Below are 60,838 nucleotides of genomic sequence, written 5' to 3' on the forward strand. Positions count from 1 at the left end.
TCAACCAAATCACCTTTCTTCCTCATTTATTCTCCATCTGTTTGAATTTCAACAAGTCATCATGACCATGTCTGCATGCCTAAGTGCACTGAGTTGCTGCAATGTGATTGGCTAATAAGATGTTTGCATTAACAAGTGGTTGAACAGGCGTACCTAACAAAGTGGCCGATGAATATATGTGCATTTGTGAGAAATGAACAAAACAGCTTCATTACTGATTTTTAGTGACTCTGCTACATTTAAACAGATCATTCAAGCTGGAGACACCAGCAAACAGCAGTTCTCACAGGCCACTTTTCTTTGGAGAAAATGGAAAAGTCAAAGTGAAAATATTTGTATATCAGTATTTACCATACTCATATGAACCTATAGATATTTTTATAAGAAACTTTTAACTGGGCCTGGATATATATATGGTCTCTCCTATCAGTTTCCAGGCAAAAATGCCCTGTTAGGTGTATTCTATACATACACAAAGTAATGTATAACAATGTAAACACCTCTGGTGTCTACATACATCTCTTTTCAGAACTATTTAGCTTCTATATTTATAGTTCCCTCTTGTTCTTAAAGCTGGCAAAATGTTTGCCATTCCAGTCACTCATCACACACAGTGCGAGCTGGAAAGCCAACCAAACACAGTTCCCACAGAGAGTGAGAGGACTGTAAAAGCCTCGGTATGAGTCAGAGGAAGTACCTGCCTGGTCAGCACTGGATATGGGGAGCTACAGTCAACAACTTTCTGAAACCAACAGTCTAGTAGTCATTACTACTATGTGTGTGGAAGTGAGAAAGAGTGCCAGTTTGAAACTTTATCAGTTTTCACATAACAGCTTCTACAACACTGTGAGTGCCTTCACAGAAAGCTTGTCCACAGATCTTGGATATTATAAACTGTTGTATGAGACTCCATGTTGTACAGACTGCATTTGTAGCATACTGAGGCCTTGGGGGAGTTTCGGTTTGTACAAACTAATGGTATCTGGGAAATTTTTAGTTACCTACTTATATTCCCTGATTGTGATCAAAAGTTTTGGAAAAACCAAAGATCTGTCTGTTTCAAGTTTGTCACCTTGAAACTATTTTGCTTACACTATGCTTTTGTTAACTAGTATGACGAGAGCAACAATATCATTTATTGCACTTTCCATGAGTAAATACTCAACATCTTTTCTGAGTACATGACTCAAAGGTCTGCTGGTGTTACAGGAAGATATATGGACATACACACTTTTTTAAGTAATAAAAGTGAAATATTACTCACTAGTTCAAAGAATCAAAACAATCATCAGTTCCAAATTAGCTTTTCTTTGTCAGAAGTGACATATGGCTGTAAGTGTACTTAATTTCCTGAGAGACAAACTACTTCTCAGAGGCCACTGACTTTTTCCATTTTCTCAAAAGCAAAGTGAAAATATTTATAAATCAGTATGTTTTCCGTCTTATTCTATGTGGCATACTCATATAAAACCATAGATATCTTTATCACCTCACAGCATCTTTTCTGAGTACATGACTCAAATGTTTGCTGGTATTACAGGAAGATATGTGGACACGCACACTTTAAGTAATAAAAGTCAGATATTACTCACTACTTCAAAGAACCTAAATAATTATCAGCCCCAAATTAGCTTTTCTTTGGCAGAAGTGAAGTATGGTTGAAAGTAAGTGTATTTAATTTCCTGAGAGACAAACTAATTGTATGACTCATAGATACCTCACTTCTTTCTAAAGACTTTTTGAGGTCGCAAAGTTACAGTTTGATTTTCTGAATAAACTACAAAAGTTTCAGACCACAGCAAGAGCCATCTGTAGACAGCAGCATAAACTAAAATTAAAAATGAATGTGAAGAAAGCTATCACAGAAAATGAGAGCATTAAAGGTCCCATTTTGTACCATTTTAGCACATGTTCATATTGGTCTTACATGTCCCCCAGACAGTATATTTTGGGTTTCAGCCCCATATACCACACAGTTCATTTTTTTGTTTCATGTCGGTATTCTCCTGGTTTGCAGCTCAGTATCGAATGAGCTATTTCATTTTCTGTAGCTTTAAATTGAAAAGGAAGAACAGTTGCCCATACTTTACACTTTGAGGGTTACAAAACATGATTAAAAAGGACACAATATATTTTAACATTGCTCATTAATGTGAATATCTCATCAGTCAGTGAAGTGGCAGCATTTCAATACATTTAGGCATGTAGACATGGTCAAAACAACCTGCTGAAGTTCAAACTGAGCATCCAATGGGAAATTATTTTGCTTTTAACTTGGGATGGTTGTTGGTTCGAGAAAGACTGGTCTGAGTATTTCAAAACCTCTGAATGCAGAACACACAACCTTGAAGCAGATGGGCTACAGCCGCGGAAGACCACACCAGGTGCCATTGCTTTAAGATAAGAACAGCAAACTGAGGCTACAAATGACACAGGCTCACAAAAACTAGACAACGGGAGATTGGAAAATGTTGCATGTTCTTATGAATCTTGATGAAAACAACAGGAACCTCATCATCTGGCACCAATAAACATAGATCTACTAGATGTACACACAGCTATGACTATACATTATACGCCAATTCAACAAAAGGCTTACCTGCTTCAAACATAAAACCATAACCAATCAATGGTCTCAACCTGATCTCAATGTCCTGTAGATTTCGGTGCCACTGGTTTACTTTGAGCAACTCCCAGCATCATATACTAACAAGAGAAACCTAAGTTTACCTACCTTGTCTTTGGTGACATACTAGGCTCGAGGCAACTTTAAACGCAAACTCGAGAGCGGGCAGCAGACAAGAGATGTGGGGCAGCACAAACACCCTGCTGAAACATACTAAAGAGAGTTAGCTCAATCACAGTAAACACCTTAACCATGACTCACCCACTAAAAAAAAACTCTGATGTTTAGTCTCCACAAAAATATCCAAAATAGAGTCCAAAATATCCCGGACGAGCCCCCATTTATTTTATGACCCGGCTCAAAAGCCAAACAGTTGGTACCACAAAGATCATAAAAACAAAACTGGTGTGCCTCCACAGCCTGCCTCAAGCATGCCTTTATCCACATGCCATGTGTGGTCAATTGGCAATTGAAGACTCAATTGACAACTCTTTGCACTGCCACTGCAAAGAGAATAGAGGTTGCAGAGGGGCGTAACAATGGCAGGAGTGATAATAATAATAATAAGTGAAATAATCTAATACATCTATGAAATGACAAATCTTACTCTTTTGGCTGCTCCTTTTAAGGGGACACCTCAGCAGATCATCTATCTCTCACTGTCATCATCTTGCCCTGTCTCTAGCATCCTGGTCTGTCACACCAACACTCTGCAACACTCTGTCTCAAAACTGCCCAACCTGAGCTGTCCCTCTGATTTACTCATTTCTAATTCTGTCCATTTTGGTCCGTCCCAGTGAAGATCTTAGCATCTTTACTTATGTGAACTCCAGCTCCTCCTCCTGTCTTTTTGTCTTTTACTCTTGCTGCTGTCATTCTGTCACAAGCCACCTGGGCACTCATTTCCATCCACTGCACTCTCTTCTTCACCTCTTTTGCATGCTGCCTATTGCTTTGGATGGTCGACCCCACTAAATCTACTCATTGCATGTATAAAATAACAAACATTCACACTTAAGAATCAAGTGACGCACTAATGCAAAAAAAAAAGACACATCATTTCAGTCCTGCCTTTGGCGATGTATGCATTTAATGGATTACATAGAAAAAAACAGCATTCTTTGAAAAATATCTGGACATGAATACCAAAGATATCCATATACGATGTTTATATTTCTATAAGATATTTGTATTTACATGTTTGAAATAACACAACAACTAAATCAATCAATGAAAAAATAATGCTGCATTTTATTTATCCTCAAAAAAACACATTTGCACAGAAATGTGCACATTAATTTGTGTTACACATAAAAAGAAATAATACCCTTTTCCTAATTAAATATAGCAGGCTCAAAACATTTCTACAAAAAATCTTCATAAGGTAATGTTAAACTAGTTAAACTATGTTAAACTAGTCCTGGGACATACTTATTTTGATATGACAGAAAAATGATAAGAGACCTCTTATACAACAACATAATTAAATTAATGTGATAGAATACTTTTCAGCGAGTTTTGTCAATGATAAATCTTTCAAATGACTTAGGTTTAATTAATCCTGATGTTATATAGAGAGATCCATAAAGAGGTCCCCATTTATATAACTTGTTGCAGAAATAATGAAATATGAAAAAATATGTACAAAATCAAAACTCTGAGATGAAGACAAATCAAATACACAATACTCAGTGAAGAAAATTGGAAGGAAATGTTCCTTCAACACTTCAGAGGTAAAATTTTGAGGTATGAGTGTTCATATAGCCACTGATATTGTTTGCACTGTGATATGTAAACAACCACGTCTAACACAATCATACATGCTGTATAAGGGTTCAGTACTACAACAAGTAAGAGGTCAAAATACGAAAAAAAATGTAATACTAAATAAAATATGTACAACAGAAGTTTGCGAGATGATGTTGACACAATAAATTGGCATAAATTGGCACTTTTTTTTTTTTTACAATGTGTCTTTGGTGACATATGAAGCTGCCTGGAAGTAAGTAGCAAACACTTGCCTATGTTGGTTAAGTTTCATAAACCATTACATATTTCCAGCTATTTTAGGATTTCACTACCGGCCTTTTAATCGATCTCACATTCCCAAAAATATCCTTTTGATCTGAGAAAGTCATGAAAAACACATTTCACTCTTTAAATTATCCAGTACAGTTTTTACAGAAATGTTTAACGCATGGTAGAATTTACAGTGTCCATGTAATCCTGTAAAAAACTGAATATATGTTGCAATGATCGTTACACTGATAACTTTCCCCCCCCCCAAGAGGCCAAATAAACTTAAGAAGCATTAGTATTTAGAGGTATTTCCAAACACTAAAATTCTCTAGACTGCTGTTAAAAACTGCATTAAAACAACATTAACATAAAATAGAACATTTGCATTGGTGGAGATCTATATGAGCCTTCTCTTAGATTTAGATTAAGAAACTGCAGCCATCTCAATACAATACATACAGGATATTATACAAAACATATGATTCACAAAGTTCAAAATCGAGAATTAACAGATTACAATAAAAAGCAAAACATGCAGTATATAAATTTCCTATTTATAGTTCCAGGTGGGGCTACAACGATTTGATGACATAATCGATAACATCGAATATGTGAATAAAAATTCGTCGACGCGTCATGTTCTAGAACCACGTAAATGTGTTTTTGCAACTGCAATACACTATAGGAAGCTATGGGGGCAGTGTCGCCTATAAGGTCTGCCAATACGGCATTCAGTACTAACGAAGAAGAACGTAGCGCGAAAAGTAAAACAGCTGGGGTGGGGAAGAGGGTAGAAAATAATGTGAAAAAAATGTGAAAGTTAAATGCAGACTGTGCAAAACCTTTCACGACAGCACTACTGCAGAGCAAGAGCATATCCGTCAGCACCCTGGTGCGGTGACGTCAACTCTGAACGGGTCAGTTTTAGAGAGTTACGTTAGTGCGTCGCGTTGATACCTCGTTTATGTTTATGTTAATGTTTGTGTTAGCTTGCCTGTCGGAAATTTCTCATGGAAGATGCTTGCTAAGCAAACACCATTTCAGTTGTGTTAGCTAATGAGTGAAATACGATAGTAAAAACATTAAACTGGAGTAGCAACACTCTCCTTTTTTTCTTTAACATTAATATTAGCGTTTATTTTGAATAGTAAACCTCTTCTAGATGTTATTTTGGACAGGAAAATAAAATCTTTTTTATTTAATTTGAAGCTTTATTTGAACTTACGGAGAGACGTTTTTAGTTTTCACATTGGTTTTTGTTTAAATACTACTAGCACTTTAATTTGTATTGCTTTATTTTTATTTACTTCATTTTTATTCTGACTGTCCTACTGAGTAATGTTAAAAACAAATTAGATTATTTTCATATTCATATGTTTACTGTGTCATTATTTTAATTTTCTTTGGGTAGAGACAACAGGGTGATATTCACAGGTGGGCAGACTTGAAGTGAAGTTGAGAGTTATTGAAATAATTGCTGACTAATCAAAAAAATAAAATTTGCAGATTGGTCAACTACCAAAATGTAGGTCTGCAACAATTTTGGTGTAGCTCATGTTTCAAGGTCTCTAATCACATCTGATAGTGAGAACATATAGCTGATACTCAACTGAAGTTCTGTTTTGACAGAAGTGTATCACAACATCATTTGATTCATAAACTTGTATGTGGTGATTATGCAGAGGTATATTTTTGTGCATATACACTTTTTTCCAATACATAGCTTTTCCTCTTTAATGTAATTGGTATTACTAATCAGACGATACACTACTTTATCTATTGATTATCAGTTAACGGTAATGATTTCTCCTGGTTGACAGTGTAATTGTTTTGCTGTTGATGGCTGGTTCCTAAAACACATTTCCAAATATAATCCCTAAAAGCTGAAATACTAATAATTAATACTAATTTGGGTCACAATCATATACTATACTGATTACATGCTATCAAGTCCTCTTTTGAAGAATCTGGTGCTAATTTTCAAATTGTTCTTGTAATTTCAAAAATTATTTTCAGTGTGGAAAGATTCATCTTGGTGAAGATGCCTCTTTGTCTGTCTTGCCCTCATAGCTACCCTACATGATGCTGTGTCCTTGCACCACAGGGTAGCAAGTGAAGAACTATTTTTAAATCATCTTTCAAGATCTACAAAGTAATGTGTGTTGGAAAATAGAATCATAGTGTGCCCAGTGTACCTTTTAACAAAATGCCTCTAAACAGCTTTTACACTAATCATGCTAGAGTAAAAATAAGACTGCAACCTCATTGCAACTAGAAAGCAATGGTAATTACCTGGTGATCACACAGATTATTTTATTTTTTTTACTGTTGAAAACCAATTGCAAGTAGTTGTGGTAACTAAGTGGCTACTCAGAGGTTCAGCACTCAACCTCTCGGTGCTTGCACAGTTTGCCTGGTGGGAGGAAATCTGTCACCAAACAACCATTGTCGGACTCTGACTAAATACTGTTACTCTCACAGATTGCAGAAGGTTTGCAAATAATTGTCATCTAATTTATAAATGCAGACAGACTGACAACGTATCATAATCAGTTTGAGTCAGTCTGCACTGATGAGACACAACTTGCCTGCAATCAGTTTCTTTGCAAAAGAGGACTAAACCCAACTGGTTCTATTCTCGTTATGTTCCTTATATAACAGCAAGATTGACAAGCACCTTTGTCATTTTGCAATTAAATTGCAGCAGCTACATCACAATTTCTGTTTCAAATCTACGAGCTTCTGGCTCGACTCTGAATGTAAGTAGTTTGTGTAAAAATCTGTTTAATGTAGACAGCAACAGATTTATCACAGTTAATTACCATATTCTCGCAGACAAATTGCATGTAATTGCCAGCTTGACCTCATCCAACCTGATAGCAAACTGACTCCATCTTATTGCCATTTACGGCTATTGGCTGCAAGTGGTTGCAGACCTGGTGCCTGTCTCTGAAGCAACAAATTCAAACTTGAACATATTCATGCGTTCGTTGTACACAGTTGCAGTAACCTTGGTCATTCTGCATTCTCCAGTCATTGTTTTCCCGTGTGTGATTGTAGCACAAAGACAAATTCATGTTACGCTGGTTCCTTCTTATGTATTATAACATACATACTTTTGAACATACATACAGTTTTTGATAGGTAGCTGAGACCAACGCTAGTTCACTTATACAGGCTTGTCTCTGTTTTATATTCACTGCAGTGATGGTTGCATCCTCTTCTGATCTGTGGATAATGATGGTGAAAGCTTCTTTGGATTCCACTCTCTGAATGAAGGTGAGCAGTAGAGTGATGTGGAGAAAAACCTGCGGGGGTGAATGAAATGGAAAATGTTCAGGGATGACAAACACTCTGAGGGTGTTTATGTTTGTTATCTGTAATAATCTGTAATATGTATAAGAAATTAAGGGCAGACTAATGATCAGTCTCACCTCTCTGCGATGCTACCCTGACACCCAGTTGTGTGTGGTCGTCTTCACCCTCTGGGAAAACCCATGAGGCGCAGCTGCTGGATCAAAATTAAAGTCCAGCCCCCCACCATCCATGAGTGTGTCATGGAGGACAGACTCCAAGTCACATTCAAACCTTTCAGTAGGCACACTGTCCAGATCACTGGGTAGGTGCTCTTGATGATGATGACTGTGTGGGTGTACAGAGTTGAGTTCTCTGTAGCTGTTGCTGCTGCCGTAGGTCGCTGAGGCATCATTAGTGTGTGGAGGGAGTCCGAGGGGGAGCTGCATGCACGTCCTTGGACCAGCCATTCGAAGAGAGGGCCCTGAATGGCTAGTCAAGCTAGTCAGGGGTATCATGTTACAGCTATTCAAGTCTTGTGAGGCAGCTGGACCCTGGCTATGCAGAGTATGTGGATTTACACGAGGAAGTGGGTGACTCTGAGAGGGATTCATCATTTTTACTCCATTATGACCACCCACATGGCTTTGGCTGCTATAAGTAGGTATTGGACAACTTGCCCTCCCAACTTCAGAGTGCATCATGTCCCTTCTGGTGTCTGGTTCTCCTGTCAGCAGCCCAGAAGGGAAGATATACTGGTTCTCGTAAGCCCCAAAGCTGGGCTTAGTCTCTGGAAGTGTCTGCATAGGAGCAGGGGACAGGGAGTGCATTCTCACCTGACTATACAAGCACTTCTGGTAGTCCTGCTGCTGGTGTGGGGTCAGTCCAGTGGAGTTATAGGGGCTACTCTGAAGCATGCCGGCGTTTGAGGAGCGCGGGGAGTGTGAGGAGTCAGAGCTGAGCTGGGAGGGTTTAGGAGACAGCAAGTTAAGGTTATCCAGCAGATCCATGACCTTTTCTGAGCGATGCTGGCCCATGGATCCAGACACCTCAGACAGGCTGGGCAGGGTAGAGGTTATCTTAGCAACAGCAACTCCAGGATACATTATGTGGCCATCGGACTCGCCCACATCATCCTGTTCAGAAGGGAAAGGTGAACGGCGACCACTCAGAGTACTGGCATCAGAGCTGGTACGTGTCCTAAAGGTTTTCCAGGTGTCAAAATCTTCGTTGCTGTGGGAGTTTGGGCTTCCAAGCCAGGTAGAGTACTGGGAACTGGGGCTGCCTGCTCCTCCTTCAAGCCCTTCCTGTAGAGCCATCTAGAGATAGTAGAACACAAGAACACTGAGTACATGTAATCTAGATTCAACAGAATTGAAAAAACAAACATTTGGCTGAAATATCTATGAAGGTTCAGTTCAGGAGCAGAGACCTTTTTCTTTGCGGCTCTTCCTCTACTCTTGACAAACTTATTGCTGTTGTCCATGGAGGTAGCTCTGCGTCGAGGTGACTTTCCATTCTTTCCTCCCTCTGGGTTCAGCATCCACCAGGAGCTTTTTCCTGTTCCCTCGTTCTGTATGCGCACAAAGCGACTGTGCAGGGACAGGTTGTGTCTGATGGAGTTCTGAATGGGAGAAAAGTGATTCATTTGTAAGTTTTCCCTCACACAAATATCATGGTCAGTTTAATAAATCAGTGCCTGTCACTGAATATGATACTGAACAAAATAAAGTATCGTCAGCAACATAACTTTAGAGACTCTTTTCTCCAGAAATACAGGACCTATTCAATGAAAGAGGGAAGCGGTGATCAATGTTGGACACAAGTGTGACAAAGATAGATGACAATTCATATTACACTATAGTATAATAGTGCAAAATTTGACCAAAGAAAAATTTCTCGTTAGTTTCTTCACTCGGTCTGCTTTTTTTTTTTCTTTTTTTTTTTCCTGTTTCTGAATACATTCTGACTTTTACGTTATATTCATCAGTTTTTCTCATGCTTTAACTGCTTGTATTGTTTTGAAGGCCCACGAGAGAGCTTACTAGGGTGTCCATCTCTCCTCACTGCGGACTATAATCATGTTTCCTGTGATTTCCACTGACTTTAATCAGTTCAGCCCAGCAGCAGCAACAACAACACTGTTCGCTTTGGATCCAAAGTGAAAAACAACAGTGAAAAAACAAGGAAAAAAACAACAACAAAAAACAGGGTAATTTGGAAGACACGTTACAGGAAAAAAAACATCACTGCTTAATCTTGCCTGTGCCCATCATCGAAAATTACACCTCTGAAAGAGCTCATTGAGATCACTGAGCTGCTCTCTTTTTTTGTATGTGGTCAAATTTGTCCTCGTCCAAATATGCACACACCTAAAGCCTTATTCAGTAGATTTTTAATGCCATGTTATGTATCCCAAAAAGGATGCAGTAGGCGCCTCCTGTGGTAATGCTCTCAGGAAGAAAACCAGTGTCGGTCGGGAGGTCATGAAGACAGTTAGACATGGCACAGACACACTGTACAGACTGGTCTTTCTGTGACCCTAATATGCAACTTGCTGAGCTTGATGGGGGGGACAATGAAAGACTAAAGTGTAACACAATACGTGCAAGTATGGAATTTCCCCCTAAACACCCATGTGAATGAGAAAGCAGCTCCCTGCAGTTAGTAAACCCAGATGTTCCCAACCGCAGGATTCAGCAGGGATATACAAAGCACTGAGATAAAGATGTTCTCATCCAAAACAATAGATGGATTGTCTCAGTGTGTCTCTGAAATTATGGGGTTAAAGTTAAGCTTCTGGCAACAATATGACTTCTAATCTATAAAACTACTCTCAGTGAAAGTATTATTTCAAAGTGGAAATTATCAAAGTAGATTCAAGGAATAAACCCAGAAAAAACTGCAAAATTGGAACAACTTTGACGCATTTCAAGTATTATTTTTTGTGCCGTCGTCATAAGAAGGTGCTGAAAAATGAGTTCAACCTCAAACTGTAAACTGACAGAGTGAAAACAGAGAGCGGTACACAAGTTTGATTTTTTTTGTTGTTGTTAAACAGAAACTAAGAGGAGGTCACAGAGTTCGAAGCTAAGTTGGGGAGGGCGACACTGTAGGATGTTATTGCCGGCAGAGCTGGGGTCAATGAGTTCACTGTGTGCTAAACACGAGCTGCTCATGCGAGCTGACGGGGACATGCAAACAGGTTGGATGGCAAAGGAAGAGCGAGGAGGAGAATCATCAGATGTGACACGCTGGGGAAGACCCGCTTCGTGAGACTCACCAAAACAGCTTCTTTGGACTCCACCCCACCACCAAAACCAGACTCCTCCCTTCTCTTCCAGTGACTTTTAAATGAGGCTTCCTGTGTCAGAGGACATCCTGCACATGTAGACTGAAGAGACCTGAGGTTGTATGGTTTCAAAATGCAATTCAATCATTGCATTTTATGCTCATTTGATTTAGGACCCTTTTCTCCCCATTTTCCTTTTTTTAAATGATCTCAGCCTGTAACTGAAGACAGGACCGGACATCTTAGCAGTGTACTGCACAGACTCAAGCCTGCAAACCAACATTTATTTCACTAACCAAATGTGAAGTCTCGCTCACGCATGGCAGAGATCACTGCTGATATGCAAATCTCTACAGCCTTTGATTAGCACCTACTACAGATCGTGCACTGCAAGGCAGTGCTATGGAAAGGGAAATTTTCTTCTCTGCCTTATCTTTGACAAACCTCAACTCAACTCAAAGACAACAAAAATTCCCCTTCCTTTTTAGTTCAGGAGGTGCCCCATCTAAATCATTATTTCTTTGAAAGAGCCGCCTAAGGTCCAGTCTTTTTTTTTTTTTCTGTTGCGTTACGGCATATTTTGTAGTAGTAAAATGTGTGCTTTTGTGGTTGCAAAACATTTCATGAGAAATCTATTTTTTCCTCCGCTGACCTGCTTTGGCAACCAGGGAAGTGACGAGGTCCAGATTACAGAGGAACTTAAGTGACATAAATGTTTAAGAGCAAAGATCCTCTTAGAGAAGTGATGCCACACAAGTCTGCAGAAGAGTATTACAAAGAAATCTGCAACATTTTCTGCTCTATACTTGAGGACATTTAGTAGTGCTGCCCCTGAAACAAACCGGTGCAGCATGGAAGAGAGTGTGATTTTAATGTCATATTAGACAGCTTATGCAAGAAATCCTGAAATCAGGAAGGACTGAGTTGGGACAAAATCTACTTTCAGTTCGTCCTCAGAAATGGGTCATTAGGCTTCCCACATGAAAGGAGAAAACAGCACCTGCCACAACTCAGGTGAGATACCCGGTAGAACACCTGAGCTGGAGTAAGGAGAGTCATCCATCACCATCATCCATAATGCAGCATGAAATGACTCCTCCTACTGGACCTCAAAACAATCTAATTGACGCAGCTGCTGTTTCTTGTGTAGTGAAGCATGAGGCTTGCAGTAACGGTCGCAGGGTAAGTAAACAAACAGGGCTCGGTTGCAAGAGCAGGTGCGGCCTCAGTGAAAGTGGCCTCAGTTGCAATCGATCTACGCATTTTACATACAGCGCCAGCTACAACCACAGACAGGACAGAGGATCTCCCAGGAGGCTGACTGCTGGAGACCAGCTGCTTCTCAAATCAGTAACTTGGTTTTTATCTCAATGATGAAAGCTTACATGTAGTTAGTGATGGGGAGGGGGGCAGGGAGAATGAACTTGTCTTCCCATCAGTAAATTTCCCAGGCAGGGAAACATGTGAGAAAATATAAATATAATTTTTTTCTTTGAAGGCTTTAAAAGTTAAAGTGTACACTCACAAGGTTTTGCTCCTGTATTCTGATAAAGCCTGTGACTTTTGATGCTAAATGTTAGCTTAGGTTTTCAACCTTTAGATATTGCAACCCTGTAGATAAGCATTTGTGTTTGTATTTGTGCCACTGCTATATTTTTTCATTATCTTTTACACAGTTAGCAGCAAAACCTATAAATGGAAAATAGTGCAGTTTTTTGCTAATAGCTGACAGTTATTCAGTCCCTCTCATTGGATTGCTTGATTTCCCAGTAAGAGAGCCGAGAGTTACTGTCCTAATCTTTGCTAACATTCGCTAACGCTAGCCACGATAAGCTGCAAAAATGTCCGAGTAAATAATGGTGCAATTTGTTGCTCACAAATTCAACTGTTTTTATATATTCAACCAAATATAAATGCTGTTAGTCACACCTGTTCAACTGCTCATTAATGCGACTGACTAAGCAGCTAATCAAATGGCCACAACTCAATGCATTTAGTGATGTCGATATGGTCAAGATGACCAGCTGAGTTTAAACTGAGCATGGGGAAGAAAGCTAATTTAAGTGATTTAGTAAAATTGTATGGCTGTTTGTACAAGACAGGCTGGTCGAAGTGATTCAGAAATTGCTGCTCTGCTGGGATTTTCCCACACAACCATTTCTAGGGTTTACAGAGAATGGTTAGAGAAAGAGAAAATATTCACTGAGCAGCAGAGAAAAGGCCAGCTTGCTTTGATCTGATTGAAAGGGAATAGTAGCTCCAATGATTTTTCGCTACAATCAAGGTATGCAGAACAGCATCTCTAAATGGACAACAGTGAACCTTGAAGCAGACAGGCTACAGCAGCAGAAGACCACATCAGGAACCACTCCTTTCAGCTAAGAACAGGAGTCTGAAGCTATAGTTGTTATAGAGTAGTTATAGAGGTTGAGCTAAATTGAACAACAGAAGATTGGAAAAACATTGCCTGGTCTGATGTGTCTCAGTTTTTGGATGGTTTGGTCAGAATTTAACATATTGTTGAATATTTCCATCACCTTATGACCACAGTGCACCCATCTACTGATGGTTATTCCAACAGAAGTACTTGGTTATTCCGGCAGAAGGTCAACTGTTCTCAGATGACCTACACAATCACAAGATATCAATCCACTGGAGCACCTTTAAATTGTGGTAAGATGGGAGTGTCACATTATGGATGTGCAGCAATTGTGTGATGCTGACATGTTAATATGAACCAAAATCTCTAAAGAAATGTTTTCAACAGCTTGTTAAATCTATTCTATAAAAAGCTAAGGCAAGTTTGAAGGCAAAAGGGAGGGGATCAGCATAAGGTGTACCTCATAATTATGTTTTTGTCTTTTTAAGGCATACATTTCAACATTTTACTGACCTCAGTGATAGATTCCACTGCACTCAAACAAAATGCTTGTGCTGTGTCTGCCAAAAGGTTTTCAAACAAAGTTGTAGAGAATGAGGAAACTGGAAGAACAATTGTCTATTAATCAAGATCACATTAGCAGGGAAATTAGGAAGTGTGCTAATCTATGTAGCTGCCAGTGACTACAAAGAGCTCAGCAAAGCCATTTTACTGCTGTCAAACTTCATTTCAAAGCAGGATTTTAGGTAATACAGGCTAAAAGGTTAAGTTATTGGAAAATTTATTTGATACTGCTTGACTTCATGAGGATGACCAACACCCTGCTTCTTTAATTTACATTAAAGTGCAGATCTGAAATTGTACTTGACTAAATCAGAGTGATTTTCTGCTAACATGTAACTACCACTACAAAGCAGTTAGTTATCTAGTAGAAATAAGAGAATAGGAAAAACGAGCACTTGCAGAGATTACAGTCTTCCTGTGCTGCCTTCCTGTGCACCCCTCCCCCTTTCTCTTATGACCTATGATGCACAAAGTTGTGAGCATAGGGCCTGGGTTTGCTTTAACAAGGCGGTAAAAAGGTGAGAAACCCTGCAGAAGAAGAATAGCACGGGAGCCTGGTGCAGAGAGTGCAACTCTTTACAGCTCCACATACAGTATGCAGACTACTAAATTAACAGTGAGAATCAAAGGAAGTGACCTGTTTCTGCAATGGCATCATGAAGAGGAATGGAGAGATCTGCAATTAAACAATTTAAGCACAAACACTGCACTTCAATCATATTTGAATATTCAGAAATAACAAGACTATCTCAGCCAATTATTGTGAATGAACCACATTCTTTGCACACTTCATCGGGTGAAAAGGTCACCTTGTTTTAAATTTATTTTTATTTCTGTCATCCTCTGACCCCGTCTTTTGTATTTTGCATAATGGATTAGAGGCCAAGTACATTTTGCGAACATAATATATTTGGAGCTGATTATTATCCTGCACAAGCTGGAGGACAATGCAAAGATCCACATGCCACAGATTCCAGCGGCTCACACGTGTAGACAGCAGACAGTACACAGGCCTCAGCCCCCAGCAAACCAGTCAGCTGATTGCTCCCCTCCTTCCCTTAAGCTATGGCCGTTCCTCTTTGAAAGCCCCTGCCTCAAGCCTCCTTTTCTTCATGGGGTTACTTGAAGCTTTTAGTGGGCCTCTTAAGTTTGAGGCAGACATCCCTTTTTAACCTTGTGATCCCGAGACAAATAGCTGGCAGTTACTCTTTTTTTCTCTCTCTCGCTTCTTTTAATAGTTGCTACCAGTTTTCAGGTCAGTGTCCTTAACAAAGTTCACAAGGCAACAATGAAACAAAGGTTGATTAATAAATGAGATGATCCATTAGCATCTAATGCAATGAATGCTTCTTGTTGTGATTATGTTGTTTGTTTTCGTGCAGCCCACATAGAGTCATGTGAAAAAGAAAGTAAAACTAAGTACACCCCACGATTCAGTAGATTGTGGAACCAGCTTTGGCAGCAATAACTGGAAGTAATAATTTCTGTATGACTTTGTCAGTCTTCTCACATCACTGTGGAGAATTTCTGGCTCACTCTTCTTTACAGTGTTGCTTCAGTTCTTTCAGGTTTGCGGTCATTTGTTTATGCACAGCACTATTAATATCTCACCACAGAATTTTAGTCAGGTTGGGGTAGGGCTGCTCAATTAATCGAATTTTAATCTAAATTACGATCTGGGCTTTCAACGATCATTAAAAATGACTGAGCCGATTATTAGCACCTCCCTCGTGCTTTACTCTCGCGCTGCTCCGTGTGGCAAATCGAGCGCACCTCTCTGCGTTTCGAACACGCGTCACAACAATTAAGAGGACCCGAGGGAAGCTCGGAAAGCTAAGCAGAAGTTATTTGGAGAGGAGAGGATAATGGCTGCTGAAGAAAGAATGCCGTTGGTTGAAAAGAGAGGTAAAACGACTTCAGTGGTGTGGAAACATTACGGGTTCGCGGAGTCAGACGTGGCTCAAGTAGACATAGTGTGTAAACTTTGCTACGGTGTCGTAGCTGCACCACAGAGCAACACTACAAAGTTATTCAATCATCTGAAGACCGCTCACAAAGTGACATACGATCAAACAATGAAGGAGCAGCAACTTTAGTTGCCATACCTCAATGTCAGTTTGATGCAATTGTGCATTGTGTGGCTACACACCTTGCCTTGATATTTGGTTATTTGTATGCATAAATATTATGCAGTATTTTGAAGTTCACTAAACATTAATGTTTACATTTTTCATTATTTTTTTATATTGCAAACATTTGCACTGTTATCAGTATTTGCACACTATTTTATATTATTTTTTGACAATCTTCAAAGCCATTATTCAATACATTGTTATTGTTAAATAAATATCGTCAAATAATCGAGATCTCAATTTCAGTGAAAATAATCGTGATTATCATTTTTGCCATAATCGAGCAGCCCTAGGTTGAGGTCTGGACTTTAACTGGGACATTGCAACATCTTCATTCTTACCTTTTTTTCTTTAGTCACTCTATTGTAGATTTGCCGCTGTGCTTGGGATCATAGTACTGTTTCATGACCCACTTTCAGTTTTAGCCTTCAGACAGACACCCTCACGTTTGACCTTAGAATACTTGGTATACGGAGAACTTTGTGGTCAACTTCATGACTACAATGTGCCCAGGCACCGTGGCTGCAAAACTAGTCCAAATCATCACCCCTCCACCGTGCTTGACAGTTCGTATGAGGTGCTTGTGCTGGTATGCTGTGTTTGGTTTTTGCCACATGTGGTACTGCATTATGGCCGAACATGTCCACTTTGGTCTCCTCTGTCCTAAGAGCATTATTCCAAAAGTCTCGTGGTTTAATCAGATGCAACTTTGCAAAACTAAGGTATGTTGCTATTTTCATTTTACAGAGAAGAGGCTTTTTCTGTCAAGAGTTTTAACATTTAACATTCTAACCGAGGCCTGTAGAGTCTGAGATGTAGCTCTGGGTTTTGTGCAATTTCTCTGAGCATTGCACAGTCTGACCTTAGTGTGAATTTGCTGGGACGTCCACTCCTGACATGCTAAAAAACACCTGAATGCAAATAGCAAACTGTCAAAGCAACTGCTTTTACAGAAGTGCTCACAGTTGCTGATGCTCAGTTAGTCAAATTCACTGATTATCAGAACCTGGCTGCTACTTTTCCTCCTGATTCCTATGAAAGCAGTATAGGTGTACTTAAATTTTGACAGGCCTGCATAGAGTCCTGTGAAAAACTTTCTTTTTCACAGGACTACAAGTGTTTGGGTTGTTTTAAGCAGCAGGGGAAAGTTTCTACTCAGTTTCACTTACAAAGGATGTTGTTTGCAGTTCCAGGTTTCATATCTCAGTGTTTAGCAACATTTTAATCTTTAATGTTTGTATATGAAGAAATAATTTTGGGGGGCATCAGGGGTGTTTTTTCTTAACTGCAGAACTGTGAATGCCCGCTGACCACAGCATTTCCATCCAATAGTTCAATAAACATTTCACTCAAAACCACAAATGTAAACCTCCTGTTATCACTCACAGAGTCAAATCTCTCATAGCAACCCATCCAGTAGATTCTGTCGTGGACAAAACCAACCAATGTTTGTTCTGGATGAAAATTTCCATTTCTTTTTGTTTTAATCTCTACAATAAATCTAAAAAGGTTTTACTACACAGACATTTTTGTGGCCTTACTATGTGATCCACTAATAGAGAATATTACAAACTTGGTTAAAACTGAAGCCAGTGGGGAAGAGATTTAAATTTATAATGTCTAAAAAAATATCTTTAATTGGCGTGGCTCTAGCTTTTCATTCAGGACAGTTCTAGTCACAGAAGCTCGAAATAAGAGATCCACTACTCAAACTGGGAAACATATTGAACAAATCTTGTTATAGCACTCAAGCAAGTGTATAGGTCGCAGCAAAACCTGCCAAGAACTTTGGTTTGGGTTTTGCCATCACTCCAGTCCCGCTATTGGCTCTTATCGGCTGTAAGTTGAGGGACGATGGCTGTTGCTCAAATGGAGGTATAATGACCTTTTCCACTGTGCCATTTGGCTCATCCTGATACCTTCAGTCTTGTTTGTCACTGGTTTCCAGAATGGTCATATGCATACATCAGGTGTGAGACAGGCAAATCAACACATTGCAGATCTGTAGGCTTGTTGACCTTTTGACCCCCGCGCTAGATAACATAGTGCGATAAACCTCTTCACAGGAGACAGTCACTGGACTCAACTCTGCAGGCTATCACCAAAGCAACCCAACAAAATATTCTTTCATTTGCAGGGCAATGTTTTTAAAAACTTCAAAAAACGGAGGGGGGGGAAACGCTTTTTTGTAATCAACATGTTTTTGGGTGACACCTCGGAACTTCAGCGGCAGTTAAACTCAAGAGCGTCACTTCCTGTTCCATTATCTAATGTCACAGTTCATTGAGAAAAACAGTGGCACTGCCAGTAAAACGCTAAAAGTACGTTGCAAGCTGTTCACTGCTACTACCAGACCCACCAGTATCCCAGGGGAAACCAGTCCTCCCCGAGTAAACTGAGGGGCCCTCTGTTGTCCCAAAGGCATCATGATCACTGAGCTGCCACACGACATTTAGAGGGGAAACCAAAAGAATCTCCATGACATACAGTAGACAGAAAGCTGCTGAGGCAGTGCCTTTCCCGATACCCTGCGCTCCACCTATCTATACTTTTTTAGGTGTACTGCTACAATCAAATGCAATGCCCTCCACCCACTATTAGATCCCTGGCTTATCTTTGTGCATCACTACAGCAAGAGACGAAACTGCTTTGTTAATAAAAATGCCAGAAAGCACAATCATAACAAGTATACCAGCAATTACGTTTATATGTGGCACAAATGTTGAAATGATATAAAAGTGATTTTGCATAGAATTGGATTCACAAAAATGCTGTGTATATGATCTCTTATTGGTTCATCCTCTTTTTTTCCCCTGCCCTGACCCTCATGTTTTGCAGGGTGAGGATGTTAACACATGGCACTGTTTTCCATCCACCGGGCAGGAAATGCATCATAGTTCATTGTGGGGGAACCGCCGTGTTTTTTTAACAGGAAAGTGTAAAAATAACTATAAGCCGGCGGTTCCAAGGCCTGGTGGGCATGCCAGCATTCAGGAATGGCGAGGCTGAAGCAAAGATGTGTTGATTATACGTAAAATATGTGAATGATCATGAGCTTTTGCTCTTGATAGAGAACTGAGAAGCGTTCGCTGCCTCGCTGAAGGGCAACAGAACCTTTCCCTTTGCTCTTTCTCTTTATCTCTATGACTAAGGAAGGGAAAGAAATTCTTCATAAAGCCACAGTGCACCAATTCAATTATTTCCAGAATTTGTGTCTTAAAGCCCCCCCCCCCCCCCAAAAAAGCAAAGCCCATTAGTAAAAGAAATCTCAAGGTCCTATTGAACAAGCACAAACCCCTTGAGCAGAAACCCAAAGAGAGAGAGAGAGCAGAAGAAAGAGATAGGATGAAGAGCAGCGATCCCTTTCTCCAGGCCGTAGCATCCGCTAAGGAAACTCTAGAAGACAGGGACACAAAGATATGAGCACACAACTCAGGAATGGAGGATGTTTGACGTAGTTCCCAGCATCCCCTTCTGCCAGTCCCTTCCCCTCGAAAACACTCCACAGCACTGATTGAGCTGTTTGTGTAGCTTCCAGTTATTTCAAACAAAAACAGGCCGATTCGTCAGTGCCTGTACATTCAAGAGTGTGCAGATTTTTAAAAGAAGTAGGTTTAACAAAGGCTGTATATATAATAATCTGTGACAAAGCTTTTCAAGTAGGGTGGTGGTGGGGGGTTAAAACAATGGGAGCTATATATGACTGAGGTTTCCCAAAGGCATTTCCTGACAACTTTCAAATCACCTCTCAAGAGAATGCAGGGGGTTACAGGAAAGGCTGCGACACTGAAAACTCAAGCAGAGTACGTTTTGTTGGGAGTGTGCGGGCTTTAATTGGCGTCTTCTGTTGGTCCACCTTTGGCTTTGTCTGCAGGCTTCTGTCCATCACGAGTGGAGTGACATCCTCACTGGCCGGATCAGCATGTTTGTGCAGGCATTAGGCAAATGTTTTCACAGCTCGTCCCCTGTACTAAATATTTCCAGGTCTGCACATTCAAATTGCAGTTTTCAGGGAGGTAGCAGGGTTTCCATGACTGTGGAAATGCTACGCAAGTCAATGTGTTTTGTGGTAATACAGGTTGGCTCCCACATAGGTGTGTTTGCGGGTGGGGGTGGGGGTGGGGGAATCCACAGAGCATACCTACACATCTTTATTCTCAGTCAAAACCCAATTTCACATCGCTCAGTCAGGTGTTTTTCTCAAACAAACCTGAAGTTTGTTTCTGCTTTATATAGAGAAAAGCAGTCTCTGTGGCATCTATGGGATGTTTACAGTCAGACCAGCTGGCTTGTCCTCTGCTGCTTTAGAGCTGCATGTGTCCTCAGTGACAAAGCAGAGAGGCATGCGCTACCACTGACAGAGGAAGCCACTCCAAAACTTCAAAGGTTACTCAGAAGCCAGAATTCAGCAGCCCCTCTAAAAGCTAACCATCGGACAGGTTTGAAATCCCACCATAGTGTTAAAAGAGAAAAGGAATGGGTTACTCCTGTTATTACTTAACAGCTAATAAATCCTGAATTAAAAGTTATAATCATATTAAAAAAAAATGTGATGGGTTGCTTTGCATAGCACACATGTGAGTGTTGAGTGAATATACTAAACCAAATGCGTTGCACTATGTGCACACAGTGAAAGTGAATACTGTCACTTTCCTGAACCAAACCAAGTTGTCTAGATGAAATAAAATCACAGGTTTAAGAATTTAAGGTGTAAATATCCTGCTACAACGTCTCTAAATGCGAGTGAAACAGGTCTGGGTTGTTTTTTTTTTTAACTACAAAGGCAATTAATTGCACATCAAACCTTTGCATTTCCTGCTCAGCAGATTGTGCAAAACGCCTTACAGTGGCAAGCGGTGCAATAAGACGCTAATGAGGATGTGGCCTTGATATGTTTTGTGCAAGTTTCCACTGTCTGCATATAAAGTCTAGCACGTTCAAATGTCACTCCCTAACTTTTCTTGGTCTCATGATTTTGTCCAGCTTTGCTGCTGGCGGCACTTTTTTCATTGGTGCTGCTTGCTGTGCTGTGGCGGTAAAGATGGTTACAGCGCATATATGCATCTCAGCTCACGCGCACACATCCTACTGACAGCGAATGTTCACGTGCACGCACACACTCACCTTCCAGCCCGCGGAGCTGGTGCTGTCTCCTTTATCTTTGAAGTAAGGCACGCTCTTAACCATCCAGTCGTAAATCTGAGAAAGGGTCAGACGCTTCTCAGGTGAGCTGTCTATGGCTTTGGTGATCAGGTCTGCGTACGACATGTTCCCCCAGGCGTTTCGCCGGGACGAGCTGCTCTTCCTTTGCCCGGGTCCACCCAAAGGTGGGACCCCAGGATTTGGCACCTGTTGCTGGGACGACAGCTGTGGACCCGGGACCTGGTGCTGCTGTTGGAGCTGATGATGATGGTGTTGATGATGATGTTGGTGGGGGTAATGATGCACACAGTTGCTGTCCCGGCACTGAAAAACATTGCAAAGCGGCTTCTGCTCTGAGTATTTTTTATAGTCCTCCTCCACCAGGTCGAGGTTTCTGATGAACTCGGCGTTTGCTGCTGGCTCCTGCTGCACAGACGGTGCTGGGGAGGATGTGTTGGAGCTGGCCGGGTCGATGAGCTCCGGCCGGGGCAGCGGCCAGGTGCAGGACCGCGGGCGAGAGAGAGGCTCGAAGTCCGGGTCTATATCGCCCGGCTGCGGCTGTTGTGGCAGTAACTCAGCCATGTCAGGGTAACACCGATCCTCTGTCACATAGATGTTCACTTAAAAAGAATTCGCCAAATTGTTAGTAAAAAATAAAAAACGGTGACATAAACATCGAGAGGCTAATTATGAGTCATCAAGACCGAAAACAAACCCTAAAAGAGAAAGAGTCGTTTATAATGTAAAATAAAGAGATATCTAAAACTGAAGTTCACACCATACTGTGTCAGTTAGCAGCAACTCTCAAGTCTGCCGCTCTAACAAGTGGTAGACAGTACCACACTCCGGTGCTGCCTTCACGGCTAACTCACAGGCTCCATCCTCCGAGCTTTGCAACTTGAAGGTGCGTTCAAGTGCTGTTCTGTTGACAAAGCACGCCAAATGGACCCTCAAATTTGCAAATCCACATCAAGCGTGATTTAACTGCCTATTTAATGCTACAGTTAATAGTTTGGGCACACTTTCTCATAGCATCGTATCTATGTATTTATTGGTACACTTGAGTTTAAAATCTTATTCCACGATTTTCTGTGCTTGGTGCTATGAGTGACAGTCATCTCGACAAAAATAAAAAGTTGTCGTTACTCAATACCAGTTTTAAAAATATGTAGTGAAAGGGTTGGTTAGTCAGCTATCTCTTTCAGTTCGCTTGTCATTCAAACACATTTTGGCGGGACTTGAATGCACCATACAAGCTGAGAGGGCATGTTTTTAGTTTCAAAACGTTTTGAGGGGGGGGGCTCAGCTGATTCAAAACACTGCCCTAAGCTTAAAAAAAATATAAGGGTCATTTGTACAGTTTTTTTTTTTACTTCTATACAAATATAGCAAAAAATGGTAATGCACTCCTAAACTTTTTTTAGTTGAAGTATCTGGGTGCCACCTTTAAAACTGTGGGAAATCCTAATTTCATGCGCAACCACAGCGTTCAGTAGCGCCATCTAGTGGGCAAGCCTTAACAAGTCTACACGAGTCCCCCCCCCCTCCTCCCGTACTGCACTGTATGGCCCAGACAAACAGAAACCAGGAAGTGTTGCCAACATCTTATCATGCCAATCACTCTGTTTAAGGAAAAGTGAACAAAATGTGGAAGTGGGGCACTTTGAAACATCAACCTGTCAGTTTCCACTTTCTCAGACAATAGATCGAGCAGGGTGTTTTTAGACCAGAAAGGATCCGTATGGCACGTTGTTAAACAGGTTGTTTAACTTTAAAAGCACTTCCCCTGAGAAGGGGTACAGGGTTCACGGTCTGATTGTGTTTTCTACTGTAAACTTGATCTCAGATCCTCAATACTGCTCACAGGTTATACTTCTTGCAACCGGTCTGGGAAAACACAATCACTCATGACTGCAAGGTGTTTGTATGACCTGTGACACTTAAAGAATACAAAAATATTTTCATCTGCACATTTTCTTTGTCATACAAAGGTCACTAACAATCCATTCAGCTAAAGTGTTACTTGTTTTTAAAGTAAGTTACTCTAATTTGATACAAAAGGAAACCTTTTATAACAATATTTCAGTGTAACAAGAATAAATCAACACAACCATTTTATTTACATCACTTAATACCACTTATGAATCACAAAAATATTGCATTGATATGACTGTGTGCGCAGCAACATTTCACTTCCTTTCAGGGCATTTTTCTCAATAGTGTGACATCCAATATCTCCATTAAGTTCTCTCCTGCAAGAGCCGAGAAGCCAGGAAGGTTTTGACTGGTGAATAAACTGTATGAGTAATGATCACGGTGGCAAAGTCTTGCTTTAAAGTGTTGTTTTTATGTGACCACAAATAGCAAATGCAGACATATTAAACCGTGTTAAGTTTATTCAAGGTAAACATCAGCCTCCTTAAGCACTTCCTCTTTTTGATGGAAGTAGTCCCTAAACCAGGATATATGCTCCTTCTTCTGCTGCACAGTCAGGTAGGGGTTTCTGGACAGGCCGGTCACTACTAGCTCCATGAAGTGACGCACTGGCCCCTCACAAGGGAAGCCCTCCTCCAAGTGCTTCTCTAAGAAGATGTGCTCATGGAATGGGACCTTAGCTTCCTCTTCGAGGCCTAACACAGCAAGAATGAATAGTCAGTTTCTCTCTCAGAAAAACGTGTTTTCCCCTCTTTTAAAAATAATGAAGTCAACCTTCATTACTCACCAGCTTCATTGTTTATTGGGTACTGCCATAGTTTCCCTTCTTTGGTCCACTGGATCATTTCCTCAAACCCATTTCGAGGCATCTGATTGGTCGATAGAGACAACTGATTTGCAAAGTCCATGTCCCACAGAGTCGGCTTAGCTGAAAATATGATACAATGACGTTAAAGGCAAAAGATTTTGAAATGTGACATGAAATATGTTTACGGAGTGACAGGCATTAAATGCATCAGTCTTGACAAGCATTATTAAAGCACCATGCTTAACATGTTTGATACTGTGTCATGTTTCATCAGTTTAAGCTTGAAAAATCAACTGTCACTCATGACTTGCTTACTAGAAGTCTTCATGAGGAAGACCACTGTTAAGTCAGTGATCTTCTGGTGTGGTGCATACATTTTGAAGACAAACTTTAAAAATGTTTATTTTTAGGCGTTAACAATGAGACAAGTAACACCAAAAAGTGGCCTCTGCAAGCAAACATATGAAATGAACAGTAAGCTTCAAATTGAAAAAAAAGAAAAGAAAAGAAAATCTAAATCCATCAATACCTGCTGCTGGTTCAATTCCATCTTCATCAGCAGTGGGGGTGAAGATGTTAAGTCTTTTCCCTAGCAACAAGTTCCTCCTTAAAAAAGAAAGACATTAAACACAAGATCCATTGGAAAAAAAAACAACAACAAAAACACAACAAAATCAGTGTGAAGAGCTGATAAAAATATTACCGTTTCCGAACACCAGACAGCTCGGAAGTGATTCCTCTGTAATGTGTATATCCTCGCCCGTCGTCATCAAACCGGATCTGATCGGCTGGCCAGGCATTCTGCCGGTTAGGATTCTTGCCTACTTTCATGTCAGCGATAATCACTCTGAGAAAATATTGTTTGATTATTTTTTGTTAAATAAGCTTTTCAGAAAAGAAAAGGGGGGGGGGGAGTAACAATCTTATTAACTACAGTTATTGGGGACATACCCGAGGTTGTTAATGTCGCCTTTCTTCTGAGCCTCAGTGATTGCCTCGTGCTGCCTCAGCTGCCTGAGCAGGTCAGATTCAGCCTGGCTGCGGTTAGGGAGAGTGGAGGCAGCAGCAGATACTGCAGCAACCAGATCAGGATCCAAAGTCTCACTAAAAACACAACCCAGGGAGGCACAAATGAGTCAATGAAATATGACAAAAAGTATAGCTCCTAAGGTTTGGTTTTTAATTGTATGGACATAAGTATTGGGCTACTCTGAATTCAGGTGTTTTCATCCCCAATCAACCACTGAACCATGCAGTATGCCTTTACAAACATTTGTGAATGAATGAGTCATTCTAAGGAGTTCACTGAAATCAAGTAGCTGTAATAAGATGCAACAAGTCACATTAGTGGAGTTTCTTCCCTTCTAGAGATTCCACACTCAGCTGTATGTGGTATTATTGCAAGGTAGAAACATTTTGGAACTACAGCAACTTAGCCATGAGCTGAGTCACCAAGTACTGAGGCGCACAGTGCATAGCACAGACTTCTAAACCTCCTCTGGCATTACAATCAGCACAAAAACTGTGTGCTGGGAGCTGGATGGCATAGGTTTCCATAGTTGAGCAGCTCGTGTAGGTCTAACATCTAGGTAGCCCAGTACTTTCCATGTGATGTAAGTAACTATAGATGAAATAAACTTGAAAGAGAATCATGTGGAGTGACTGCTGTTGTCATCTTACAACTTTATGGCCAATGGTGTGAATAACACAAAAAACTTCAATAAGGCAATACAACCCTTCTCCAACTTCTCTCACCTCTGTGATGAATCATCCCCTGTAGCATTCTGATACATACTGATGGTGCTCTCCATAGGTGCCGCCTTCGGCTTATATTGTGCAACTGACTCATAACTTTGCTTTGCCTTCAGGTTTTTGAGCTTCCTTTTGTTGGTGACTTCTACTTTCATGGCTCCAAGAAGATTCAGGAGACTCTCCTTCCCACTCTTAGCTGCATCATTCTTCGTTTTCGCTGGCTGCTTTGATGCAACCTGTTCAGTTTTAACATCTGTCTGCTGCTCTGCGGCGTCTCCATCATCTGCCTTTAACACCGCTGGCTCCTCCCTCAATTCGACCACCTCCGCTTTGCCACCCTCTTTAACTGCCTGTGTTTTCTGGTCTTCGTTATACTTCTTTTCACAGAGCGAGCTTGAACTTGTGCTGAAGGTTTTTACCCCGCATTCATTTGTAACCCTGTGTCAAGAGATAAACAGATTTGTGCATCAGAAGGAGCCAAATCTGAAAAGGTCACGATTCACACTTTTAATAATTATTACATTAACACAATATTATCAATATTGAACGCAATAAATGCTAAGGAGGGGGCAACAGTGACTGGAAAAAAAACATTATTATACATTATAGATTTGTATGCAATTCCATGCAGTTTTAATCTGCACCATTTAAAGACAACATGACAACTTGTGATGCTTTGCATACATCTTATATACTTATATTATATACATATTAGTCTGTGCAGCTATACGTGAATCAAACTTTTTTTTCAGGTCCGTGCAATTAACTTCACATACACGTTACCACGGAAACAATCGCCTGAAGAGCTGTCAGTCAAGACGTCCATCCCCCTCTTTAGGCTAGAATAAGCTAGTTGCTAGCCACATGCCACTCTTGTTTAACGAAACAAGCAAAACTCAGCATATTTCGTTTGTACTGTGGCAACCTGTTCTTTAACATTAAGAAGCTCGGCAGCTGAGTCTCACGGTCATTAGTTACTCTGTTTCACAGTGTGGCCCGTTCAATCACAGCTAACAGTTACATCGTTACCTCACCTGAAAACCGTCTTGTCACATTTAGCTGCTAAAACACACGAGTCGTAGACATTGACTGAAGAACTTCGAGGCGCCACCAAAGTCCGAAATATAATTCTGTACATTGTGGCTTGTTGTAATGTCCTTCCACGCTCCTGTCATTTACCTCCGTTGTTACCACATAAGCTCACCCCTGTAAACTTTAAGAGAATAACAGTTCCGTTCCAGGATGTGCAGACTCGATGTTTGCTGTTCAACGTAAGATTGCCGAGTTTTAATTTAGTCTGGATTTATTTGTAACATTGGCAATCTTAATATTAAAGTAAATGTAATTAATTTCTTTAACATTTTAGTTGATTTGATTTTTAAATAAACTTTAGGCGGTTACTGTCAGTAGTATAGTCTCGCGAGACCGCAACCGGAACGTGAGTCAAAATGGCGACGAAACACAACCGCTCATTCACGAACTGAGGTCTCAGCTGCAGTCCGCGAATTAGTTACTTATTTGCATCAAGAGATGGATATTCAGAGAGAAGAAACAGCTTCGCGAAATCAGCATTTTTGTAAACATTGATTGTTTTTATTCGCATAAGTTCCTGCTTATATTCAGAGAGGAGAAAGCAACTTCACACAGGTAAAAACGTCAACGGAAGCTAAGTTATTAGCATGCAAGCTAACATGCTTAAAAATTAGCTTACCGCAAGTTAGTGTGAAATAACTATATATTTATTCAGAAGCGTAAAGTTACCATAATTTCTTCATTTTTCGCTGATCTTAGGTTTCAGTGAATATATATAAAGTGTGGCTTGTGTGTTACATGTTGTAGTTCGCTGTTGTTCCGTCAGTGTGAACAAACCCGCTCCTTGGAGCTCAGTGTGTTTGTTTACCTACCAAGTATTTGGAAAAGAGGAACTTGGACAATCTTTAAAATCACTTAACATTATATTAAATGTGTAGTCTTCGCCTCCACATTAAGTTTCAGTCTTTTTTTTTTTTTTTAAAGATTTTAGATTTTATTTGATGGGTGGAATTACATCGCGCTAGCTTTGCAATACCTCCAGTCCTGTGAAATACCGTGGACTTGTTTTCATGATAACGTTGTATATCATCTTAAGAACAAGCTCCAAAGACGTAATCGGTGTAGTTTTAAAACACGACTTCTCTCCCGTTGAGGTTTTGTTCGGTCTGTTATCGTTGCATTTATGTTAATAAATACATGCGAAACTTAGAGAATTTGTCTGACAGCAAATATGCTGTTGCTACCACAGGATCTATTATTCTATTATGAATAAGTTTTGTTGTTTCGTTGCTGACCAGAAAGTTACTGTTGTCTCAGCAAACCTCCAAACAGTTTTTCATGCATTTGACATTCTCTCATAACCCCTGCCAATCACCAGACGAGGTTTTAGATCAGTGTTTGGGTCATTGTTGCACATCTCTACTATATAATAAGCAGTTATTGTATGCAGTGTCTTGAAGGGGTTCCTTTTGTGTGATTATCCACCTTAATGGTTTTGTCTTAGGGATTGCCCATCATTAATGAAAAGGGTTTTGGATGAGGGTCTTTTGGAGATGTATAGCTGTGAGGGTTTTTTCTTTTTTTAATGGTGAACAGCAATAGGACAATCTGTGTAGTTATTGCATTGAGTCTCGGAAACTAAAAGCACAACAAAAATGATCTACAAAAGGAAATATCTATAGTAAGTGAATTTAGCCTAAATGTCCTGGTTTGGTGGGTATGTAAACAAAGAAGAAAGAACATTGTACTTAGATCTGTGCAGGTATTCTGAGGAATATTCACTAAGCACCTCTAACATTCCCAATATACTTCAGGCCCAACAATAACCACAGTAATCACACATAAAACCAATGTAAGGGAGCTGGGTTATCAGAACAAGACTCAGCTGTACATCTGCACTTAAAGGAAAAATTACACTCTTTTGAAGATACTAATGTTCACATTTTAGACAGAGAAGCCACAAAGTTTGAAATATGAGTAAAGGATGCTTCCTATGTGCACCTATAGCAACTGAGGTGGTGGTCTATATAACCAGTCAGCTATAATGCATTCTTGAGATCAATTCGCACTCACACCTTGACCCATGTCATCTTAATGGCTCACATGATGGGCAGGCTTAGCTGACATGTTACAGAGAATTCACAGCATGGCATGTGACCTCAGTGTGTCACACCCTGAAACTTGTGACCCTGATGACACAAAGACAGAGTGGGTCAGTGACATTCAGGACCACCTTCAAGGTGGCAACACATTAGAGGTTAAATACCTGGGAATCCTCATCAGCCTTTAGAACTGAAGAAGCCTTTTCAATGAGAGCGGAAATGTCTCCCAAGACCCTACAAGAACAAGTCCACTTGCCTTCAAAGGAAGCGTTTAAGACTTGATTATAAGCTATTTATAATCTCATATTAAACATCACAGAACTCTCTTAGATCTGTCAACAACATAGTATCACACTGTGATTGTTACTTTAAGTCAATTTGAGTATCTACAATTGGCTATGAACAATTAGAATTTTGTGTTTTAGTTCTAAGTGTGATCTTGACTTTGTGCGTGTGTCTACGAGAGGTTATATTTACAGACCTGTGTGCTTTCTTATGTCAGCCATGGCGGAAGAACGTCGGCAGAAGCACTGTTCGGTCGTCCTGCCTACAGAGTCAATGAAGGCCATGGCAGAGTCTGTGGGAGTGGGGCAGTTACAGGAGGACAGCTGTGTAGCCCTAAGTGAAGAGGTCAGCTACAGAATAAAAGAAATTGCACAGGTGAAGTATGAATTATCAGAGAAAATATGTGGAAGAAAAATGCTCAAAAAACAGTTACTGGAAAATCCAGATTTATATTTAAATCCTCTTTGGTGTTTTTTTTTTCTCCTTTTACATAGGATGCTTTGAAATTTATGCACCATGGGAAGAGACGTAAATTAACCACCAGCGATATAGACAATGCTCTCAAATTAAAAAATGTGGAAGTAAGTGAGAACTTGTGTGTTTTTAAATGAAGTACTTTTTGCTGGCATATTAAGTGATTTGATGGATGCAGTTTGAAGACAAGCAAGTCTCAATTAATTCCTTTCGGTACAGCCCCTGTATGGCTTCCAGTCGCAAGAGTTTATCCCTTTTCGTTTTGCGAGTGGCGGTGGAAGAGAGCTTCATTTCTACGAGGAAAAGGAAGTTGACCTCAGTGACATTATAAACACACCTCTTCCCAGAGTCCCACTAGATGTGTCTCTTAAAGGTAGTCAGAGAGTCAATTTCTTTTGTATATTTTTGTCCAATAGTATATTTAACTTGTACTCTGTGCTTGTTTGTTCATCACCAGCTCACTGGTTAAGTATTGAGGGGATGCAACCAGCTATTCCAGAAAATCCACCGCCAGGTTAGCTCTGACCAGATTTTTTTCTATTAAAGCACAGAGTTAAATATCTGGAGAAGAAACGTAGACACATTAGATATATTTTGTTTCCTTTTTAGCAACAAAAGAGCAACAGAAAGTTGAATCTACAGAGCCTCTCAAAGTAGTCAAACCTGGTCAGGAGGAGGAAGGTACGATTCAAGGCAAGGGTCAGGGCACCACAACTCCTGACGGTAAAGGTCAGTGTCTTGTTTTCTATTTAACTTTCTAATTTTTCTCTTACATTTCCCTGCTTTAGTTCATTTCAGTTTTGCCTTCACAATGCTTGTTGATAATGTTTATCTGTATCCGTCTTGTTCAGGAAAGGAAAAGGGTCTAATAAGGTTGAAACCACGCAGCACTCATGAGCTTTCTGTTGAACAGCAGCTCTACTACAAGGAAATCACAGAAGCATGTGTTGGATCCTGTGAAGCTAAGAGAGCTGTAAGTTCTGCCTCTACTTTATATTAGTATTTTGTATTATTGAATATTTTAGTAATGGTTTTGTTTTATTAATGAGCAAAAACTACAACTATATTATACAATAAATTGTATAATATAACTTAAACTTGGGCATAAAACAAAATGCCCTTTACTGTTTTTTCTTGGAAGGCTTTAGGCCAAAAAAAAGAGTTCTGTCTGAGTTTAAGTGTGCTAGTGAATGACTGAGTATGTGTGTACGCAAGTTGTTAAAGGAGTATGTGGCAGGTGCAAAGAAGAAAAGCGAACATATCCACATTCTCTGCTGTCAGCTTTCAGCAAACTGCCTAATTCTTCATGCCAGACTAAGTTAACAGGTCATCTGCACATATTCGATTTTATTTACAATTCGCTGTCCAAAGCTGACAGCGGTGGATGGAGCAGCTACAGAGTTCTCTTTTCTTCATGTTGGAGCTTGTTGATCAGGTGGTTTGATGAAGGACTAAAGCTAACTTTTTCCCAATGAAGCTTTTAATGGTAAACACAGAAACATGTGCTGCTGTTTTGGATGCCTAGAAAATCTAATGGCGCAGTCTCTGTGCACTTTGTGTGTGTGTACGTGCGTGCGTGTGTGTGTGCGTACAGACTGGGGCCCCACATTAAACTACTAACATGGTGATAGTTGAGTCCTACAGAGTCATGGATTTCTAAAAGCATTAAAACAAAAAATTTTCATCTGGGGTTTTTTTTTTTTTTTTTAATTTAGTTGTCTTTGTTACTTATTCTAAAACGGGTTGAGGAATAACATTATTTTTATTTTAATACAGTTGTTATAAAGTAAAATAGTAGTGCAGTCTAATTCTGTCATACTATCAAAAAGTTATTTCAGGCCAGTTTGTCACCTGACTTTTGTTTTTAAAAATGTTTCCATATATTTCACACAGGAAGCCTTACAGAGTATTGCTACCGATCCTGGACTTTATCAGATGCTTCCAAGATTCAGCACATTTATTTCTGAGGGCGTAAGCACATTTCCAACATCTTCTCTTCTCAAACATTTCTTTACCTCACAAAAAAGCCCTGGGCATATTTGTGTTCAAAGTGCTGACCTTTGGCTCTCTTCAAAGGTGCGTGTAAACGTGGTGCAAAACAACTTGGCTCTTCTGATTTATCTGATGCGGATGGTCAAAGCTCTGATGGACAACCCCACCCTGTATCTGGAAAAATACGTAAGTGATGGAAACAAATACAATGTTGTATTATTGTATGAAGCTTGTAACCCAAAACATACTTTCAATGTGATATTCAATTTTTTTTTCTCCTTTTCTCTCCATCTATAGCTGCATGAGCTCATCCCGGCTGTGGTCACCTGTATTGTGAGTAAGCAGCTGTGTTTGCGACCGGATGTTGACAACCACTGGGCTTTACGGGACTTTGCTGCTCGTCTTATGGCCCAAAGTTGTAAAACCTTCAGTACAACAACCAACAACATTCAGTCTCGTATTACCAAGACTTTTACCAAGGTGACGTTTTTTTTTTGTAATAAATATGTTGTTCCCATATTGAAGATGTTTTGATATTTTATACATACAAGAAAACCTGCTTCTTACATGTATCATGGTGGTGTGGTAGTGAAATGCACAGAACAGTCCTATCTTGCAACAATTCAAAGACATGCACGGGCTTGGGTGATTGGCAGTAATAAATTGGCTATAGGTGTGAATGGGTGTCTGTTGCTCTGTTATCCTTACGATAGACTTGCGACCTGTCCAGAATGAACACCAGCTTTCATCTTATGATGGCTGGAATAGACTTGAGCCTCCTTGGCGACCCTAAATTGGATATGTGGAAAAGGGGGGATGGAGGGAATCATGCAGAGTATAAATTTGATTAACTCTCTATCACCCAAGTATTAAACAGGCTCTCTGGATGTATTTCATCATTTTGGCTGTAATACTTTTGAAATTACAAAATAATTCTCTTCTTTCAGCAACCATTCCATTTATCTCTGTTCTTTTTCTCTTTCATTTTCCCAAATAGTACTGTGAAGTGCACATGGTGTAGTGTAGGCGGTGCTAATTTTTCTGTCAGAAGTTAAACTAAATAGCTTCACATTTTCTCAAAATCTAATTGATGACAGTGTAAAAATGCAGGTATCAAGCTGTGATGTGCAAGTATGTCTTAAAATTATTAATAATAATCAATAACCAAATATGCCATTGCCAATTTGTTAAAAAAAAAACCCTCATCTCTAGTTGTATTTTAACGTTTTTTTAAGGGTGTATCTACCCTTTTGCTCTTTAGTCTAATGGAATCTTACTGGCCCTGTTTTGTGAGCGTTGTTTAGGCAGGTGTGAACTTGGTAATCTCCTGTTGCGACTGAAGCGCTCTGAAGCTTTTCTTTGTGCTTTGCATTCTTACGTAGTAACAGTTAGATAGTAAACCTTTACCTCACAAATGTATCCTCTAGTCCAGGACCCAACAGTTGAAAATTCTCATGTGATTCACAGGGAGGCTTTGTAGCTTTTTTGGACTGATTCAGAACAGGCAACCAAACACCAAGTAGGAAAACACAGCAAAACACATGAATCCACTTTTTTTTTCTTCTTCCAGAGTTGGCTGGATGATAAAACGCAGTGGACGACACGGTACGGCTGCATCGCTGGACTTGCAGAACTGGGACCAGATGTGAGTGGGGTTTTGTTTTCTCTTCTTCTTCTTGTTCTGTCTGTTGCAGTGAAACCAACCTGCTGTTTTTATCTTTTATCTTCTGTAGGTGATAAAGACATTGATAATTCCTCGGCTTGCTGTAGAGGGTGCTCGGATCAAAGCAGTGATGGAAGGACCAGTGGTCTCTAATATCGATAAGATAGGAGCTGAACATGTTCAAAGCCTCCTACTGGTAATATATGAACTTTTCTGAGTCTCATACATTAGTTTGTAAACTAGAGCAGTCCAAGCAGATTACATAAACCCTGAGATTGTTATTAAAGTGTTTTGTTTTGTTTTCCCTTCTCCTTTTACAAAGAAACATTGTGCCAGTGTTATTGCCAAGTTACGACCTCAGCCTGACAACGTGGAGCAGTATCGCACAGACTATGGTTATCTCGGACCCATGCTTTGCTCCCATGTAATGAAGGCCAGGACTCAAGCAGCATTGCAAGCTCAGCAAGTCAACAGAACCACATTAACAATCACTCAGGTATAACTTGCACCCAGTTATCACCTAAGTATCCTATACCATACTATCATTTATTTATATAGCACTTTAAAAACAACACAAGGCCGACCAAAGTGCTGTACAGCAGAAATACTGAAAGTATACTATATGAATAATAATAATTATTTTCAATTTACAATTAACAATAAAATAACAGTGTCAGTTACCTGCTGATTCAAAAGTGAGGGAATGAAAATAGGTTTTGATTCTGGATTTAAAGACCACCACTGAAGAAGATTGCCTGATGTGAAGAGGAAGATCATTCCAAAGCTTCGGGGCAACAATAGAGAATGCTCAGTCTCCTCTAAGTTTCAGCCGTGATTTATTTTCAGCCAAGACTGAGAGCAACAGCTGCTCAGGCTAACCGGAGTGAACGAGGGGGGACATAGGGCTTCGGCAGATCGGACACATATACAGGCGCCAGACCATTTAAGGATTTAAAAACCAGTAAAAGGGTTTTTAAATGGATCCTAAATTCAATTGGAAGCCAGTGTAAGGAGGCCAGAACTGGAGTAATATGCTCAAATTTTCTTTTACCAGTTAAAATCCGTGCGGCAGCATTTTGCACCAGTTGCACCAGAGTTCCCTGGCCAATAGGGATGGGTATCGTTTAGGTTTTATCCGATACCAGTACCAAACCGGTACTTTTGAAACGGTGCTGGTGCTCAAACCGGTGCTTAAAGAATGGAGAACACAAAATTGGTCCAAAAACCTCTCATGTTCAGCTGTTTTTTGTAAAAAGATAACAATGTTAGCCTTTTCTGCAGCTATAGGGCATATATGGTATCACTCTTGGCTGGAAGCAGTGCTTAAACAATGGAAAAAACACAAACTTTGTCCAAAAACCTCTCATGTTTAACTGTTTTCCACTTTTTCTTTGGTCATTTTAGCCTTTTTGGCCAGGGTGAAGGGAGTATCTGCCATCAAACAAGAAGACAGCCGCATGTAACTACGACGGTGTTTGCTAGTTCACCTTACATGCATTAATGTAATAACGTGGTTAGCCTACTCAACGTAAATTACACCCGAACAACATTAAGCTACTGACCCAGAGAAGAACAGCTGTTGCTGCCATCATCATCCGTCATCATTTCTGCTACACTGGCAGGGCTAGGGGCCAGGACTCTACTCTTCAGGTTCTTGGGGGATGTTGCTAACTCCGGGTCCGATAACAGGCACCACACCCGCAGTAGATGTGCACGGTGTGAGGTCTCGCAGCAAGCTATCAAATACGGCGCATTTCTCGGCTTTTAAAAAAACGCTATGCATCGCCAGGTGTTTCATCAGATTCGAGGTGTTACTCCTTTGCACAGTATCAGCTTAAAGCACTTGTTGCAGGCTGCTGGGTTTGCATCTTTTGCTGTGAAGTACAGCCAGACTTTGACCGCTTCGCCTTGGGCATTTTTAATCTGTAGCTCTGCTCTAAAAGAACGTACGTACCCGGGCCCGCCTACTATCCTCGGAAACGTAAAATGATTGGCTAAAATCTAAAGTGTATCACATCTCAGGGAAAAAAAAGCACCGAAATAAAGCACCGAAATGTGCGCTGCTTTTCGGTCTGGTTACTACTGTTTATGTCAGAACGGATACCGGTACCCATCCCTACTGGCCAACCCCTATTAAAAGGGAGTTGCAGTAAACCAAGCGTGAGGTTATAAAAGCATGGATGACAGTTTCCAAGTCATGCCTGGGGAAAAAAAGGCTTAAGCTTTGACAGACGTCTGAGGTGATAGAATGAAGATTTTCACCACTCCATTCACGTGGCTGTTAAAATATAAATGAATGTATATTTAAAAATACTTATCTGTAATAAGAGAATTCAAAATTAAAATGGCATATTAAGATTGTTACAAGTGCCATTGGTAAATATTAGTAACTAATATGTTTGCCTGTGTTTAATAATGAACAATGCCACTTTCTTTCAGCCGCGTCCCACCCTTTCAGTCTCACAAAGCGGGCTAAGTGGGTCATCAGGTCCTCGCACTCCCAGCATCATTAAGGTCCCAAGCTCCCTCACACTGATGTCACCACGACCTGGTACCCCATCACAACCATCTCCCCCAGCTACTAAGTACATTGTTATGGCAACCAGTGCAGGACCCGCCTCAACTCAGCAGGTGATTTTATTTTTTACCATCACTACAGGAAATCTTTATAAACTGTTTTTGCATAAAGGCACAAAGCCTTTCTCATATACTTGGCCTTCATATTGGCATGATAATGTGCCAGATTTGACATTTTATAAATGCTTAGTGTTACAAAATGGAAACGCAGTGACAAAACTCACTGAATAAAGATTGCTGTCGATGATTGTGACTTTTCTAATAAAATCTACAACTGCTTGCGTGTGTTTTTGTCTATCTTCAGGTCATAACTCTCAGCTCTTCACAGTCAGCTTCACCAGTAACTAGTACTGTTCCCAGTGCTACATCTACCTTGCAGCCTTTGGTAAAACTGGAGCCTGGCAGTGGCGCTGGACTGACAGCTTCACGACCTCTGCAGAAGTACATAGTCGTGTCTCTTCCCTCATCTGCCTCTTCGTCTTTGGAGACTAAGAGCTCTGTGCTACCCACCTCAATCTCCTCAAGTTCACTAGATGGAGGGATGAAGCTAGAGCGGTCCGAGTCTCCTGGAGCAAGCACACAGGCACCACACTGAGACTTGTATGAGTAGTGGAGATTCCTATCAAGTTGGAGCAGCTGAGCACACAAGGAGATTTGTTTGGGCTGAACTTAATGGGGCAACCTCTGAGGTGGTATGAAGGGGCAATATCTGAACTCTTGACTGATTGAGAGCAAATGTGACCAGACGTAAATATGTTGATGCCCGATAAAAACCGACCAATCTGTGACATCTTCACTATTTCAGCTTATATTCAAATTGATTTCATGTTTCTTTTTTACCCTAAAATAAATGATTTTTTATGAAATCTTTCAACTGATGTGATTTTTACATTTCTGTTGTCGTTTTAAGAAACCGATTCTTTGGTATTGTCATTTTTGGTATGGGTGGCTCTCAGAGTTTGTAAATTGCTGCCAACATCCAATATCTGAGCTTGCAAAACAATCCACATGGGCATCGAGTCAGTGCAATAAATGAAAACAGTGAGGACAAACAACAGAAATGCGACAGTAGAGGGATTCTGCTCTAGTAACATAAAAACTTAGCAAGCTGTAGTTAAAATGGCCAGCTAATTTTTTTGTACTCTTTATATTTTCAGATGAAATTTAAATATATAACTCCAAACTTGCATTACATTTGAGGAAAATATGTATGAATTTGTATAAATCAAGTTTGCTGCTACATTGTTATGTGTAAATGGGTCTAATGTGTAATGAAAGGCAGCTTTAAGCCCAAAGGTTATAAAATAACCTGCGAAAAAAGACACAGCCTCAACAAAACTTAGTTTGAATTCAAAGTACCCATAAAAAAAAGTTTAAAAAAAAAAGATACAATCCTGCATTTGAAATGTTGAGTGAAAGGTCACAGAATGCAGGACGATTTCTGTCAGCAAGTGAAAACTGCAGAATAATGCCTTTTGTTTAATATACTGTAATATTTATAGAGATGACATATAGTGTTACTTTGTAGTAAATATGAATTTTAAAGGCTTTTCCTTGCTTAAGTCAATAAAGAAAAATAGAGGGCACAACTGTGTTGTTTTACTTTTGTTAGACCTTCGAAAGTAAAAACTGTGAAAGAAGTACAATTCTTTTGCAGCTGTTAAAGTTTTCAAATACAGTGAAAATGAAACAGAGACAATCCACCTCCAAAGTAAAAGCCGCACCTATTGGAATTCTTTCAGCAAATTAAGAGCTGAACCACATACACAAGCAAATAGTTTAAATACTGGACACTTGTCATATCTTTCTATTACTTTCACACAACTAGTCTCCTGTGGTGTGTAATGAAGGTTGTGATTCACGTGTAAATATAGATAATCTTTTTTTGTTTGTTCCGGGGTTTTGGGTTGTTTTTTTTTTATGTTTTTGACTAAGCTCACTTGTCACTTTGGGTGACTATTATCACAATAGGAGAAATATTTCAATATTTAAATTTCTTGAAGCTTTTCACTATACCATAAATGAAATAAGAACATGAGTATTTGTTTTTATCTTGAGTTTAGTTGTCTAAGGAGCTTGGAAAGAAAAGCGTCTGGACTTCTTTAAGTTGCTTGAAGACGTTTCACCTCTCATCCGAGAAGCTTCTTCAGTTCTAAGGTCAAATGGTGGAGAGTCCCAGATTTAAGCTCTGTGGGCGTAACCCACCGAGAGGGACAATGGACCCCTAATGACATAAATGGCTTCTTTTACTCCTCTTTCAAACCCTCAGAGGAGTAAAAGAAGCCATTTATGTCCACTGTGAGCGACCATCTTTGAATAGAGGCAGTGGCTTATGACACCAACTGTCTGCCATCTATAATCCAGTTTTTAAAATCCCTTCCCAGACGTCTTAATGCCCTCTCACATCCTGGGCCATCTGACCTCAGGAAATCACGATAGGGTGGGGCTAGGTTTCACAATGAGCTCACCCAAAACCTTGGCTGATTGTGACCTACACCCATTTTGCCACCTTGGCTCATTTGATTAGGTAGAGGATCATTAGGGGATCCATTGTCCCTCTTGGTGGGTTACGCCCACAGAGCTTAAACCTGGGACTCTCCACCATTTGACCCTAGAACTGAAGAAGCTTCTCGGATGAGAGGTGAAACGTCTTCAAGCAACTTAAAGAAGTCCAAACGCTTTTCTTTCCAAGCTCCTTAGACTAGGATGACCTGGATGACTGAGAACCTTCACAGAACTCTTGAGTTTAGTTGGAAAGCCATGTATGGCTGAATGGTTGTAATTATCCATGAGTTATTCTTAACCTTTTTGTGGAGCCTTTAAAGGTGGCTCAGTATATATAGAAAAAATAGTGGTAGCTCACTCCCATTAGCTGTTTTCACAAACTTTTAATTTCAGGGTTTTGTTTGTTTGTTTGTTTGTTTGTTTGTTTGTTTGTTTGTTTTTAAGGCCCCATAAAGCCTGTTGTGCTCTGACTTGTCATATTAGTTGACAGGTTAAAAATCCAATATCCGTCAACTAAAGAACAAGAAAAAACAGTAGTTTAAAAAGTCAAAATATTTTTCACATAAACTTTTTAAAAATGATATTCAAGCAAAATGACTAAGGACCCTAAAACAAACAAACAAACAAAAATATAAGTACGAACTTGTGAAATTTGTTCATATTTAAGCAATTTTGCTCATTTATGTGGTTCAGCACTTTTGCAGCAGTTTACTGCAACTTTTACTTTGGAGGTTTACTTTTTACTGTCTTTGTGTTGTTAGTTGTAAAATGGGGCTTATATAAAGACTTATTGTCTTATCCAAATCGAAAGGCATACAACACGGTAATACTACTACTACTACTACTACTAATAATAATAATAATAATACCTTTTTTTAAAGTTCCAAATTATTTTAACCTTTATTTTGAAGGCGGAAGTATCAAAGCGTAGCCACTTCCTGTACAGACTTTTCTTTTCTTTCTGTTTTTTTTTTTAGCGCGTAGCCTTAGAGCTGAAAACTCTGGCAAAAACCCCTGAAACTCTGCAATTACTGTAGACATGAATTTCAAAATACGGCGTGCTGCGAAGGAAGACTGCAAAGACATATCGAGGATGATAATGGTGAATTATAGTTCACTGTTTTTCCCACTTCACAGTACTTTTACAGGGCTCTGTTAAACGTTAGCTCGATATCTGAAAAGTTAGATTTTGTTTCCTAATGATTCTCCTGAGCGTGTTTCTCAGTTGACATAACAGTAAAACGGCGTTTTTCAGGATTTGGCGATTTATGAAAAGATGCCTGACCAAGTGAAGATTTCGCATGAAGGTAATTCCCCCATTAGTTAAATGTTACGGAAAGTAAAGATTTATTTGTCTAAAAGCATACCGTTTTTTCTGTATAACTTTTAATGATGAGTTTTTAAACCGACTGCAAAAGCATATGTATAATATAATATGATGAATCATTGTTAATAACTAGCCTAGTTTATCCTTATATAATGACTGGCAGCTGCAGGTGAGTCAGCCCACAGTCCTGAAATGGAGTGCAGCCATATTTACAGTTAATAAGTACACCTGTGCACCTATTAGCAGTTAACAGTAACAGTATTAACTGGCAAGGGTTAAACTCCCAACAATCAGATTATCATAATCAATCATCATTATAAACCCCACTATTAAAAAGTAAACACTTTAAAATCATTGAAACATAAATATCAAAGTTGTATATTTATTCTTTTTATAATTATATAGTCAGTGGTCAATGGTAACTTCATTGTCCCCAATGGGAAATTGATTTGCAGTATGTCCACACATCAAACAACACAAATAACAAAAAGAGAGAGAGAACAGTTCAGTTGTTTATGGCAGAATATGAAAGAAGGTTTTCTGAGATTTTTGTAGAGGAAACTTTTATTTTCATTTGTTGCCTCAACAGTTTAGGGACACACAACAACAATGCAAATGACAGTAACTGTCATGTGTCATGTTTATGTTATATGAAAGAAATGGAATAAGGTGTAAACATTCCCAGCTTCAAACAGACCTTTTCAGCAAAATTAACTTGGGTGAATTTAATTATTTTCACAGTGTCTGTGTCCCATTTTACCTTTCTCATGAAGCCATACCAGAGAGATTAATGACATAGAACCTGCCAGAATTTAACGTTTTAAAGGTACAGCTCACCACTAGATGTCAATAGATAGCAGATTTCAGTCAGTTGAGTTCTGTTTTCATATGCTGCCCAGTTCAAGTGCAAAATCCTAGCTATGGTGGTCACTGTAGGACAAACAACTCTTGCTGTAGTTCTGCTGTAGTTCATCTCTGTTGTTTACCTCAACTGTCAATATGTTTCCACATTTATTTATGCTGGAGAAGGCTGTAGAACTTGGTGAAAGGAGTTCAAGATGAGTCAATGAGTGAGTGAAAGATTTGTCCGATGACAGTGAGAGTTGAGTTGTAGAGCAGTTGATGCTGCTGTTAGCCTCTGAAATGCCTCTGAGATGCTGGTCGTGTTGTCTCTTTCCTTTCTCTGATGAAAAAACCATAGGTATGATCCATCATATCTTGATTTTGAAACTTGCCTCCACAGCAGGTGAACATCTAAAAACAAACAAACAAAAAAACCCTAACATTATACCAGCTAACGTTAGGTTAGAGTGTCCTAAAAATAACACTTTCCCTCTGATAAACAGGGGCTGGTCTCAAAGAATTTCCTTGCCAGTCACTGTATTCAAGATGGTTGGGCAACATGGTGGCTTCACCAGACCTGTTCTGATGCCTGTTCTGATGTATTTTTAGCTGATGAATTCCAAGTGTAGACTTGAACTTGGAATTAATCTTCCAGCAAACATTAGTTCGTTAGAAGATGTAATCACACACTAAACAGTATTTATTCATGAGTACAACATTCTTTTTTTTCCTTCTTTTTTTTTTTGCTGTTAAATAACGTAAAAAAATGAAATGAGCTTCTTTACCTTTAGTTAAGTTGGTATTTAAAAATGTGTTTTAGCTGCCTTGAATGATGAATTTATATATAACTATATAATTCATACATTAGATGCAGTTATTAGCTGAAACAGTAACTGCAGCTCAGTGAGAAGGAGTGGTAATTAGTCCAACAATGATTAACTGAATAAGATTAGGATTAGGTCCCTTAGATATAGGTGTATATGGTCAACTGCAATTCTTCGTGTACTTTTCCCTATCAACTGTCATGCAGCTTCTTTTGAAATACATCCAATCTCTCTTTTATTATAAGATAAAGATAGCTGGATTACTAAGTGTCTTTAAAAAAACAAATACAACCAGGTTGTTGAACTTTTGATATCTTGTGTTTTTCTAATGTGCTCATAAGTCGACGACACACTGTGACCCCAAGCTTGACACAAAAGCATCCTTTTAAGTAAAAGCCTGCTAATACCTTTGGAAAAATTTACAGTAGAGGACTGTCATTCACAACTGGCTTAATAGAGACCCTGATGCTTCTCCTACTCAAAATAATTGATGTCAGTGTCACTACTTACTATTAATGAAGAGACAATTTTAAAGAGAATTCAGTTTCTCAAATGTATGTTTTTGATGTTTCTTCTTGTTTGAGAGCTTTTTATTGCTGTTAAAATAGAGATTAAACATGTCTATATGGATAACTTTTTCTTGTGCAATTTAGAGCTAGAGCGTGATGGTTTCTGCCAGAACCCCTTCTTTGAATGCCTCGTTGCAGAAGTACCGGAAGAGCATAAGTCTAATGAGGGTAAATGTTCAATCATGGCCTTTTGTTTTTATTGTAGTCTTCCTTGTCTGCCACACTTGATCTTATCAGTATAATAAAAGGCTTCTGGCCTTGCTGTTTAGATATACATGTCTGACAAATTATGACTAAACAAGTGTCACCTCATAAATCAACAGTGGCAGATGAGGCTATTCCTCCTAAAATTAAGATAAGCGTTGTTCTTTCACATGTTAGAAACAAAGATAAACCTTGCTCAGACAAAGCAATGCTGCTATGTAATTAGGAACTTCCTAGTTCACGTCACCACAGCTGCACAGTCAGCATTAGATTATTTTAGTTTAAATTTTATATCTTAAGTCCTTATTAGCAATAGCGGTCTTTTACATTAGCAGTCCACATAAAAGTGTAGTTTAGTATAAGGAAGGGAGAGGCTTTTCCATGATATTTGTCGTAATGTTTACCTACCTTTGAAATATTTGCCTCTTTTTGTTCATATAGGATTCACAGTCATCGGGTACGCCCTTTACTTTTACACTTACAGTACATGGAAGGGGCGGGCAGTATATTTGGAGGACCTGTATGTGATGTCAGAATTCAGAGGTACAATATCTCTTGTGGTATATATATAACAGTCTAGATGTATTTGTTACTTTATCATGTTTATAATGATTTCCTCTGTAGGAAATGGCATTGGTACAGCTTTATTGAGCAAAGTTGCAGAGGTAAGACTGTTTTTGTACTTGTATGGAAAACATATTCTTTTAATTTGATTTGTTGCATTTGGAGGCTTTTGATTTTTTTCTTCTGTTTTGGTTAATATCAGCTGTTTTGTGTTATAGCGAGGTAATAGTGCATGATTAAGAGCAGGACTATTTTTTTATTTGCTCAGATTGGAAAAAAGAAGCAGTGTGTGCGGCTGCAGTTGTCTGTGTTAAACTGGAACACTCCCTCTCGAGACTTTTATGCTGCTAAAGGAGCTCAGGACCTCACTGTCACTGAAGGCTGGCACGCTATCCGCTTTGATGGACAGAACCTGGACAATTTAGCAAATGAAGCACCTAAAGATTGACAAGAAAACTATGCTGTTTACCTTTCTGTGCAAAATGGTGCTTGTTTTAAAACGTTGTTGTTGTTTTTCTCCATAAAACAGCCTTAATTATATCTTGTGTGTGTCCTTGATTTAACAAATTAATTTACAGGGGGCGAAGGATGTGAAATACACATGAATTTAGTATTTTTGATGTGATACGGCTATCCCTTTTGATTTCTTCTTCTATAGACTTGAAATAGTATCGCTCAAAGTCCCATAAACACAGACCCCTGCTAAAGAAAACACTGAGTAGCATAAATCCATGGTTCGGTACATTTTTATGTTTTCATGTACGTTTCTGAGGAACTGAAAACCCAGTGGATTACTTTCACTCTTACAGTGATGCAGCTACTGTGACCAATTAAGTAATGAAAAGGAAGAGATATTGAAACAACCTGTTAAGAATGAGGCTTAAAACCAAAACTCTGTCAACAGAATTTTTAAAGTGCTCTACATGACTTTATGCTATAAATGTTATATTTTAAACTCTTCCTTACATTTAAATTATTTATCACCGATCAGCAAAATGTTACTTGACTCTCATTGGGTAAACCAAATCCCAGATGTGACATCACAGCTTTCCAGCAGGTTGCAACTGTGAGATACTCCAAAGGTGACTTTTTGTTCCTGGAAGATGGCATTTTTAAAGTGTTGAATCTATATTATGTGAGAATGTAAAACACAATGTGTCGCCAAACTAAAATGGGCATTAAAGAATCAAGTGGGCCCTGAGAAAGTACTGTTATTAAGTGGGTTATATGGCAAGATTTGAGCTCCGAGCTTTTTCTTTGTTGATTTAAATATTCAAATGAAAAGCTGCTGTGCAAGCAAGTTCTGTGAATGTCCCTTTATTTGACTGTGCAAAGTAGTTAATAATGACAACGTCACCTGTGCTAAACACCACTGAGCATCACTAGCAGAAATCATAAACGTATTAACATTCTCATAATTTAGGGCATTCGATTACTGTGAACTGGTAAATAACTGGTAAATATATAGTAAAAAAAAAAAAAAATCTTGAGAAATGTGTAAAATCAAAATAAAATCAACAATGTGACATGACAATATAGACTTTATGTGCCAAGCTACTCTGTGCTTATGTTTGTTTCATTCCTTTTACTCAAGTGGCTCCTGCAAAAAAACCAAACAAACCCAAAACAAACAAAAACCCCACTGGATGAAACCACATGTGTCCTGTTATTGTGATAAATTATGCATGGGACCATTAGAAAACAAAATATACCAACTGTGTGCTTAGTTGGAAGTGTGACTTTTACATCAAAATTTACTTACTGTAACAGATTTTGTGCTGGAACCTATGACCGTAATTGATATTATAATGTCACAGTTTTCAATATCTAAGTCATGACTGAAATGTAACTAAGTAGTTATATGTTTAGAATAATAAGGGGATTTTTACAATATAAATACAAAATAATTACAAGTTCATGTACAGCAGACATGTAGTTAAAGGATTAAAAACACGTAATTTAAAGATTGATATCATAAAGCCAATAATCAACAAAATTCCATTCAGAATTAGTGTTTTATAAATGCTACCAGATTTTTTTTTTTTTACTCATTATTGTCTCTTCCAGAAAGATTCTGAATCCGCTTACTTTTCCGTCTACACATTAACTTCTTAGACATATGCGTTTCTGTCATAGTTGCTTGGTACAGACTGAGAGGGTGCCACAGTTGATAGCACGTGTCCTCTGGAGGATGGTTGGAGTGGATACGGTCTAAAATACAAAAGGCACGTTTAATTTTAATTATACACCTGTTATACAATGTCTGGCGAATTAAACTTTTCAGCAACAGTTACTCACATTTTTTCATTGTCAGTCATAATTCCGCAGGAACACAGCAGGCACGAGCCTCCACAAATGGCAAGCGTGGCTGAAGCCCAGCCAATATAAAGCGCCTCTCCAAGCTCATACCTGCAAGACAATAAGATTTATTTATATGACATTTTGATTGTAATATTTATTTAATAATAACAATTTTTAATCTATGTTATGTGCTTTCAGCTGATGCAGATTATATTGCCTTACTTTGTCCCTTGGTAGAGAATGTCAAAGAACTGCTGGGTGATGTTTGCTGCGTACCAAGACACAGCAATCATGGTGCAAAGCCCTACAAAATGCAAAAACAAGTTAAATTCACAAATAGTGCACATATCTTTATAAAAAAAGTCAAGTTTAAAAACATTAGGCCAGTTGTGCAACAAAGATACCATCTAAATATTGCATAAGATTTTTTAAAGGACTATTCCTTTTTAAAAACTTTACAAGTTGTAGTTCAGTAAATTATATCAATTATGTAAATTAAAAATATGTTGTTAAATGAAAAAGGTATATATGAAATATAGCTTTTTAAAATACAGGGGAAAATACTTTTTGGTCAATGAGATGATCCTGTAACTGGGTTCACACACTGTTTTTTAAATGGGGTAACCAATAGTGCTGTTGAAATGCATAAACTCTTATTAATGACGGTCCTATATCAGCAGGTTTGTTAGCGTAAGGATAACCTTTTGAACTAGTAAACCATTATATAATGGTGATATGATAGCTTGTCTTCTGAAAAGTAGAAATCGAAGAACCAGGCATGCTTATATTTAACCAGGTGTTCTGTGCAAAGATTCAGTTGGGAGTGTGAACTGTCTTAAATCTGTCACATGACTTCATGGAGGCTAGGTTGCATTTCTCAAGTTGTAAGTCTGGTTCAAATAATCAGGCAAAAATTTCACATGCAAACACTAAAATGCTTGTTTTAAACTAAAGGGTTTTTTTCCATTCCTTTTTTTTCATAGATCTTGCATCCACCCCCAAGTCTTTACCTTGCAGTAAAAAAAACACTCCTCCAACTGCAGAAATCTTCCCCTTTAGAACATAGTTTTCTCCACCTATTTTCGAGCACTTCATTCCTACAAACGTAGCTGCCAGGCCAAACGACCCAAACACAATTGAAGCAATCATCAGTGCTCGGGAGGCCTGAATGTATCCTGTGTGCAAACAATAAAAGACAGAATAACATATTGATTTATAAGTTTGTGTACCGTATGATTATATATAAATAAGTAACAAAGATTTAAGCAGTAAGTTGGTAAGAACTTTAGAAAAAGCTTTTTTTGTTTCATATGAAAAAAGCTTCATATAAAAAATTCTTGTCCACAGATTTTCATTTGTTTCAAATTTCAGTGAGAGGCTCCACCTTGAATCTCACAGGACAGACACAATGATATGAGTTGATTAAGTTCAGGCAGACCACAAATATTTTCAATGTAAATTATTCCACATTTCACAACTGATAAAATAGCATATTGTAAAAGCGTCTGTTGTTTCAGAGAACAGGAAATGTTTATCCTTTCAGGTCTAGGCAGATCTTGTGACCAGGCTGGACAGCCCATCTTGGTTCTTTTTTAGTACCAATCAACCAGAATACATAGTATAGAAATGTGTGCCTCAGGATTGTAGGCAAGACTGATAACTGTTTGAGTACTACAAAACTCTTTCTCTTTGGATCACTTTGATATGGTGAATATTTATATGGCACATCGTATAACTTGATTCTTAAACAGTGACTTAAGAAATACAAACCAAAGTAGATGCTAATTGCTGAATGGGCATTAATTAATTATAATTCAGTCAAAGTTTTTATTGCATTTGTTTTTTTCTGGATTTTCTATTGTAGTTACTCTGTTCACCAGTACTTAGTACAGTAGAAATTTCCAGACCAGTAAACGACAGACACACCCTGAACAAGTAAAATGTTGATGAAAACATTCATAAAAAGGATCAACCTTTTTTACCGTTGTGTATCATTTAAGGTCAGACTGTTTAATTATTTGTTATTAATGTTTTTTTTAAGTTTTTTTTTTTTTAAATGATTTTTACAACATAGTTTAAGATGGTTTAAGATAAAATCTTACTTGGAAAGTCTTGGGCTTGAGTAGCTAAGCCAGATGAATACTTAATTGATTAATAAGAAGTACTTAACTTAATAATACTAAAAAACTAAACAAGAACATATATGTGCTGACCAGATACCACTAAGCGCAAGCAAAGATGGGAAATCACGGCAATAATTAACTCCTGTAGAGTCAGTTGCGCTGGACATCCAGAGGTTTTCATTGTTGATGGGGTGAGATAACATTACCATCCACTGTAAATTCCTTCCAGTATCGATTTGGAAGGGTGACCCTGATCATTATCCAACTGTGAAAGCCCAGAAATAAAGCAAAAGCTTCCACTATTGGGTTTATAACGAAAAATAGATGTAAACGTTCATCTCCAAACTATGTTCCCACGCAATTTTGAGGTTGTTAGCCACCGAGCCTCAATGTGTCAGAAAATTTTCCTGCTAAGATACTACAAAAAGTACAAATTAATGATTAATTCCAGCTCACTCACCTTAACATTCTCTTTATTCTGAGTTCTATTCAAACTTTTCAAAGACTCAAAATGTTACCCAACTTGCGGGGCCACAGAGAGGTGCTTACCAATGTCTATAGACTTAAAGCTACATGTCACCTTTTGCCATTTGCTTTAAGTCCTGTGCCAATGTTATTAACTATTTATTGATGGGATTCAAGCCATGCTTTGGCTCCTCATTTCACTCTCTATACAAGGGATGATGGTAACAGCTGTGGTAATAGGTGATGAGGATGCATAGTTGCATTATGACCCTGAGTCAAGCCTGCTTGCCTGTCTATAAACCAGACGGACTCATTATTAGTTTTTTAGAATCCCAGTGTTTGGTAATGAATAAAAGAAGCATTTAACTTCAAAATGTACTCTCTTCCAAACAGTTTTAAACTAAATTGCCTAAAATGAACATGTTATCTCTGAGCATTGCTAAAAACAAGTTTTACTTGTTCTGTAATGGAGTGAAGTACCACCAACCCTAAAATGGTTTTGAACATTGCGTATACACACGTGACAAAAATAAACTTACATGAGAAATTTGGCAAAAAGTTTGTTTAAATTGGACAGATGCTGTTTATTTTTTCTGTCACCCCTTCAGATTACAGCCTGTGGCCGATATTGGGGGTTTTTTTTTGGGCTTTTTATGAAGATTATTTGATTATTATTTCATATTAAGTTTAAAGCATTTCTTTCAGTATGATTGTAAAATTTCCTAAATCATCAAGAGAATAAAAATACATATATGAGAATATGCAAGCTATGCATATAATCCCAAGTAATTTTATATTAGTTACCTAATTAAATTATTGTAAATGGCATATTTTGGAAGATGAAAAAAATATTATGTAAAAAATTTAAACTTTACTAACCTGGAAGAGCAAAAAGGGATGGAAAGTCACGACAGTTATAGTTCCCCGTGGAGTCACTTGCACAAGACATCCATAGGTTCTCATAGAGATTAGAAGTTAATATAACACTCCCGTCTTGACTGGATTCCCTCCAGTGTTGATCTTCTAGTGTTATAAGAGTCAATATCCAACTAACAAAACCTAGAAAAAGTGCTACGACTTCAATGAGCGTGTTCATCTTGGCAGTAATTTTTATTAATAATTAGCAGAAGTAATAATAATTGGAGGAGCTCTAGTTGCAACTTCAGTATCTGATACACATTTTGGCTGTGTGAGAACTGACTCAGGATTTTTTTTCTCATGCACTGGTACCTGGACTAATATCCGCATTGATTTATAGGCTGTAGCTACAATATAAGTGTGCTAATCCCGCCCAAAATACATGACATTACACATGGTAGGCAAGTTGCAAGTTGAAATGTAAGTAAACAAGGAGCATGTTCATAAAACATTAACTGTTTGTATTATTAAGAATAATGTTTTGCAGCGGTTCCAGTTCCAGTTTTTTGTTAATCTCCAAATCTTGTCCTTCTGTCTGTGTCCTGTTTCTGAGGAGTTGGTAACTTTTAATTTTAATGAGGCTATTTCATGTTCCATGGGCAAATACTTAGGGGGGAATGCTGAATTAACAGTAAAGCAAACACTTGAAGCTGCTTAGGTGATCTATAAAGTTTGCAGCAGGAAAAAAGACCCGTTTAAATTCCTAACATTTGTAAATACTTTTTTTTAAGTGATACAGCATATCGATCCAACAATGTCTGTTCTGTTGAAACATTAGCTTGAAAAAGTGCAGAGCTGTCACCTAAAAGAACCTGCATAAAGGCCTGGCTGCTACAACTCAACCTTATAATTCATTAGTGTCTACACATGAGGAAGAAATGTATGGAAATGTAAAAAAAAAGTCCAGAATTTATCTATACTGTATAATATATATGAAATGTATGTTTGTTTTAAATTAATTAAGACTGTCCCTGAATGTGGCTTCTCAGAATGAATGGTGATGTTTACCATCTTTGACTCAAGCAATTCTTAGTTTCTAAGAAACTTCAAATCACCCCTGAAAGTCTGTATCTTATCAAATGGGAATTCTCTTTTGCTGCCAGCAATCAAAAGCATAGTTCAAAGTACTGTCATATACTTACAGTACTGAAAAGGAATTACACTTTTAATCTTTTGTTAATGTTTTATCTCCCTGCCCTCCTCTCTATAAATTTAAATACTGATTTACTTGTGTCCGCACTGACCTCTTTGCTTAAAGGGAAAATTGAACTGAATTAAACAAATCAGAAGTAGCCAGACTTGATGCTTAAAATCAACCCTAACTCTAACCCCTTCATTTTCTTATTCAAGACAAAATAATTCAAGATACAATTTTATTTTTATTATTTCAACAATTTTAAGTGAAGGTGTTAAATTTTACCTAGTTATAGCAAGTTAATTTACTGCAAGTGTTGCATATCCCTTTCACGTTTCAGCTGTAATTACTGGATATGTGCCATGCTTTTGTACCCCTGGCTTTCAACTCTGCTCCAAATGTTGTTTCACTGTCAGTGTATTTAAATCTAAGTTAGCTTCTAGGGAGGGTTTCCTATTCCACTCCATTCCTAGAAGAGATCTGTAAATGTCATATAGAAGCAGTCAATGGGGAGCAGCACAACCATTCAGTTAATGACAAATCTGCTGATAAGGTGTAAATGAGACATTCCTTAACTTTATTTCTGGATGATTATTTTACATCTAAATATAGCCAAAATCAAAGCACAGTCATTGTTTCTGACTTGTGTATGGGTGTGTGGTGATTTCTATCAGGTACATTGTGGTTGTCTAATGATTAATTGACCTGTAATTAATAAGCTGAATTGCATAGATTGTTCCATGCTTCTCCATAGCTAGCCGTGCCAGCCACAATCTACTATTAGTAATATACTGACATATGGGTGAATTTGCTCTGAAACGGTTTTCTTTGCTTCAAGTAAACTAGTAAGTAAGGAAGTAAATTCATTTATAAAGAAATTTTACATAGAAGATGTGACTGTAACAGTAGCTTCTGCGCAAAATTCGCATGTGTAGCTTGAGACTATCTGAAGTGATTTTCTTTGGTTGTCTATTTAAATGACTTTTATAATTGAAAATATTACTGAACTGAACAAAACTTTTGAAAATATCCCCTGTTTCAGTTTTAGAGGATGATTCACATGTGGTTTGGTAATGTAGTAAATTCAGCAAAAGCCATTTAACAATGCAGCATATTTAAACCTCGGTCAGGTTTTGTGTGCTGAAGGTACCAGAATTTTGATGAAGTAACTGCGTCAGTACTGGTTTTACTAGTACGGTACTCCACATTTCCCCATCTCTCTCTTTCTCTCTCTCTCTCGCACATTATTAGTTTTTTCCACAGGCAATCACCATAACCAGACAGCATGTGTGTCTGCCTGTGGGTGCACTTGTTTGTTGATTACTTGCTAAACTTATGACAGCACAAAACTTCCAACATAGTGGTAGGTTCATCGTCCTGTCAAGCAACATTTGCTATGTAAAATTAAAGTTACAGAGTGATTGATTTTAAATTTCTTTCTCTGTACAAGGTTAAATTTCCTCTGAAATACATATATTTCAAAACTGATAGCAAAAATTGTGGAAAATTTGCATGTTAAGGTAACACGCAATCCATTTCAGGAGCATTACATTGCAAGATAGAACAACAATTGATAAACAATTAATAATGAATGAATGAATGAATGAATTTCCAATTATCTTGTAAAATATCACATAGTTGAAGTAACCAAAAGCTGAACATATTGAAATACATACCTGTTTTTTTTTGTTTTGTTTTTTAATGAAACAAGAACTTTTCATGAGGCTTAATTAGAAAGGAAAGTTATGGCAGTGGTTTTTAATATATATCTTCTCAATACCATAGTTTTCAATTTTGTACAAAAGAATAGAATGTTCCACTTGTGAAATTTTAAAGTAACATAGTTAAATAGTTTATAAAGAACAAAGAGAAACTAAGATAGAAATACAGTACTATTGCCTTAAAAGTACTGCCCAGACAATGAGCAGCTCTGGTGGAGATCTGCACTACTTCTGGTCTTTCTCTTTTATATTGAATTGTTCACAAACAATTGTTTTTTTACATTTTTGATAGTTCCTTGTCCTCAATAAATGGTAAGCTGCATTAACTGTTAGTGTTTGCATGTTCTCTCTGTGTTTTGTGTTTTGTTTTTTTCTTCTTCATCTTCTTCGGTGTCCTCTTGACCAAAAACATGCGAGTTTGGTTAATTGGATGGATAAGCATGGATTTTCATTAGAAGGAAAATCATTTATTCATATCCTGCGTTAATCAAGGTAAATGCAACAGAAAAAATCATTTGAGTTTCAGAAATGTAGATAAAATAATTGATAATCTGTTGATCTAGGATTTGGTTAAAACATCAAAAAAGAAAACAGATTTATTGCAGGTTTGTTCGGGGAACACGTCATCAAATTTGTATCATGATTTTCATTATTATCAGATGGTTAATAATTTATTTCAATAATTACCCAGAATGGTGTAATTAAGGTCAGCATCAGTAAGAAACGTGTTCCACTCAAGACAAACAAGACAAATGTCCTTCAATAACATACTGTCCTGACCGACAGTGAGTCATTCATTTTTTTCAACTATTCTGGAAAATCCTTGTCTTTCTTTTCTCAGTAAGAACAAGCCCACTTTGTAGAAGCGAGTAAATAATCAGTGAAATGTCAACACAGTTTTGCTGCAGCTGGTAAACGTGTAATGAAATTTAATCTGCTGATTTGGTCTCGGGCAGTACTGTTGTGTTGGTTAACACTGTAACCTTAGAGAAGGAAGGTCCTGGGTTTGATTGCAGGCTGGGGCCTTTCTATGTGGAGTTTGCACCTTCTACCTCTGACTAGATGGGTTCCCTCCGGATGCTCCGGCTTCCCTCCCACAGTCCAAAGACACTGATGGATGGAAGATTTGGTGTCGCATTCACATTGGCAAATAAAGTAATTTTTTTTGGCTCTTCCACATTTTGTCATAAGCACAAGCTGGACATTTGCTATATTTACTGTCATTGTCACCATATATATTCATATAAATTCAAATGCAGGCCAGAAAGTTACAAATGAAAAGAACCAACACTTGCCCTTCCAAAGGTTTTATTGATTGCTTTTAACTCTTCCATCTAAAATGTTTCCTGTAATAATTACTTAAATCCTGTTTCTTAATAATAAATACATAAAGAATAAAAACATATTACTACAGTGTCAATACAGATTACATTGCATGTGATTTCTATACAGTTAGCTTTTCTATAATTACATGCATAAAAATCTTACCAATGCAATTAGTGCAACATACATATGTTTTGACAACATTATATTTCAGCTATGTGTTATTTCACCATGCTGTACTTTTCTATATATTCTATAAATACTATAGATATTACATTATAAGTAGATAAAATATTTGCATGCAAATTCTACATAAATAATAACAATATAATATAAATTAAATACATCAATAACAGATTGTTGTACAAATTACTGATCTTAAAAATTAGAAGTATATCTGTTTTGCATCCATCTAAATTCAAAGCAGTACACATCCCCCCCCTTTGGCTTCCACATAATTAGGGTCAAGGTCATTGGGCAACTTCCCCTTCTCTCCCCAGATATTCAGCTCTCCAAACACACCAGTCTCAATCATTTCCTCCTGCCAGGGTATTGGGACGTTGCCAGACGCAAAGTCATTGTAGAACTCAGCGTCCTTGTCATCCAGGACCACACCTTTGATTGTGCTGAAGGCACCCACATCATCAATATTTTTGGCATAGACCATTTTAGGATCGGGGACAAATGGTGGAGGTAGCATTCCTTTAGATGAAACACACGAGATAAACAAATGAGCATCTTTTTGTTGCATCGTTTTCTTTTTTAAGTTTTTGTTTTTAGATAGACATGTAATTAGGAAATATGTGCGCTTGTCGATGATATTTTTTCATCACCTGCTTCTAGACGTCCCCAGTTAATGTCTTTGAAAAACGGCTGATTCTTGAGCTCTGCGCACTCGTTATTTTTGAAGCCCAGTCGTTTAGTCGGGTCCTTCTCCATCAGGCCCTCGCAGATGTCTTTGCATTCTTTGCTGAATTTTGGTGTGTAAGAAACTGGATCATTTAGAATTCTGCGAGCTACCTCTTCATTCTCAACCTGAAGAAACAACATTATATGCATTTTATTAGGCACAGAAAACCGACAGTTGAGAAGGACAAGCAGGAGAAGAGAGGTTGTATGTAAAGCACCTTTTCTCCTCGTACTCTGAAAGGTCCTTTGGCAGCAATCATCTCATACACCGTGACTCCTAGAGTAAAGTAGTCCACAGAGTAATCATACTGCTTCTTCTGAAGCAGCTCTGGTGCCATGAAACCTGTATTAACATGTAACACAGTTTCACACACAATAGTCCAGAAATGCAATCTACATGTTGGTAAAGATGTTTGAGCTGGCAGCATTAACCTAAAGGCTACACTTTTTTCTCCAATATGATAGTTTTTACCCCTCAGCCCTGAAAGGCTTATGTGGGCAACTGGGCAGATGGGCATTCACCCAAGTTTGTGAATGCACAAACCCGAGAACAAGGGAACATAAGATTTTAAAATTGATATCATAGGTGTATCTAAGGAGGCTGATAAGTGCAACTTTATCTTGAGGTATAACAGGAGTTAAATGACTTACCTGGAGTCCCAGCATATCCAGAAGTTGTATCTTTTCCTGGTGGAAGTTCAACAGCCAGACCCAAATCTGACAGGCGGACATGTCCTAAGTAAAAAGGCTTTGATTACAGCAGTAGCATATGGACACTGAACAAAGAGTTTGGACATCATTTACCTACTACAGTAGGTCATTTAGGGCTTTGTGATTGGGCGCTACCTGCATGTGATTTCTCTTTAACAACAACAAACCCCCCCCCCCCCCCCCCCCCCCCCCCAAAAAAAAAAAAAAAAACAACAACCCTAATCTCAGGAAAGGTTTGGACAGAGATTAAAAGATTTTGGCAGTGAATTGACAATATAAACAGACAAATGGAAAACAGATTAAGTGTTGCAGACTTAATTCCTTACCTGCATCATCAAGAAGTACATTTTCTGGCTTCAGATCTCTGTATACGATTCTGTGCTGATGAAGGTGTTCCAGCCCACAGATGATCTGAGCTGTATAGAAACATGCTCTCTTCTCATCAAAACCAGGATTTTTTTCATCGACGTTGTACATGTGAAACCTGCAAGAAAGGAAATAATATTGACTTTTTTTTTACAAACTTATTTGTCGAGATGAGGGAAGTGGATCCTTCACCCATGTTAACTACAGAAACTAGCACGTCATAGCAAGTCATAGTGTTTAGGTTGATGTGTGCATATTTTTGCTGTAACTGATTTTGATCTAGCACCTTAAATCACCACCATTCATGATGGTCATAACCAGGCAAAGGTCTGTCTTGGTCTGGAAGGCATAAGCCAGCGTCACAATGAACCGACTGTGAACTTTTGCAAGGATGCGCTTCTCCACAATTGCTCCCTAAAGAGAAATCAAACATTAGTAAACATGATTAACACAACAAAACCAAGAATGTGCAATGTCAGGAGGCCCTACATCCAATGTCAAACCAAACAGATAATTTGTATTATTTTACTTCTATAAATTAATAATAGATTGCTATACACAGGTCCATGTAAGCCAGAGAGATTCATTGCCCTTTTTTCCCCTTATATGACATTCTGTCTTACTACTGCAGGAAACCTAGAAAAGTAACAAATACTATTCATAATGGCTTTTGTACACTTCAAAGGACGCTTTGAAGGTTAACTTTCTGATTCTGATTTCTGATTCTCAAAACTTTAAGATTGCAGGTAAAGTACATAAAGCTATGTGTATGTGCAGCCTGTGCTGAGAGCAAATCAATCATTGCTGAAAACACCTGTTTAGCTGTATATGTTCATTACAACTCTGAATGATTTCTTGACATAATGAGCCGCTTTGTAAAGTCTTAGCATTTTACCTCATAGCCTTTGCGTTTCTTCAGCCTCTTTTTGTCTAGCTTCTTGTTGGCATACATTTTGCCTGTTGCCTTTGCCTGACAAGCAAACACTTCGCCAAAACCTCCTTTACCCAGTACCCGGAAGTCCATGAACCACTCTTCATCAAACGGCTGGCTCTCCATCCATTTGAATTGAGCAAAACGCAGGAAGTACATGCTGTTCTTAAAGCCATCTACGGCCACTTTTTCCAAGTGCTTGAGCAGCTGTTGTTCACTCTCCTTAAATAAGTCACCACGGACATTCTTGAGGTCTTCTTTAACTCGAATGATGGCCTTCTCCTCTAGGAAAGTGCAAAAATTCTTTGAAGCTGATTGATAGTATTTATTAACTATCTTTTGAGCCTTCTGCAGTCTGTCCTTCTCTTGGCACACGACATATTCTTCAATGTCTTTCCACAGCTCTCCAGCATTTTTATGGGTTGCATCACTCTCCAGATATTGCTGGAAGAGACGCTTGCCGATGGGTTGCTTGACACACATGCTGTCAAAGGTGGTGTCTAGTGTTGCTTTCATGTGTTCACAATTTCTGATATGTGGGAGTTTCAGTCTGGCACGCATCTTTTTGTCACGCAGCGCAGCTGCTGAAGCTCCATCCATGCTGCCGCGGGCTGACACATAGGCAGAGTTTGCCACTACAGTCTCCAAGCCACCGATGTCCATGACTACACCTTTGTCTGGCAAATGAAACCAAAAATGTAATTAAAAGTGCCGATAATAAGATTTTATTACATTAAAGGGGTAGCTAATGAAGATCAGTCTCTTTTGTAATACTGTCTTGAAAACTCCCATATCATTCACTAGACTATATTACAATTCTGTACAATTTTAAATAAATATTCTAACAAAAAATAGAACCCATATTGCAAGTTGCAACAATGTTTAAAATACAAATAAAACAATGCAATGATTTTCATACATTCATAAACCAATATGCATTCACAATAGACCAAATAAAACATCAAATGTTTAAACTGAGAAAATGTACAGTTTAAGAAAAAAAAACTGAGGCAGATATAGATTTGATGGCACATCTCTATTGTAATGCTGTAAAAGATGCAGTATGCAGTTTAGGACTGTCCTACTGAAATATGCAAGACCTTCCCCTGAAAGGACACCGTTTGGATGGAAGCATTTGTTGTTCAGCACTAATGGTGCCTTTCCAGATTTTCAAGCTGTTAATTCCATAAGCACTAATGCACCCCAGACCATCAGAAGTGCTCGCCTTTAAACTGAGAGCTGAATACAAGCTGGGTGGTGCCTCCCCTGTTTACTCCAGAGAATGTGACATCCATGTTTTCCAAAAGAGAATTTCAAATTTCAATTTCTCTGACCACAGAACAGTTTTGCATTTTCCTTGGTCCATTTTAAATGAGCACTGGCTCAGAGAAGAAGGTTACTTTTCTGGATCATGTTCACAAATGGCTTCTTTTTTGAGTGATGGAGCTTTAACTTGTATCTGTGGATGGAATAGTGAAGTGTTTTCACAGACAGTGATTTCTGAAAGTGTTTCTGAGCCCAGTCAGTGGTAATGCCTTTTTTTAATGCAATGCTGCTAAGGGCCTGCAGATCACAGTAATCCAATATTTGTTTTTGGCCTTGTTTCTGGCAAAGATTTTGAATCGTCACAATTTTTCGTTGAGGAACATTATTCTGAAATTGTTACACAATCTGTAGACATAGTCTTTTGCAAATCTGTGAACCTATGCCCATCTTTACTTCTGAAAAACTCTGCCTAAGATGTACTTTTTATATCCAGTCAAGTTACTGACCTGTTGCCAGTTAACCTAATTAGTTTTTCAGTGTTTAGTCAGCTGTTTCTTTTTACTACCACTTAATGTTCCAGCATTTTGTTGTTCTCGTCCTAACTTTTTAAAGATGTGTTGCTGCCATGAAATTCAAAATTAGCCCATATTTTTCTTGAAATAGTAAAATGCTTGAGTTTAAGCACTCAATGTTTTTTATGGTCTACTGTGAATAAAGTATGGGTTTAGGAGATTTAAAAATTATTAAATTCTGTTGTTTGTTTGTTTTTTATACATTTTTGTTAGCATCCCTACTTTTGGGGATTTGCGGTTGTAAATAAATTAAATAAATGTCAAAGCTATGAACTTGCCCTTCTAAAAATTATTTGCCCAATTTCAGAGTGTCAGTCATTACTCTGCTATATGGCACTGGCTAATTAAAGGCAACTAAACAAATGAAGTGAGCTTGGAGAAAAGGTCAAGCATAAATTCTTTAATGAGACGGATAAAGAAAACTCTCTCTATTACACGGAAGCACAGTAAAATAGGGGGGGGGGGGGGGGACAGCCAGAGTTAACACTTAAGCGTTAATAAACACTGGGTAACATTTCTGTTTATTTGCCCGACACACACAAATCATGATACAAGGTATGGTATCCCAAAATGGGCATCATGTACTATCAAAAACTTTCAAAAAACAGTCTATCAGTGCCTGAAGGTTGCAATAAACAAGCTTGGCTATATCAAGCAGCTCAACTGGTGAAAACAAAGATGAACTGTTTTTGCAGCACATGAACTATGGCATAAAATTTTAACTGGATAAAAACATTGCAACAACATTCTTATCTAATAAAGATATAATGGCGGCATCGTGATGCAGGGCGTGAGTAGCTCATCACGATAAGGTTGAAGTGAATCAGAATAAGTTATCTTATTCCTTTGTAAGCTGCCGGGGTAGTGTCAGAGTAGCTGTGTGCCAGCTTAAATTTAAGTAAACGCTAAACAATGATCCTAAAAATGTATTATCTGTTTCTATCAACTTTAACATCCATTTAGGTATGTTGTATGTAGGTAAGAATCATTGATGGTGAAAATATTAAAATGCTTTTATATGCTGCACCCTGCTGTTCAAATGACAAAAGTGAATGATGAGGACTTCTGACAGTGCTACACTTCGGGCGCTACAGCTGCATGACGATACAGTCACACAGGCAAAGGATTTAGGGGACCTGCCTTTTATATAGACATAAATCTCTATATATTATAGAGTGATGTAGATGGTGTAGATTTATGTTAGGGGTAACACGAACTGCAAAATATGCTTTACGGATGCAGATATTAAAATTTCATATTAAAAGTATGACATTATTATTCCAAACATTCAATAGATTTTTTACTCTATCAATGAATAAATCTATGCCCAACTGAAATAAGAGTTTTGAGAACGACACAGATATTTGGTGATTTAAAAATCCAATATTCTACACCGGTTTTCTTTCACACACATGAAGCAAAAACAGATTTTGCTAACATTTGGTATGGGTTCTTATTTATTTACTCATTTATGCTCTGACTGACTGCTCAGATTAACTCATTGTTATGCTTGTGGCGTTGCAAACATTTATGTCCTCTGGTGGACAAACTATAAAACATCAACACTCATAACACGGTTGAAGCATGTTTCTTCTTCCCTTTCTTCCTTTATTATTTTTTATTTAACGGCTATCATTAATGCTGATAACAGTACATCGGCGGCAGATAACTAACATCAATCAGTAATATCAGCTTGTCAATAAATTGAGCTCTAAATGTATTAGATGTATTTACTCTACAGTTCACGCGATTTATTTGTTCTTTGAATTAAGCTTCCTCTATTGCTAAGTATTCGTCCAAAACCCTTTGATTGTTCACCATCAAAGACTAAAGATAAGATTAATTCATTAAACTGTAACGTCGGACATTGTTTTATTTCTACTGAAATATATAACAAAACTAGGAAAATTTGCCCCTGCAGCTAAATGGGACAGGAAATAAAAAAGGGATGACTGGATTTGGCTTGACCTTGTACACTTCACAAATACTGTAACACTGATGTGATACTGCTGGCTGTGTCGTAGGTATCAACACCCTCCATAATCGAATTAATCTTGGTTGTTGATACCGGGGATTTACTTATACATGACCTCCTTGCGCTTAAACAGTTCTGTTAAGCAAATGTATGTAGCTATGCATATGAGGAAGAAACCCTGATGGTGCCAATACAGATTTTTATCTGATGGTTCTGTATAGCCACTGAATAATATTTCTGGCCCATTTAATTTTGAATGTAGCTCTTTCAGTGCTATTTATAATTACTTTTTAGGTTTTAATTATTTTTATGCTTCAGTGTCACCAGCACTGACTTACTGCAAAAGCAAATGTATTAACATGATAACTCAGAGACGGGAGAGGAAGTCATGACAGTATTTCAAATTTGGTCAAAAGCTGAATTGATGTCACAAATATTTGGTGCTTACCTGGTAAATTTCTTGAACTGACACAGATGTACGCTGCAACTTAGCTTGTAGAAGCAAACAACTGGAAGAAAGTAATTTTAATGCATCATGTGACAGTTGAGCAAATCTCATTAGGCTACATTTTGCATTAAAAGCAATAACTATTGTCACAATCAAAAAATGCACAATGGTTATTTAAAAAAAGATTTTACTTTATACCTAGGTACAGGTGAACTCCAACTTACCTTGTTTTAAAGCAGCAAATTAAATCAGTGCTTGAGGCCAACAAATTAAATCCAATTGGATGGCATTCAACATATATTTTCCTACTATTTTACCTGTTTGCCTTCTATTAATTAGAATATGAGCACTAATGTACAGCTCTGGCCTGTCGGTGTCTTGGTTAAACTTGCTCTCTCCTCTCGTCACTGCGTGATGTGTTGGACAGGTCAGTGTTTCAGGTTAAGGTTTACTTTGCACCTGAAATCCTCCTTGGTGGTGAGGATTACACCCTGACATTATTGGAGTGAGCAACTTGGCAGAAGCCACTGGTGAGTATTGGGGTGAGCATTTCAGACTATATTGTTATTTATAACTGTCCTATTTTCCTTGTCCAAGGTACATTTTCATATGCGAATCATACCAATGAGAATTAGTAAATATCATCATTACAAATTTCACAGCAACACTGTGTATTGATTGGCAGAAGAAGCAGGTTGGAGAGAAATAAAATGGATTATCTCCTCAGGGTGTATGCGAGAGCAAAACACCGCAGCATTTGTTAATACAA

At 38.5% G+C, this 60,838-nt stretch overlaps 6 protein-coding genes across 6 annotated transcripts; 2 read left to right on the forward strand and 4 right to left on the reverse strand.

Moving 5' to 3' along the window:
• Window positions 1-3,853: 3,853 nt before the first annotated feature.
• LOC134637772 (forkhead box protein O1-A-like) lies at window positions 3,854-22,131 on the reverse strand. The gene is made up of 4 exons (XM_063488287.1): window positions 21,432-22,131; window positions 9,372-9,563; window positions 8,080-9,258; window positions 3,854-7,953 (listed from the first exon to the last, which is right to left on the reverse strand). Exons 1-3 carry the CDS (start codon window positions 22,029-22,031, stop codon window positions 8,092-8,094), a joined length of 1,959 nt encoding a protein of 652 aa, XP_063344357.1. The 5' UTR covers window positions 22,032-22,131; the 3' UTR covers window positions 3,854-7,953; window positions 8,080-8,091.
• A 1,415-nt stretch (window positions 22,132-23,546) lies between these two features.
• On the reverse strand, window positions 23,547-27,137 carry mrps31 (mitochondrial ribosomal protein S31). The gene is made up of 7 exons (XM_063486718.1): window positions 26,979-27,137; window positions 25,948-26,382; window positions 25,144-25,296; window positions 24,896-25,039; window positions 24,722-24,798; window positions 24,172-24,312; window positions 23,547-24,079 (listed from the first exon to the last, which is right to left on the reverse strand). Exons 1-7 carry the CDS (start codon window positions 27,080-27,082, stop codon window positions 23,844-23,846), a joined length of 1,290 nt encoding a protein of 429 aa, XP_063342788.1. The 5' UTR covers window positions 27,083-27,137; the 3' UTR covers window positions 23,547-23,843.
• A 255-nt stretch (window positions 27,138-27,392) lies between these two features.
• Window positions 27,393-37,658, forward strand: taf6 (TAF6 RNA polymerase II, TATA box binding protein (TBP)-associated factor). The gene is made up of 15 exons (XM_063487857.1): window positions 27,393-27,591; window positions 29,581-29,738; window positions 29,858-29,944; window positions 30,057-30,210; window positions 30,295-30,351; window positions 30,447-30,566; window positions 30,689-30,810; window positions 31,731-31,808; window positions 31,914-32,015; window positions 32,127-32,309; window positions 33,400-33,474; window positions 33,563-33,688; window positions 33,815-33,988; window positions 35,932-36,123; window positions 36,374-37,658. The coding sequence occupies exons 2-15, from the start codon at window positions 29,583-29,585 to the stop codon at window positions 36,662-36,664; spliced, it is 1,917 nt and encodes a 638-aa protein (XP_063343927.1). The 5' UTR covers window positions 27,393-27,591; window positions 29,581-29,582; the 3' UTR covers window positions 36,665-37,658.
• Window positions 37,659-39,549: 1,891 nt separating this feature from the next.
• Window positions 39,550-43,777, forward strand: sat2b (spermidine/spermine N1-acetyltransferase family member 2b). The gene is made up of 6 exons (XM_063487252.1): window positions 39,550-39,676; window positions 39,830-39,881; window positions 42,222-42,305; window positions 42,783-42,884; window positions 42,966-43,006; window positions 43,174-43,777. Exons 1-6 carry the CDS (start codon window positions 39,614-39,616, stop codon window positions 43,351-43,353), a joined length of 522 nt encoding a protein of 173 aa, XP_063343322.1. The 5' UTR covers window positions 39,550-39,613; the 3' UTR covers window positions 43,354-43,777.
• Window positions 43,778-45,010: 1,233 nt separating this feature from the next.
• LOC134637192 (claudin-15-like) lies at window positions 45,011-48,890 on the reverse strand. Its single transcript, XM_063487556.1, has 5 exons — window positions 48,674-48,890; window positions 46,217-46,381; window positions 45,429-45,510; window positions 45,204-45,314; window positions 45,011-45,116 (listed from the first exon to the last, which is right to left on the reverse strand). The coding sequence occupies exons 1-5, from the start codon at window positions 48,888-48,890 to the stop codon at window positions 45,017-45,019; spliced, it is 675 nt and encodes a 224-aa protein (XP_063343626.1). The 3' UTR covers window positions 45,011-45,016.
• A 3,975-nt stretch (window positions 48,891-52,865) lies between these two features.
• On the reverse strand, window positions 52,866-60,497 carry grk1b (G protein-coupled receptor kinase 1 b). Its single transcript, XM_063487650.1, has 9 exons — window positions 60,294-60,497; window positions 60,070-60,130; window positions 55,773-56,485; window positions 55,164-55,291; window positions 54,838-54,995; window positions 54,452-54,535; window positions 54,019-54,143; window positions 53,725-53,926; window positions 52,866-53,593 (listed from the first exon to the last, which is right to left on the reverse strand). Exons 3-9 carry the CDS (start codon window positions 56,469-56,471, stop codon window positions 53,310-53,312), a joined length of 1,680 nt encoding a protein of 559 aa, XP_063343720.1. The 5' UTR covers window positions 56,472-56,485; window positions 60,070-60,130; window positions 60,294-60,497; the 3' UTR covers window positions 52,866-53,309.
• Between the last annotated feature and the right edge of the window lie 341 nt (window positions 60,498-60,838).

The sequence above is a fragment of the Pelmatolapia mariae genome, linkage group LG10_11, assembly GCF_036321145.2.
Source record: "Pelmatolapia mariae isolate MD_Pm_ZW linkage group LG10_11, Pm_UMD_F_2, whole genome shotgun sequence".
Classification (NCBI taxonomy): Eukaryota; Metazoa; Chordata; class Actinopteri; order Cichliformes; family Cichlidae; genus Pelmatolapia; species Pelmatolapia mariae.

Coding starts and splice junctions, on each gene's coding strand:
- LOC134637772 (XM_063488287.1), bottom strand. CDS start 22,031: ATGGCTGAGTTACTGCCACAACAGCCGCAGCCGGGCGATATAGACCCG. Junction 9,564..21,431: donor CCAGCTCCGCGGGCTGGAAG/GTGAGTGTGTGC, acceptor TCTCCCATTCAG/AACTCCATCAGACACAACCT. Junction 9,259..9,371: donor GAAGAGCCGCAAAGAAAAAG/GTCTCTGCTCCT, acceptor TACTATCTCTAG/ATGGCTCTACAGGAAGGGCT.
- mrps31 (XM_063486718.1), bottom strand. CDS start 27,082: ATGTACAGAATTATATTTCGGACTTTGGTGGCGCCTCGAAGTTCTTCA. Junction 25,297..25,947: donor GGGGATGATTCATCACAGAG/GTGAGAGAAGTT, acceptor TTGTGTTTTTAG/TGAGACTTTGGATCCTGATC. Junction 24,799..24,895: donor CTGTCTGGTGTTCGGAAACG/GTAATATTTTTA, acceptor TTCTTTTTTAAG/GAGGAACTTGTTGCTAGGGA.
- taf6 (XM_063487857.1), top strand. CDS start 29,583: ATGGCGGAAGAACGTCGGCAGAAGCACTGTTCGGTCGTCCTGCCTACA. Junction 29,739..29,857: donor GAATAAAAGAAATTGCACAG/GTGAAGTATGAA, acceptor CCTTTTACATAG/GATGCTTTGAAATTTATGCA. Junction 32,310..33,399: donor TTACCAAGACTTTTACCAAG/GTGACGTTTTTT, acceptor TTCTTCTTCCAG/AGTTGGCTGGATGATAAAAC.
- sat2b (XM_063487252.1), top strand. CDS start 39,614: ATGAATTTCAAAATACGGCGTGCTGCGAAGGAAGACTGCAAAGACATA. Junction 42,306..42,782: donor AGAGCATAAGTCTAATGAGG/GTAAATGTTCAA, acceptor TTGTTCATATAG/GATTCACAGTCATCGGGTAC. Junction 42,885..42,965: donor TGTGATGTCAGAATTCAGAG/GTACAATATCTC, acceptor TTTCCTCTGTAG/GAAATGGCATTGGTACAGCT.
- LOC134637192 (XM_063487556.1), bottom strand. CDS start 48,890: ATGAACACGCTCATTGAAGTCGTAGCACTTTTTCTAGGTTTTGTTAGT. Junction 46,382..48,673: donor ATCCCTTTTTGCTCTTCCAG/GTTAGTAAAGTT, acceptor GTTTGCACACAG/GATACATTCAGGCCTCCCGA. Junction 45,511..46,216: donor AGTGTTTTTTTTACTGCAAG/GTAAAGACTTGG, acceptor TGCATTTTGTAG/GGCTTTGCACCATGATTGCT.
- grk1b (XM_063487650.1), bottom strand. CDS start 56,471: ATGGACATCGGTGGCTTGGAGACTGTAGTGGCAAACTCTGCCTATGTG. Junction 54,536..54,837: donor TGTACTTCTTGATGATGCAG/GTAAGGAATTAA, acceptor CTTTTTACTTAG/GACATGTCCGCCTGTCAGAT. Junction 53,927..54,018: donor TCAGAGTACGAGGAGAAAAG/GTGCTTTACATA, acceptor TTGTTTCTTCAG/GTTGAGAATGAAGAGGTAGC.